This window comes from Solanum stenotomum, unplaced genomic scaffold (assembly GCF_019186545.1).
Source record: "Solanum stenotomum isolate F172 unplaced genomic scaffold, ASM1918654v1 scaffold28252, whole genome shotgun sequence".
Classification (NCBI taxonomy): Eukaryota; Viridiplantae; Streptophyta; class Magnoliopsida; order Solanales; family Solanaceae; genus Solanum; species Solanum stenotomum.
In genome coordinates this window covers 234,255-296,658 of record NW_026029907.1, presented here as the reverse complement: position 1 = coordinate 296,658, position 62,404 = coordinate 234,255, and the positions used below count along the sequence as shown (strand labels likewise).

Here is a 62,404-nt window from a genome sequence, read left to right as displayed (position 1 = left end):
GGATCTCACATTAATGCCTCTCAATATTTTGGAACATATTTGAATCGAAGAATAAACAACAAATTCATGTATTACTAATACTTGTATAATTTTAATCAGATATAGACAACAAATTTATGTATTACTAATACTTGCATAGTTCTAATCAATAGAGAAACGAGCAAAAAGAAATAGGTATCTTTGTGAATTTGATTGGGAGGTACTAATTTCTTCTTCATCATCATCTCCAAAATTGCGTTTTTATCGCAAAATTTCAATTTTTTATGTGATTAATGATACTATAGATGAATAACATTGCAATATTACTTGTCCATAGAATATAAAAGCACAATACATAAATGTATTTTTTTAACTTTGTCTTAGTTAATATCTACATTCTTCAATTTTTGGATGTGCACAAGTAGACACTTAAATTTATATATGCATACGCATACGTTCTACATGATATAATAANCAAACGAGCAAAAAGAAATAGGTATCTTTGTGAATTTGATTGGGAGGTACTAATTTCTTCTTCATCATCATCTCCAAAATTGCGTTTTTATTGCAAAATTTCAATTTTTTATGTGATTAATGATACTATATATGAATAACATTGCAATATTACTTGTCCATAGAATATAAAAGCACAATACATAAATGTATATTTTAACTTGGGAAAATACATAAAACCCCCTGAACTTGGCACGAAAACTTACCTTAGTACTTAAACTTTACGGGTAATTATTTACCCCCTTATCTCATTTCGCGTGAATTTAATACCATCCTAACGGATGACGTGGCAAAAAAAGAAAAGAATTTTTTTTGAAAGCACGCTAAGTTATTTTTTTTTAAAAGTAATGGTCCCACTTTATATATCTAATGAAAAAAAAAGAAATCCACCCACCCCATTCTTCTTCTTCTTCAAACCACCCACCCCGCTTTCTCAAAACCCCACCTACCCCCTCTACCTGCTTGTCTTTTCTTCCTCAAATTCCCCACCACCCTATCCCCAACCCACGCCATCCTCTTTCTCCGTCTTCAAACTCTACATTCAAAGTAAATTTTCTCGTTAAACACATAAACAAAAAGAATCACATTCAAGACCCACATAATTTTTTTACTCTTTACTTTGGAGATTTGATCTTTCTTAAAAAGTTATGAAGTTTTTTGAAAAAGAAAGACTTTGGCATAAAAGAAGATGAGGTTTTGTTAACCGATCTATAATGTTAATGGTTGGCAATGGCGATTGAAGCAATGGGTAGAGAAAGTTTTTTTTTTTTAAAAAAAAAAATCTCTACAAATAAATGTGTTTTTTCTTGAATTTGTTAAGAATTAGACCTTGATTAGTATATAAAAATAAAAAAAAGGAAGAACACCGACAATCAACATGGCAGTAAATGACGTTGGGTATTGAAAAAAATCACTGCTAATGATTTCAATATTTCTTAAACTAATTAAGAACTAAAGATTAACTGGTATTTAAATATTCTGAAAAGAAAAGAAATAAATGAATTTAAAAAATCAAAAATCAAATTTTAGAGAATTTCCAATGTGGCTATGACGTGGCGCTTATGTGGTTCTAATGTGTCAATGACGTGGCGAGTGTGTAATACACTTGCCAACTTGAGACTGGTATTATATTTTTAGGGTGATATTAATTCACTTCAAATATGTTAAGGGGGGTAAATAATTACTCGTAAAGTTTAAGTACTAAAGTAAGTTTTCGTGCCAAGTTCAAGGTTTTTTTTATGTATTTTCCCTTTTAACTTTGTCTTAGTTAATATCTACCTTCTTCAATTTTGGATGTGCACAAGTAGACACTTAAACTTATATATGCATACACATACGTTCTACATGATATAATAAACGTAGGACGTCATGATGAAGTGAATTGTCACAAATAAGTCATTTATTACCCACTTTATACAAGTTTAAATATTTATTTATGTACACAAACAATTAAAGGTTAGAGATGTCAACTGACACCAAATTAAAAAATACGTTTATATATTATGCCATATGTAAATAACTATTAAAACGAACATTGTATCTAAAATAACAACACAACATGTTGGACTTCTATTTGGGCCAAGTTTAAACCGGTTACATTTTCATAAGCCCATTACCATTTTTACAGTCTTCTTCCTCAGCTTGGCTAGGGTTTTTCCACCTGAAACTAAAACCCCCAAATCACAGTGTAAGAAGGAAACCATCACAATGGCGTCGTTTATGCAGAATCTCGCGAGAACGAAGAACATTGGAAAAAGGTCTAAAAAAAAGTATTTGGAAGATGCACTTTACAAAAATCTGTTCAAGGAAGGAGGCGAAGAGAATCATGTTAGGAAAAATCTGAATCAATTTTTGAAATCACACAAAAGTGCTTTCAAATGGGAAGTTGGAAAATCCCTCAAAGTATTACGCCAACGCAAGCTTTACGCTCCAGCACTCAAGGTCTCCCATTTTCTCAGATTTTCGTTTTTTTTTCGAAAGTGTATGGATTTAACTCTAAGAACTTTGCATTTCTGTATATTTTTGATGATTTGACCTGAAAATACTCAACATTTCTGTAAAATGTTCTTGCTTTTAAGTAGATTTCCATGATTTGGCCTCAGAATAAGTTTGGGGTTTTGTCATTATGGGGATTGTGTCCCTTAAACCTAGTTGTATATTGATCTTCCATTGATTGACCTGTAAATAAGTTTGGGTTTCGAATTTGCTTCTCAGGGAAGGAGATCATCTCCCCTGAATTGCTTGTCATGGTCTCTCCGCCAAATTGGATATTTTATATACATATTTGCTAGAATTGATTAATATTATCTGTGCTAGCACCCATGCTCCAAAAAGCTAAATTGTGCACTTGGTTTGACAACTAAGTTATTTACCTAAACGAGTAGGATCAATTTCGACTTGATACTTCTTTTTATCTCTTTCTTTCGTGGTGCACTGATGTTATAGGAATCCTAAATCCGCCTGAAGCTTACCTTGATGTTGGTGGTCTCATGCATATTCTAGCTTAGCTTGATGTTGGAAATTCAAAGGGTGGTTCTTGCCTTTTAGCAATATTCCCTTTTGATTAGATTAATGTTTGGCTGTTCTCCTGCATGCTTCCAGTCATGTTGAACAACTTTTATGGCAAAAGATTTCTCCTTGCTATGGTTTTGATGGCTTATTTTCCTTTTCAAGTTTAAAGAATATTTTGAATCAGCAAGGGAAGGACTGCTGGATTTTTACTTAATTCTTATGTAAGTTTTTGGTGGCAGCTTTGTACAAAAAGGTGAATAGCTACTTAAGGGATGCTACATTAATGTAGTGCCTGTAAACCACTATCTATGAAACCCAAAAGTGGGTTCATTTTATCTCTTAGATCTTTGAACGCCAACGTAGAATTTGAAGTAGAACTGTTATTTACTTAGCACTATAAGGTGTGACTTGTAAGCAATTAATTTTTATGGTTTCTTGGTTTTCTTTTAGCGAAATGAAATGTTTTAATTTGCTAGTTGCTATGTGCAGTTATCAGAAACAATGGAAAAAAGGGGCATGAACAAGACCGTTAGTGATCAAGCTATACATATAGATATTGTTGCCAAGAGTAAAGGGATTGAAGCAGGAGAGAGCTATTTTTTGAATCTCCCAGAGACATCGAAAGATCTTCTTACTTATTGTGCCCTTCTGAACTGCTACTGCAAAGAATTAATGACTGAAAAAGCTGAGGCTTTGATGGAGAAAGTGAAAGAACTTAACTTAAGTTTAAGCTCCATGCCTTACAACAGCTTGATGACTCTTTACACAAAAACTGGGCACCCAGAAAAAATTCCCGCCATTATCCAAGAAATGAAGGCCAATGATGTTATGCCAGATTGTTATACCTACAACGTCTGGATGAGGGCTCTTTCTTCTGTGAATGATATTTCTGGGGTTGAGAGGGTTATTGATGAAATGAAGAGGGATGGCCGTGTTGCTGAAGATTGGACTACTTATAGTAATTTGGCATCGATCTATGCAGATGCTGGCTTAACTGATAAAGCAGTGAAGGCACTCAAGGAACTGGAGAAGAAAAATGCATGCCGCAATATTACTGCTTATCAGTTTCTGATCACATTGTATGGTCGTGTTGGAAATTTGCTTGAAGTATATCGGGTATGGCGTTCTTTGAGGCTTGCTTTTCCCAGAACAGCAAACATAAGCTATCTTAACATGATCCAAGTTTTAGTTAACTTGAATGACATACCGGGTGCTGAGAAATGTTTCAAGGAATGGGAGTCTGGATGCCCAACTTATGACATACGTATAGCAAATGTTCTTATAGGAGTTTACACGAAACAAAGTTCCCTGGAGAAAGCTGAACAGCTCAAGGAACGGGCACGAAGGAGTGGAGCTAAGCCCAATGCTAAGACATGGGAGATCTTCATGGACTATTATCTGCAAAATGGGGATATCAAATCAGCAATTGATTGTGTTGACAAAGCAGTTTCAATTGGAAGGGGTGATGGTAGCAAGTGGTTTCCATCATCTGCCATCATAACAAAATTCATGAGTCATTTTGAACAAAATAAAGATGTCGCTGGTGCAGAACACTTTGTGGAAATTTTGAAGAAGGCTAAGGATGAGTTGGGGGTTGACATATTTGAATCTTTGTTACGAACTTATATAGCTTCTGAAAAAACAAGTCCTATCATGCGTCGGCGTATTAAAATGGAAAACATAGAGCTGACTGATGAAGGTAAAAGATTGCTGGATGCCGTTTCCGTGGAGTGAGATCATTTATAAAGTAATTGACATGCCTTGAGCTTTCACAAACTGAAACACGGAGATGTGAGTTTTCAGCATGTTGTTGCAATTGAGATTTTTATTAGCACATGCATGGTTGAAAATTTCCTGCATAAGTGTAAACACGCTTTGGGCACATTTGGGATTCCGTCTAGATAAAAAATAGTGAATAAACAGACAAGAGCTTTGATGCAGCCCGAGGTGCTTGACAGTATGCCCTAAACAACTCAATTCTGGTATTTCTGGAGAGTTGAATTTGACGTTTTTGGATTTTTGTTTCCTACTGAAAGCTCTTTCTTTTTGGAAGAAACGTACTGTTTGAGTTTTTTGTAGATTATGATAATTTGTTCGCTAATCTCTACACTTTTTTTTCCATTTGTATGTGAATTTCTGTGTTCTACTTAGTTTACTCTGTTCTTGATGAACAGCTAAATATCTGATATTTCTTTTTAGAGATTATCGATTCAGAATCTTCATTTGGCATCTGAAAGTCTATTTGCACTTGCTCTTTATTTTCTTTTTAGTTTGGTTTGTTTGCTTTCTTTCAATTGTTTTCGCAGACCTGTTTGTGTAAATTGGATATCGCTACAGGTAGATTAACTTTTCCCTTACTTTCTTTGTTCTTTCAAAGAGCGTTTGTTCATCTCTCTACATGCTTTCCACCCTGTTTCTATTCTTGCTCCCAATGTGTTGGACGTGTGTTCCCTTTTCAGTTAATTTTCCCATATCTTCTTCTCTTTTCCTTGGTGGGCTTCTTTTGGGTTCTCGAATAAGGTTAAATTGTTGCTTTCTGTGGTTCATCATTTTCTTCTTACTTCGCTTGGGTCAATCTCTATGGGGATCATTTGCTTCTGTTAACATATTTTGTATGTTTCTTGCGACTTTTATGTCTGGGTTTTGTTACTCTATTTTCATTGTTGATTGTGGTATGAACAATCTTTTCATTCTTCTAGGACATTCCAATGTCGAAATCACCATACATATCCTTTCACTTATACTCTCTTTCATTGGAGTCCATTGCTTGGCCACACGCTCACACAACTACATTTTGATGTTTGCTAATGTTAGGTTTCTGTTTTAGCCAACTGTGTAGGGGTTCTTTGATTTCTCTGTTGTAATCAGTTCATCACTCTTTCCTTCTCAACTTCTGAGCTATTCACTGTTACATAATGTCATTCATTGTTCCTTCAACTGTGAGCCAAAAACAGCTATTCTGCTTACAGTATTCAATTCTTTGGAATGAGATTTTTCTTCAATGTTCTCCTTTGAGTTAAGTTTCTACTCTCTGGTTTAGGTAATTTTCGAGTGTTTTGAGTTTGAATCAGACCTAAAGGGGTTTCTTAGAGCACATTGTTGTCACTTGTCAAGGGCGTGCTTAACTGAAGTGAGGTTCAAAACATGTTAAAGCACATCACCTTATATACTGGACACTTTGGTGTCGGTATCAAGGATATAAGACATACTTCTCCTTGCCAATGAGTCTCTTGTGAAGAGGAGACATTAAACGATTGGTATCTCACTTTATTGTTTTATTTTCTTTTATTCACACTTATACATTATTAGTCTTGGACTGAACATGTATATATAAGTTAACTTCATTGGGTGGGTGGGGGCGAGGATTTATAAACTAATTTATTGTGAACATACAGTCATGGTCTCTCCATCAAATCAAATATTTTATGTACATAGTTTTTTAGAATGAATCTAGTATTATCTTGCGACACTTGACTGAATGATATGTTATTTACTTAAAAGGAATATGGATCAATTCCCACGTAATACTTTTTTCCCTTTTAGTAGTTGCACCCATTTATAGAAATTTTAGATCCGTCTTGAATAATTCCCTTAAGTTTATCAATGTGAAGAAAAATCATCTTTTCCCCAAATTTGAAGGCCAAAATTGGATTTTATAACTCAAATATAGTAAGAACATGAAACAAAATTTTGAATTTGAAGAATCTTAAAATTTCCTTCAATATCGTTTTGGAGGTACCAACAACGATGAGTTATTATGATTAAGACTGGTGTTTTAAAGTTAGGTGTATACTACATGTATTTCATTCATTATATTTACGTGATTTCTTTCGATATGTTGTTATTGTTGTATAACGGTCAACATTTTGAAGACTGAAAAAATTGTACAATAATTTGCAAGTGTAGTGTACTTTTGTGACAAGTACTGCACTAATCTAAAAAAACTAATCACAATTATCATATAATAAGCTGAGCAATTCTAAGGTCACAGACACAGGTGCCTATAATTTAGTCCCCTAAACTGGCCCGCCAACTTTTCTAAATCAACAACGTTCAAATAATCGAAAAAAAAGAAGAAACGGTCAAATAGGAGCAATAATAATTAATTATACATGTACTCACGCTCCTCATCATATTTTTATTTTAAGCTGAGTATATCGAAAATATTTTTTTTTGTCTTTATGAAGTGCGAATAAGCTTAGTAGATATTTATCTTTTTCAATCTCATTTATGCAATTATATTAGGCATATTGTTGTTGTATCTAACACACAAAGATTTGTACGACTTTTTTTGTTTCACATTTATTTTTCGAGATTTATATTATGTAAATTTAATTGATTTTTTCATAATTAATATAAGAAAAATTATAATTTATAATTTGATATAATCAAATTAAAACATAATCAATTATAAATTAAGATGAGTGTAATTTGTTTCACTTAAATTATCTGTTAGAATTTTTATTTACATGTCTCTTAAAGAAACATTTATTGAGAGTTTTTTTATTATTTTATTTTTACATATGTTTTAAGATAAAGTCTTTCTTAATTGAATTATATGAAAATAATAAAATAATTAATTTTATTTTGAATTTTGAAATTTTAATATGGAGTAACTATTTTTAGAAATGAGAGGAATAATATTTTTGGTACTATTCTATCAAAACAATAATGGGCATAGCCTTTTGTGTTTGTCCAACGAAATAAAACCCTAATTTCCCTCTCTTCATCTCTCTTTCTCTCTCTTCAATTTTGGTACTTGGTGCGGTGTTCTCTCTCTTCTCTGTTTCTCTCGAAGCTTTCAGTAAAATGTCGACGGCGGGTGATGGGACGGCGGCGTCAGCGTCGGCGGGAGCATATGAAGGAGGAGGATTCGGAGGGAAGTTTAGGAAGAGACCGTTACGACGGAACCAGACGACTCCGTATGATCGTCCACCGACGGCCCTCCGAAACCCTAGTTGGCTCACAAAGCTTGTGGTTGATCCGGCGTCAAAGCTCATAACTTCCGGTGCTCACCGCTTCTTTTCCTCCATATTCAGTAAACGTCTTCCACCTCCTCCTCCTCCCACGCCATTACCTCCACCTCCACCTCCAGGTTTTTTTCAGTTCTGTAACGTCTATTTATTGATTAAGTTGTGAGATTTATCATTTTTCTCAGGGAAATGAAGTAATTTTGGTGTTGTTTTCGATGTGAGACGTAGTTATGCGATTTTTGGACTTATGTGGTGTGAATATTTGATGTATTTTGGAGGAAAGGGTTCGTTTTGCTTTTGTTGGAGGAACAAAGGATGAGCTTTTTCTTGATGATTGGATCTGAGTGCATGTAGGTTGTTCAATGATGAATATATTTATGTGTAGGAGGGCAAAGAACTCTTGCTTTTTCATTGTTGAAGTTTTGGTGCTGTAAATTTGGGTTCTTTGGGTATGTAGCTAGAGTTGTAAGTTGGTAATTTTGCCTTTTCTGATCCTGAAACTTGGGCAACCAGTAGTTGTGTTCATTTAGGTTTATAGCAGAGCATTTGCTTACTGATTTGCGCCGCTACTTGAGCTTTTATAGTTAGCAAGATGGAGATGTTTGATATTGTTATGAGGTTTGACTTGTTAATATACAATATTGTTCTACTTGCCACTCGAGCTTATATAGTTACAAGGGTGGAGTTCTTCTTTTTCCTTTTTTGGAATATCCCAAGGGGTTCAAATTTAATAGACAGTCTGACATGTTTCTCCCTGAACTTATATAGTCACTGAGAATGCATTGAACTGTTTTCATATAATTATCTGTTTTTTTGACTTTGTTGATATGATAGACATTCCATCTTGGTTAGTTTCCATTATCTCCTTCCGTCTGATCAGTGTTGTCAGCCGATAAACCCACTGGCTATTCAGTTCTTTGGTTGTAAGTAGCAATAATATCTGTTAGAATGCTACCCTTTGTTTGACACCAACTCACCAATTAGATTGGAATTAAGGCGCAGTTGATTGATTGGTATTATTGAAAAGGAATTGATCTGCCAATGGCGTACTAGTAGCATTTTCTTTCTTTTCTGCTTTCAGCAATGGCTTTCGTTGAGGCATGTTTTATTTTTGTTATAAACAGGACCAAGCCAGGAGTCACAGAATCTGCCTCCGGAGTCACGTCCCAATGTAAGTTTATTATACTTGAACTTTGTTCGCAATGGTATGATGCCTTTATAACCAGATCTTAGTTGATTATATGATTATATGTCTTCCAAGACATTGCATCTTGTGTATTATTTTTTGCTGCTAGAATCATAATCTATTAAGAAATGTATGTTTCACTTCAAAGTCCTGATGAAAGCTGATAACACACCATGCAAATCTTGTAGGAGGAATGTGCTGATTTACTAATTTTTGATTATGTGGATAATCTGTCTTCCCATACATGGCAACTTTCGTATTCCTTCTATGCCGACTGTCATCTTTTCTTTTGTTGATCCTGTAACCAAAGGAGTTCCATAATTTATCTGTTAAGTAGTGTTATCAAAAGTCACCCCTTAAAGCAATGTGAAGCTAGGAGTTATTGCTTCAAGGGTGAAACCATGCCCCTCGGAGAAATCTGTGCTTCAGACAATGACGTGCAAAGTGATAACACAAAAAAATGCTGATGATCTTTTGGATCTCAATCTAAACGAGTTGGATTAATATCGGTGTTACTGTGTATGGAATACTGAAATTAGTTATTTTAGTTACAAGTTGATTTCTGTAGTACTAAACTCAAAGATGTTTATTAGTATTTTTTTGTAAATTATGTGTTTCACTTTTCACCTCTTGCCCGATGAATCTTGTCACACCTTGCGCTTTTTACTTCTAAGAGCACTGCTATTAAGAAAATATTCGCTACCTTAAATGTATATATATGGTTAATGCTGATAAAAAGTGGCTTCTATGTGGAAAAATTCTTCCTCTCTATGAAGGAGTATGCTGGAGCACTGGTGGTGGCAGGACAAGGAGGTGATAATGATGCATGCAGCTCTGGGGATGGCGCATTCTCAGTGCTTGAGCAGCTCTTGAAGCAGAAGACATTTACAAGGTAAGATTTGTGGTAATTGATTGGGTGCCTAAAAAAGAACTTTATGATAATTCCTTACTGGAAAAAATGTGATAACTGGTTGCTGTAAAAGCAGGCCTGTGCATTACAAAGTAACAAAAAACCAGTTTTCTACAGCATGTTCATTGAGTTTAGAGATTCTATCATTCCATCTATGTCATGTACATCTACCTCCCTATTCCAAAAAACTAAAAGAAAATAATCTGAATAGAGAAAAATTCCCTCTTTCCATCATAACTTCTCTGGTCCTCTTCCCACATCACCCCAACGGTCCTCGGTCCTCCCCTTCCCAACCCAAAAAAAATTGTTACAACTTACAAGGATGATGTTCACATTTTTTTATTTTTCTTATTTTCTTGTACCACCATTGCAACAAATCTTTGGTAGCTCTTTGCATGTATCCCAGAAGTTCCAGCAAGTTCAGCATTGTGTCCCATAATTGCTTTGTCATTCCAGTTTATGAATACATGACGTGTATCCTCATGCCCTTCACAAAGCCCACAATTGTCACATCTTATCATTCTTCTTTGTAAATTATGCTGTGTTAGGCATGCTTAATGAGCTACTAGCCATTTGGAGCGTCTCACTTTGTGTGGTGCATTATTTTTCCAAATAATTTTCCTTGGTATCTGTTAGGCCTCATTTGTTCTCATTAAGATTAAGACGTCTGTATCCGAATGATCAGGATGTGGTTTATGGATCTGAACATTGAATGATTGGGACTATTTAACATCTGAATGTGCATAATTTATCCATAATTAAACATTATAAATATACGACCAAATAAAAAAGGGATTAAGTTTTGTACCAATAAAATCATTACGGGTAACAAATGTAGTTATAGAAAAAATTAAATTCAACATAAATTTGTATTTTAATAAAAATTATCCAAGGTTTTAGCATGTATCGGTTTTGGGGAGAAATGGATCAAATGGGTTGGTTATTGTATCTCAGCGATCGAATTCTAAGTCTTGATAAATGGAGGACATGAAGCCTTTTTCTCAGCACAGAGAGGTTTAAGCCTTGGTGACCCCTTGTCCCCTTGGAAGTACTGAATAACATGATCAAAATTGTTGAAGCATTCGGAAGGCTTAGGATTCCAAATGACCAATAATTCAGAGTCTAGCAGGGAAGTCACATGCCTCCAATATGTTGATGATACACTAATTTTCTGTGATGCGGAGATGAGTCAACTCAGAGTACTTGGGCCTATTTTGATTCTATTTGAGGGCATGTCAAGGCTACACATCAACTGGAGAAAGAGTCATTTGTATCCTATTAACACTGGCTAATATGGAGCTTTTGTCTCATGTCTGGGAGGAGGTGTAGGTACAGTACACTGCCAACTACATACCTAGGAATGCCTTTGGGAGCCAAATAAAATTCTAAAGGAATCTAATATAGGATTCAATAATTGAGAAGTGTGAAAAGAAACTGACTGGGTGGAAGGCTCGATACTTATCTTTTGGGGGGCAGGGCCACTCTTATCAGTTCAGTGCTTGATGCTTTCCCAATATATATGATGACTTTGTATACCATTCCAAATGGAGTTATACAGAGGATTAATGAGATTAGGAGGGATTTTTGATGGAATGGAAACAATGAGGAAAAAAGGTTCCATTTAGTCAAATGGTGCAATATGATGCATGGGAAGAAATGGGGTGGGCTAGGCATCAGGAATTTGAAATGGCAGAGTAAAGTACACAAATTAAATGGTTGTGGAGATATTCTCAGGAACCTCAAGCTTACTAGGTTGACATTATAAGAGCTAAATATGGTGAGGATAACAAGTGGATAACAAAGGAAGTAAAATCCTCTTATGGAATGAGCTTATGGAGATCCATAAGAATACTTTGGCCGCTGATGAAGGCTCACACCTCTATCAAGGTAGGTAATGGCAGCTGAACGTCTTTCTGGGAGGATAAATGTCTTGCTACTTCTTGTTTGAAAGATCTTTTTCCACACATCTATGGCCTGGATCTACCGCAAGAGAAATCAGTTTAAGAAGCATGGTCAACACAGGGATGGATCCCAACCTATCCTTTCTTTGACTGATCTGGTGGGTGTCTGTTTATCAAATTGTATGTTTTCTTCTCGTTGTTGTCTGACCATGAAAATTCCTTTCTCTATACTTTTTGCTACCTCTTCATGAAGTGGGAATATGGACATAATATATGTTGGCAATGCATCCAGTACTGACCATGAAAATTCCTTTCTCTATACGTTTTGCTACCTCTTCATGAAGTGGGAATATGGACATCATATATGTTGGCAATGCATCCAGTAATGAGTTTGTGAGCACCAATGTTTTAAGAAGAGAAATGCTCAGACATGCCAAGCCATTAAGTCCTTGGACCTTGAAGTGGAAAGTGAGAAATGAAGCTCAAGCTTTTTAAAAATTATTGAACAATTTCGGAAAATTTGCAGTACCATACCTATGACTTTGTATCAACAACAACAATAATAATAATAATAATAATAATCAAATTTTAATAAAAAACTAATTTCAACATCTAATATACAATAATGTCAATGTTAATCAAACTCATCAAAGTTGAGATTCAAACAATCAAGTATTTCTCATTCATACTGCTTGTGCTTTATTGCCTATGAAGTGATGACGTCTCTCACTTTGTGTCGCTTTGAGTGTCAAAACAATGGATTTAAGAACACTGATAATCACCAATTGACCTCCCAATGACAAGTATTGTCTTTTCCAATTTGCTAGTTCCTGTTCACATTTACACCTCTATGCTTTCACCTTTGAAGCTACCCCCCTATGGCATGCCCACATATTGTTTCTACCTTGCATCCTAGTATATCTTCCAGTCTTAGTATGTTATCTCCTTCATCGACCAGGAATAAGTGACTTTCTGATAAAGAATAGTTATCCCTTTGAAAACCAGCAGAATTAGGGTGTGTTTTCGAAAGTAGTTTATAAGCTAAAAGCTAAAAGTCATAACTTTGGGGGTAACCGACTTTTGGCTTTTAGCTTATTTTTGTACTTTATAGACTAAAGAAAGTGCTTTTTTTGGGTTCTTTCCCAAATACCTCAAAAAAAAAAAACTTAAAAACCAAAAGCTACTTAAAACAAGCCAATCCAAACACCTTCTTAACCCAAAAAATCTTATCTGCTCTACTTGCTCTCTAAGACCGGGGTGTCGTCATTGTCAGAAATGTATAACAATTCCTCTTGGCCTCTAGCTCCTGTAGTGAAGCCCTTGAGCCAGTTTCTTTCAACAGCCACCTTTTAATATTTTGCTTAAGACTCCATTAATAAATTAAATTAGAAGAGAGATAATGGATCACCTTGGCTCAAGCCCCTACTGGAGGAAAAGAAACCCACTGATTCACCATGCACCAGCTCTGAAAGCTTCACAGCTGATATGCATTTCCCAATCCAAATGCTCCATACTGTCCCAAATCCATATTTCTGATTAAGTTAATCAAAAACTCCCAAATCACATGATCATACACTTCCTCTACATTTAGCTTGCATATTACTTTAGGAGGCATTTATTTCACATTGTGTTGGTGTCAGTATCACTGAATCTGTATTCAACAAGAACATAGTGTTACAACTACCTGCTTCTGTTGGTAATATTCCTTCACCAATTTCTTCTCTCTCTCTTGTTGTCTCTATATACAAGGGGAACACCACATAACCTTATTCTTGATGTGACACCATTCACGTGCAATTTCATAATAGTACTTGTAAATAGAAAATGGGGAATCAACATAATTAATTCTTGATGGGGCATTTTTTCAAGCATCTGCTCTTTTACTTTTGGCATTTTAAGCAATTCTATATCAGAACTATCTGTTTGAGCTTTCTTTTCTACTTGATCTTAACGAGTTAATTTTTTTTTGGAAGTAGTAATAGGTAAACAAACTTGTTAGTGGTAGTAGTGAAAGTAATAGGTTCAAGCACTTGGAAATATTCTTTAGTGGAATCTTCTGTTTCTTGATTTTAAGGTAGGTATGATTTACAACACATAAAATGTTCTCTGTGCAGAACGGAGATTGATCACTTGACAGAACTTTTGCACTCGAAAGCTGTTGACATCCCTATGGGAGAAGAGGAGAAAAGAGGCGTGGCCATCCAATCTAGACCTGCATTGGATTCTTCCAGCAGCTTGCTGGAAGTAAATAGGTCTCTGAAGGTTACACCCGGTGGATATGTCACAACTCCTGTCATGAATTCCAGGGTTAGATCATATTCCCCAGTGTTCCTTTCTGACTATTTTCTATGGATACTCAATTCTGTTGACCTTGCAAGAATCAAATAAATTCTTGGTAGCCTGACATATTTATGGTTCTTACAGATTCTTGAAGATGATATTGCATCTCCTGCAGAGCTTGCAAAAGCCTACATGGGGAGTAGGCCATCAAAGGTGTCTCCGTCAATGCTGAGCACACGAAGTCAAGTTGTGAGAGAAGATACACCACTGCTAACAAATGTACAATATCTCCAAAGATCACCCATTCCATCAGTGACTACCAGGACTGCTGGTTTTCTTGGGATTCGAGAAAATGGGTTTACCACTCCAAGATCTCATGGCAGATCTGCTATATACAGCATGGCTCGTACGCCATACTCTAGAGTTCGTCAAACTGATGTTCAGAAGGTCTATTTGCGTTCTGTTTACTTTGATGTTGGAAATCCTTTTATGTGTCACTGAAAACCTTTTGTTCTAAAATTGATCTACTTTCCAGGCTACCAGCTCAGAAAATTATGTCTACGGTGGGTCTTCATCATCTAAGCCAGTGTCCGAGCACGATGTACTTTTTGGTTCTAAGCAGGTGTTTATTACAGATTACTATGTTATTATTCTGAACTCATTTGCATTGTGAACCTGTGTTATTATCAAATGAGCTTATCCTTTTCACTTCTTTATGTTCCTTAATTGTTTATTTAATTTTTAACTCTTTCAGGCCCTCAAACGAAGGAGTTATGTCCTGGATGATGATCTTGGATCTGTTGGTCCCATGCGTAGGATTAGGCAGAAACCTAATGCCCTATCTTTTGGAACTTCACGTGCCAGTGCAAGGGTTGCTTCTGCAGTTAACCTGCATCCAGAGGTATCAAAAGTTGTTGGAGATGTCGAAAATGCCAAAATCACGCCTGCAAGGCATGTAGCCATCCCTCCTAAGTCCAGTGAGACTGCTGCAAAGATATTGGAGCAACTTGAAAAGATAACTCCAAAGGGAAAATCATCAGAATCCAAACTAGCTGCAGGGAAAGAGAATAAATTGACACAGAACATGCTTCACGGACGAGCTCTTAGAAGTTTGGAGGATTTGGATTCACCCAAACTGCTGCAGAGCGCACAGGATAGCTATAAGTTGGAGAATTGGTCTAAAATTCTCTCTCCCAATCCCAGAGAATCAAAGCAAAGTGAAATTAAACAAAATGGACATTCGAGCGAGTCAACTGCTATAGCAAACAAGGATACAATCTTTTCATTCAAAGATACTCAACCTAATTCTGAAACCAATTCTCTGGAAAAGAATAAGTCCACAGTTCAACATCCTTACAAGAAACGAGCTTTTAAGATGAGTGCATATGAGGTGCGCATCCTTTGTCTCAAGTGCATTATATTCTTTGACTTGCAATAACAAGTTTTGAATTGACATTGGTAGTGCCTTTTTTTGTGGATACTGTTGAACAGCTTTCTTCTGTATTTTAATATTTTTTGAAAAAAAAAGAGGCCTTTTGTGTATGAATGATTATATTTTTCTGTTGATAAAGTTCCCTCCCATTGTAGAGATCCATGTGACCATTTAGTTAGGTACTTAATTCTGCACTATACTTGTTAGTTGTTACCTCTGGTTATTCTGATATTAGCATATTTTGTGTGACTTCAGCTGCTTCACTGGCCAATATGAATTCAATTTGCTGAGTAGTTTGCTATTTTGTTCTTAGTCACCTTCTTTACAGTTCTATTGAGGTTGATATCATCTCTGGTCATTACCAATTGAGATGATAGACATTCTTTTTGACGTGTTTTTGTTGTGGTGTGTTTCTAGGATTCTTTTGAGCTAGAAGAGGACAAAAACTCTAATGGGCCTTCAGCTCAGTTAGCTGACGGGAGAGGGAAGCTGGAACTTTCTGCTGCTGACCAGAAGCCCCTATATGCTGAACCCACAAGCAAACCTACTGATTTGCTGGAAGCAAAGACCCCTCCAGGGGTTTTAGGCAAAAAATCTGATATGGAGACTCCTGATACTGGCACAGCCGCTGTCAAGAACACCATATTCCTGTCTAGTGCAGGTTCCCAATCACTGAACTCTAACCTACTAGCAACTGCGTCTAACGAATCAAAGGAGACAAATGTTGACAAGGTTCCACCATTCCTATTTTCACCGTCAACCCCCGTCACAGGGTCAAAGCCAGTAAGCAGGTTAGTTCCTACTACAGTATATTCCTGTATGATCAATTGACTCTTATTATTTTTTCATCTGATGCTCTTAAAGGTTCTTTGTTCTGATGATGGTGTTCGTAGCTATCTGTGTCCTTTTTGTTGCAAACATCTTGCTTCGACAACCTTATTTTTAGTGAAATGGTATTTGTACTTCTCAATATGTATGGGTTTGGGACACTTGTTTCCTTGTGATGCATTTCCTAGCTGATGTTATCACTTGATTTAGGGAAACTAGTGGTTGCTCTTTTCCCCTTTTCTTAATTAAATTAAATCTACTAACTTTTTATCCTAAACAGAGATGGTATGTTAATTAATTTCTCAATAGAACTGTGAAAATGCCATGGCTGACAAAAATCAGTAGTCAACCAAAACGATGAGCAATCAAATGTTCTACAGATTTGTAAGCTTTTGAAGAGTTCTAAGGTAGATCTGAGCTTGTATATGTTCAAATTTACTATAAGTGATTAAACATGCTCAGTTTTTTGAGTTTGTATTGTGATTTTGGGATTATTTCAAACTTCTGGAACCCTGAATTTGCTGTGCCCAATGATGAAGAAAAACTATTATTGAGTATCATGGTGACATTTACAATTTGTTCCTTGCCATGCCTGGTATCTTTTATATGTCTTTGAAACTTAATTGAAAAATTATATCCCGGGTCTCATACCCAATCTAAATGTATCTCTAAATATGACATTTTTCTTATTATCACTCATCCACTCTCAATTCATGTAAGAGTAGCAGTTTTGTTTTCCGATGTAGTTGTGGGTAGAGGAAACCTAAGAGGAATCCTTTTCTTGTGATTAGCTAAACAATAAGTACTTTTGCACACCTAGAGTTTATAGAGAGAGAAGATGACGAAAGACTTCAAAATGTTTACTATCTGTTAGAGAGTAGTTGGAAAATATGTATGATGAATAAGGAAATGAGTAGGGTTCTTGTGTGTTTTGTGCACCCTTTTAAAGATTACCTGAAAGTGCATCTGATATTTGTTCAAATGTCTGCAGCCTGTCCAGTCTAGCGTCCAGCCCAACTGATGGTCGGCCTAATCCTTTTCAGTGGAAAAGCTCACAGAAGGCTGTGGACAGCAATGGCAAATTAGAAGCAGTATCAGCAAGTGGTATTTTTTCATTTGGTGCTCCATCTAGCACTTCAAGTAATGGACTGTTTGCTACCAGTCCTGTATTCTCAGCCACCTCTGCCTTGACATCGGGTAATTTTACAAATGAAGTTTCGACTAGCAGCTCAAATAATGTTGTCCCTTTGACAAGCGTTTCGAGCATGATTGGTGCCACAGCAGGTAGCTGTAATGCCTCTGCTGGCAGTCTCTTTGGTTCCAGTGCAGCATTATTAGTTTCAAAGGAACCTCCTACCAAATTTGGTTTCCCCACGATTCCACCAAAAGCAGTATCAGCACCAGCAACAACTTCCACTGCAGAAACTACAGATGTGAAAGCCAAATCTGAGACTGGACCTACTTTAGGCAACTTGAAGAGTTCACCTTTTGGGGGTGCATCTTTTGCAGCTACAGGTTCAGGAAATAGTATTTTTGGTTTTAGTTCATCAGTAATGGCCACGGCTACTACAGGTACTACACAGTCTCAGGGTTCTGTTTCTAGTACAGGAGGTGAATCACTTGTTAGTGCACAGACTTCTGTTGGTGGATCTGGCATTTCTGCTTTCTCAGGGAGCATGCCTGCTCCTTTCAGTTCATCAGCTTCATTGCCATCCACAGGAGTGTTTGGTTCTGTGCCTGGTACTATTGGCCAAGTTTCTGCTTCTCCTTCAAAAAGTGACATAGTTGGCTCCAGCAATGCTGCTTCCGGAATATTTACTTTTGGTGCTAGTTCATCAGCTTCCAGTGCAGCAGGCAGTTCAAGTGGACCTACAAATGGAACTGCCACATTTACTTTTGGTGCCAGTTCTGCAGCTCCTCCTTCAAAAACCAGTGGACCTTCTATCTCCAGCAGCGCTACTCCTGGGATATTCACCTTTAGTGGTAGTTCTTCAGCTTCCTCAACAATTGCTGTTACCATCTCCAGCAGCACTACCCCCAGTATATTTAATTTTGGTGGTAATTCTTCATCTTCCTCTACGAGTGCAGTCAATACTTCAGCTACTCCTGGCATATTTAATGTTGGTGGTAGCTCTTCGACTTCCCCTGCAAATGCCGAAAACACCTCCACTATTGCTACACCTGGCATCTTCAGTTTTGGTGCTAGTTCTTCAGCTTCTTTGACAAATGCCGGTAGCATAGTTAATCCTAGTCCATTCAACTTTGGTGCTAATTCGGCCACTTCTCAAGCCTCTAGCACTGCTGGAACTTTTGGATCTAGTTGGCAGCTCCCCAAGTCTACTGGCTTTACTTCCTCATTTAGTTCTTCTACCCCCTCTGGGTTTACATTTGGAGCATCTTCATCTTCTTTTGCTACTCCAAGCACGTCACCGGTAGTCTTTGGATCAACACCCAGCGCGGCAAGCGGTTCTCCTTTTTCATTTGGTGCAACTTCCTCCACAAATTCACCTTCACAGCCCATGTTTGGTAATTCTGTGTTTGTTGCATCCCCTGGAAACAACGATAACATGGAAGACAGCATGGCCGAGGATCTTGTGCAGGCTCCTGCACCTGCAGTTTCTTTTGGGCAACCTTCTGTCTCGCCTTCTCCAGGTGGCTTTGCATTTGGTTCAGCACCAAATCCCTTCCAGTTTGGCGGCCAGCAGAGTCAGGCTGCTCCCCAGAATCCATCTCCATTTGCAGCATCGAGCAGTCTAGTCCAGGCAGCACCTCAGAATTCTTCTCCATTTGCAGCATCAAACAGTCTAGAATTTGGCGGTGGAGGGAGCTTCTCGTTGGGTAGCAGTGGTCCTGATAAATCAGGTCGGAAGATTGTGAAAATTAATAGAAGCAAACACAAAAGGAAATGAGAAAACTAAGCAAAGATCTTCGATTTGTTGATAGATATCGAGTGACAAGAGAACGACTAGCACAGCGATCAAAGGTCACAATTTTGTTTACAGTTTTTACAAGACATGAATGATTGTATTGTATTTGTAGGGGAGATGAAGGGTGTAGTTGACCATATTGTTTAGTCAACTTTGCTTTCTGTACTACTTCTACATGTATAATAGGAGGGGAAATGCTTGCGTCTCTAAATATATCTTTTGATGTATCTACAGGTAAATTGATCAAGACTTGAGATTAATAATAGAGAAAAAGCTATACATTGTGAGGTAGTATGTATTATCATGTGCTAATACCTAAAATTAATATTTAATTAAAAATCACTCCATAATCGATTCAAGGGAAGTACCTTTTCTTGAAATTACACAAACTTATAATCAAAGATAGCCTTCAAAAGTATTGGGATATCTTTGGTGTGACATTGCTTTACCGTCCAAATTAATTCATATATTCCTGCAGTACTGAAATGTGCCAAAATTATAGTTGGGCAAGCCATTCAATAATAGTAAGAACATATCCAGGAAAATCTCACTAAGTGGGGTTTGGGGAAGACATTGTATATACAGACCTCATGGAAGTAGAGATGTTGTTTCCTAAAGGCCTTCGGCATAGTTATGAAGAAAGCATACTAGTTAAATAAGAAAAACAATTTAGAGTCGACAAAAGAAGCAATAACAATACATATGGCAAAAACAATAAAATCAAACCCAAGTAAAAAAAAGAAAGCAATGAAGAAAGCAAAACAGTTCAATTAAAAATACTATTGAACTACTATCTTAATTTTTTTTTATATACTATCAACTATTGAACTCAAATTAAATGCTACTCGTTTTTGTATCAAGTGATGTCTCACTAAACCACGGAGCTTAAACTCTGACTACCGTCCAAATCCAATCGTATTTTAAAAAAATTAATTTGAGTTCATGGTTTAGTGAGACATCACTTGATGCATAGCAAGTCAATCTCAAATTAAATGCTACTCGTTTTTAAATACCCATCTTTATTTAAATTCATATTTTTTTTTTGTATGTTGTTCATGTTTTAATGATGTTTATTAATAGTGGCGAGGAGAGTCGATATTTAAAATTTTAATATGTTATAATTACTAAATTTTAAATTTTAAATTTATATAAATACAATAGAGTATAGACTTTTATGAACAAAATGTATTGATTATGTATATTTTGTCTATGTTGATAAATTAATTGGTCAAAGAATAATACTTATTTTATGTGTGGAATATATGTGCAAATTGCAATATAAATATACATGTATTGAGAATTTTTTGTAGTAGTTATTTACAAAATAACGGTCTCTTTAGATTTTACAAAAATACGTGGATGGATAATATATATTAGTAAAAAAAATTCTTGATGTGATATTTTTCAAGTATATAAAATAGAAAGTTTGCTTTTAGATGATCATTAATTACCTACTCTCTTTTCTTTTATGCTAAGAGTGAAGATAGAGATAAATGTGCACAAATACATAGTTACCTATTATGGTAGTTAGTGATTGTAGAGAAAAAAAATATCACATCAAAAGATTACCATAATGTAATTTATATATTTCCACTTTTACTTACGATCCCTGCGGATTATACTTTTGTATGACCATCGAATAAATTCGCTTCTGTGTAATAGCTCGTAAATTATATAAATAATGTAATCATATAAATTGCACTAGGCAAGTCTGATACGATACGCTTGATTGAAAAAACATTTGCATGGAAATATATCGATCCTTGACATCTTTTATGAAATAGATAACACTTGCTATATCAACTCAATTAATTTCATAGATACCACCATTTAATAATTATATGTATATTTTTTTTGTTAAATGTAGTAATTACTAATTGATAAAAGAACAAATAAAAATTCACTGATAATGCATTAAATGTTTACATCATTTTCTATTAGGAAATGGCCCCCCAATTAACATCGTTTTCTCATTTTAGGCAAAAGTCAATTTCACATTGTCTCACGAATATTGCTTTTGTTTTTTTTTCCTTTTATTTATTTATTAATTTAAAGTAATACTACGAAAGTATGATAAAGTTACCTGAAATTTATTTGGACATTTAAAAATAATAAAGGCGGAGCTAGAGTTTTAAATTTTAAAAATATAATTTATTAGGTTCTGAATAAACTATTTATCCATATAATGTAAATTTTTAAACAAAATATACTATTTGAAATTATATTGTTAAAATATACTATTTTCAAATTATATTGTGAATGGGACATGTTCTTGTTTAATCATCGCTATTTCAACGGGGTGAAGCTTTAATAATCGGTTATATATATATATATATATACCAAAGTGTGTGAGTATAAATTTAACTCCAAATTTAAAATCCACAAATTTTATATTTATGGTAATTCGCTTCTATATATCAAACTAACATGTTTAATTGATTCGAATTTCTCACCGGATGGGCGCACTAAGGAGCAAAGCGCTTTCTATCAATAAATTATATATTTTCATAATTTAAATCCAAATTTAAACTTTGATTAAACTGCACGGTGAATCTCAACTATCTAATCACACCACATCGTGGGAAATGTCTTTCATTAATTAATCAATTAACTCAATCCGGATTTCATTTTGTTTTATATTATAAAATAAAGTAATAGTACCGGTTAATCAATCTTATGATTTTAGTAGTTAAAAAAATGATTACTCCCCTTTGTTTCAGTTTTTTTTGTCATACTCTTCTTTTTAGCTTTTTTGAAAAATGTTTTTTTTATACTTCTTTAATTTTAACTTTTCACACAATTTATTTATTATCACAAGATGAAATTTTATTTTAGAATATTCTACAATTTATATAACTTTAATTTAATACTATAAAATTTAAATATTTTTCTAAAATTTTGTTGAACTCCCTATCAAATCAAATCAGCTGCCAAACAAATTGAAATTAAGGTACTATACTACAAGAAGTCGAGAATAAATACTAATGAAGCAAAGCTATGATAGGTATATTTAATGTCATAATTATTTGTTATTTTGAGATGGTGACAGGGTAAGAAATGCAATCCATGTTTTTGTCATATGTTGTAGCTTTAATTTAATTTGTTCATGTTTCCTTGACTTGGACAAAATTATTTTGTAACACATCATATGCATACTCACAAAGTCTCAATAGAGAAAGAAAAAAAAAAACAAAAGTAAGGCTATCATTTCATTTTGGTGTATGAGAAAAATTGAGTTAATAACTTTGATGGTCACTCAACTATCAATTTTTTTCACAGAAAATCACTCAACTATGCCTTCTTTGCACAGAAAGTCACTCAACATATTTAATTATTTTTTTCAATAAAATTTTCTGACATGAAATTTTTATTTTTAACCAAAATTTTAAAAATCAAATGTATATTCATTTAAATCATTTAATGACCCACCCCATTTAATCCGACCCGCTAAGTCATTAAAAAGTCATCAATCATCACTTATATGTGCAAATCGCTGCAATTAGAAGAAAATCTAATCTTAACCTATATTATATATATATATTCAACTGAAAGCAATACATACTATAAATGGATTTATGAATCTATAATATAGGTTAAGAGAGAAGACAACTTTTTAATGATTTAGCGGGTCGGATTAAATGGGTCGGATCATTAAATGGTTTAAATGGATATATATTTGGTTCTTAAAATTTTGGTTAAAAATAAAAATTCCATGTCAAAAAATTTTAGTGAAAAAAATAATTAAATATGTTGAGTGACTTTCTGTGCAAAGAAATCATAATTGAGTGATTTTTGAGTTGAGAATGAAAGTTGAGTGACTTTATGTGAAAAAAGTTGATAGTTGAGTAACCATCAAAGTTATTAACTCAGAGAAAAATTAGGAAAGAAACATAAATACAATAGAAATTTATTGTCATAATTATTTGTTATTTGTTACCAATATATTTTCAACCTACCTCTCCCCCTGCCATGTCCTATTAAATTTTAAAAAGCTTTGATCTGTCCTATCCGACCCTGACCCGTTTAAATATTACCCTGCCCCGACCTGTTAAATCCTTACCGCCCCACTGTTTCCCCATTGCCATCCCTAACTTTAAAAAAGCACTAAAACAGAGCAATAGAGAACTGTTTATTGAGAGTGTGGGAAAAATGCTACGAAAGGCTCTAGCATTCGCCGGAAGCGCACTGCAGCAACAACATCAGCCATGGCGCACAATAGCCTGCCGGCGGTCGTCGGGTGTTTCAGCAGCCGTGAATAGTATAATCCTCCGGTCCCTTAAAGATCACTATCTTGAAGTCTCCAAAATGACCCCTCCTCCGGTAACCCCTTTCTCTTCTCTAACCTTACTACCCCAAAGTTCATATGGATGTGCTTATTTAGCTGAAATTCGATTAAAGTCTGAATTTTTTTGTGTATATGAGGGTTTACTAAATGGTTTCATAAAAATATGATTTTAGCTGTGTATATATAGTGTAATTTTCTGCTGAAGCGGATTCTACCTTGGGTGAACTTACCAGAAGCCCAAATAGTGGCTCTTTCCAATTTGCTACATTGTGTAACTCGAACACTCAACGTTAGGATTGAAGGTGGAGGGTTCTTTACCATTTGGATATTCTTTCTCTATGGAGATTGTATTGAGAGATTTGAGTTAGTTTCGTGTGTTTATGATACAAGAAACTGATTGGTTGCATTGTTGGAGCAGTTGAATATAAGCTATAAAGTTAAAATGGTGTTTAAGAGAGGAAGAGAAAGTGTTGAGGATGATAGCTCGAAGGAGGGTTTAGTGTCTTCGTATTTTTTGTTCTTTTTGCGGGTGGGGTCTCTAGATGCTATAGTAATCCTTGAGGGAGTAGAAGGTAAAAAACACAATGGTGCAGCAAGGGTTAAAGACACACGGACTATTGGAAGTGACATTTCACACAATGGAAGTATGTAAAATTGCTCTAGTGGGCTAACATAATACGCATGCTGAGTGAATGCACTTTGGCAATAGTGTTCTCCTTCTGACAACTAGGCTGCATACACCCAAGTGAAATATCTGTGGATAATATAATTAATTGTTTTGAATTATAAGAGCTTGAGGTGGAATAGTCACTCGGTGCAGTGAATATCAAACTAAGCGGCTGAAGAGAGATCTATAATAAAGAGCATTTACCATCTAGCCTCAAGCTACTAAAGCGTGATGGTTACACAAGCCTACATGCTTTTGAGAAAACAAATGATATTGGATTGATTGAAAATTGTCCTACATGAGTTTTTTTCAAACTTTTGTTTGATGTCATAGTAAATATTGGTTTTGATGGCATTGAAGTAAGAGACATGGAAGTCGCGTTAGGTTTAGGGAGCACGGTATGTAAATTGCTCATTTTGAGACTCTTATGCTGGTCTCTATATGTTTGAGTGCTTCTCTAAGAAAAACTTTAATGCATCTAGTTCCTAGACTTACTGCAAAATACCCAAAACAGAAGAACGAAAAGGAACAATCGATGAAACTTGAGGATATTGATTTTGTTACTGTTCAAAGTGATAGCTTCTGCAGATGATGACCCCCATCCTATAATGGAAGTCTTGATACTTGAATCTGAAGCAGTATCTTGTCATTTAATATGGAATTTACAAAATTAAAATTAAGATTCATTTAAGCTTCAATGCCTGGAAATGAATTGTTGTTAGTTTTGACAACTCATGTTTATGTGATTTTTGATTTTCTTTTTGCATCTCTTTGGGCGTTCGGCAGAAAGTTAGCCCTCCTTCTCCATTCACTGTCGTCAAGGGGGCACTTGATCATGGTGGTCCTGTTCTAAGACGAACACATGGAAATGAGGAAATCAGTATCTCTGTCATGCGGTTGGCCAACATTATTGCTGGAGGTATTGGAGATGAAGAGGAGGATGGTATTAATCAGCTTTTTCTACACGTTGACATTTCAAAGCCAGGACAGAAGGAATCTCTGCATTTTCTTTGTGGGCTATATCCAGATGCTTTGGGAATACACTCAGTCTCATTGAGATCAAAGACCGAGTCTAGTGGGTTTCTTGCTGTTCCAACCAATTATGGTGGGCCAGTTTTTCAGTAAGTCTTTCTCTGATGTGCCAACGTGTTTGACTGTCTGCTATATTTCGACCCTTGAGACATCATGTTCTTCTGTATGAAAGACAATTGCATTTGGATGTTTGGCTTTATGCCGTGTTTCTACCCATTCAGATACCATGACCTAGTTGTTTATTTATTACTTCGGTGTAAAATACAATTGGATTTGTACGGTAGTCAGAGTTTAAGCTCCATGGTTTAGTGAGACATCACTTGATACAAAAGCGAGTAGCATTTAATTTGAGTCCAATATTTGATAGTATATAAAAAAATTAAGCGCACAGCGGAAAAAAAATTAATGGCATATTTTATTTGGTAGGCACAGAGATTGACTTGCTATGCATCTGGAGGTAACCTTTACAATAGATAACTGTTGATTTATGTTTGCTTGTCATGTTTCCGCAGATAGACATCTTGCCTCACCCATGTATTCATTTATTTAGGTAAATAGTTTCCCTTTCCTTTTAAACTGCCTGAATTGACCTACAGGTTATGAAGAACATACATATTCTGAAACTAGGACTGTTAAATATTCCTCAAAGTTTTTCCAATATGAAACAAAAAATGGTCTCTTCTGCCATTTGTCTCTAGCATCACAATGACATGTCAAGTTTGCAAAAGAAATTTGTAACCTTATGAGCCCATATCTTTCCATCAGGATAATGAGAAAAGTATGGACAAGTACCATGTAGAGATATGTGATGGAACTATACACCATCTATTCATAGCATTTAGATCAGGAAAGTGAAATTCAAAAATCTTTTCATCTGGGCACGAGGGCAGAGTTTATTCGCCTAAATTACTTATTTTTCCTTATCTAGACTAGTGTTTTGTTGGATTAATTATTTGGATGAACTATCATAACCTGCTACTGGTAACCCACTGTAGAATTTCGAATTTTTTTCAATTCATTCTATTCTAGTATTATCACTATGTACGAATATGCTTAAAGCATTTTTGGCCTCATAACAGTGTAGATTTAGAGTAGGGGCATCAAGTGAGTCGAGATTAAACATGTTAATCAGGATAAGGGGTAGGCCATTCAAATTAAATGAATAAATAATGTTCCAGCTAAAACAATACAAGGTTATAAAACAATCAATTACAAGCTATCCATTAGGAGTTGATTGGGATTAGATTATTAGAATGGAAATGGAATGAATGAAACGAGAACAATGAGTAAGATATACTCATAGAAAAAGGACAATGAGTAAGATTATATAGATTGACTTGAACATGCACCATCTTTCTTATCCATTCATCCCTTCTATTCCTATACTTAAATAAATCTGATCCTTAATCTAACTTTGTCAGTGTCAACCTAGCTTTCATATAAATTTTATCTCTCTCGTTGGTTCACCCAGGTTACTAATGATGTGATGCCAGAACAAACTTCGTGTTGCACTTCCTAGAACTCTTTATCTTGCCAAGCAAGAAAGAACACAATTTGAGAATGCAATTAATTGACCTTCACATCTTTGCTTGTTTATTTCTCAAAAGTTCTTTTGGGTGAAGATAAATAAGGAAATAGTAACTTAAGGGTTACTTCGCCTTGAAAATATCTCCGGGGCAGAAGCCTGAGCAGTGAGCACTGGAGGCTCCTTAATATATGGGTGACCCAAAAAGAAGATAGGCAAAAAGACTATTCTTGGCAAAGTACCTTATCCATAAAAAAAGACTATTCTTCACCAAGTATTATCTGTCTTAGTCCTGGTACAGAGTTAATATGTCTTAAGTTGATTGGATTTTAACAGCCCTGAACTCTAATGCGTCCACTTAGGACTTTGATCTGAGCAAATAGTGAACCATTTTGATGATATGATATAATTCGAGCTGCTTATGAGCTACTGTCGGATACTCAGCTTGCAAAAGTTAACTAGATGAACTGGAAGAAAGCAAGATTTTTTTGGCCAGTGATGAAACAAAAAGTCACTCTTATGTTGTTTTTGGTGTCTCTTCCTTCTGGCTATTCTGGGGGTTTTCTGCGGCATGTGCCATTCACGGGAGACATGTTCAAATGTAGCTATTTTTACATTCGAGGTCCTTTTTTTAAACTTGTTTCCTGGCTGTGTGAGTGTGGGATGCTTTGTGTACCGAGTTACCCTTTGTTTTAATTGGCTGTGATTATTTGAAAGATCAAAGTTATAAGCAGTGCATGATGCTGATATCTTGATCAATTTCTAATCGAGTTAGGGAGAGAATAAGTTGGAGTAAAGAGTTAACTGTGTAAGATGGTAACCACTTTGACTTCTGTAGGAAGAGTGATATATCTATCAACCTAGGATCGGAATTTATTTCATGTGTTTTTGGGGTGGGTACACACAATTATGTTAAATTAACTATTTACTTCTCTAGAGGTTCTTTGTTGAGCAATGGAATCAACAGTTTGTGAACAAGAATCTTACAGACACCTGCTGAAGCTGCTTCCATTGAGAGGTTTTGGTAGTTTATCAGCTGAAAATCTTGTTTGCGAAAAGTCATTCTCTTCAATCTGCACATTTGTATGTCGTCAATGAAGGATACCTGTTTTTCCTTCCCTCTTTTAAGTGAACAGTTAGATGCTGAGGTGAACCGGAATGGGAATTAAATAATCTTGCTGTTTTAATGCTTGTCTCCAGTTTTTAATGTCTGATATTATTCTAGTTTCTGGTTTATCAAAAGATACTATTGTTCCAGTTCCGACGAGGACTAGTTTCTGTTTGCGTATTGTTTCTTTGTTCTTAGACCAGCTGACTCTATTCTGTGATGTATTTGTTTCTGCATGTCATTATTCATTTATAAAAAAGATCAATGGATGAAGGCCTTTTATTGTGAACGGAGGATTTTATGTGGCGACCGAGACTTAGAAACTTTTTAAAGCAGAATGACATCTGATTTGTTTTATTGCAAATGCAGAGATATTGATGAGAAAATGAGAGATGCTCTGCACAGCTTCATTGAAGAGCGAGGAATTAACGAAAGCCTCTTTCCATTTCTACAAGCTTGGCTCTATGTGAAGGACCATCGGAATCTTATGCGTTGGTTTAAAACAGTTGGTTCGCTCGTTAATGACAAAAAACAAGGAGCTTCTCATACCTAATCTTTCATTTGATGGTTCTTTAAAGTGGTCGTGTACCTTAGGAAAAAATGCTAGACTTCGAAAAATTGTTAGAGTGTACTCAAGAGTCAGAGACTTAATGGAAAGTAAAAAAAATTCAGGTTAAACAGAATGAATGTGCCTGCTAGGTCTCAGTGAATGTATAGTTTGCTTGTGAGTTGTAACAACTTACAATTGTCTTGATCGCGGAATATCATTGAGACATAAGGATCCTTCTAATGTTTTAAGAGAACAATGCCATATTTCCTTGTTTTCTATATCTGATCCAAGCTGTGCTTTCTACTTTTAATTAATGGATTTTGTTTATCTTTTTGGCTTATTCACAGGCCCAAGTACACCTCACTTTAGAGTTTGATCAATGACATGATACTGAGGTATCTGTTATTCTTGATTATTGTCATATCATTTATACATGGTAAGTGTGTGTTCGGTAGGAAGGAAAATGTTTTCCATGGAACACAAGTATGTTTTCTCTTTATTTTCTTTTGTTCGGTTCGTAAGTGAAAAAACATTAGAGCCCTCTACCTTGCCAAGGGCTCTACATGGATCAGTAAGGGCTTTTATTACTGCATTGGCTCCATGTCATTTCTACAATTGGGCCTATGAATAAGCCAACAATCACATCATACTGTAAACTTGTAAGCAATAGGGCTATGGACACTTATGCTCTTATTTTATGTTGGTTTTCAATTTATGCCCCTCGAAATAAAAAAATTGTATCGCGGGGTGTAAGTATATATTTTTGTATCATAATATCTCTTAACTTATGTCTCACATGATTTCAATTTCCAAAGAACTTATGCCCTTAGGTCTAGTACCCTACTAGACATAAGTTCAGTTGTTAAAGGGCAAAAAAATTTAAAATCAATCTATTTAAACGGAATTCGGGTCATTTCAACTATGTTTTTGGGGAACTTGGGCCTATGCATAAGACAACAACCATCATACTCAAATTCCAGTTTTGTGTAATGGTATTACTGTCTGGAGAGTCGAATAAATTTTTCATTGACTAAAGTTCCTTCAAACATTTTACAAGTCTCTTCACCAATTATGAAAAGTTGAAAGTTCTTTCTATATAGTTTATAGTTTTTCTATGTAGTTTTTAAATACATCAATTTTATTTTAAAAATTTGTAAAATTGATAATTGAACATATAAGAAGAAAAAAATAGGTGATCCAATCTTTATGTTTAGAATATGCCATTCTTTTCAATTTCAGGTAGTAATGAGTGTAAGGTGTGAAGTCAACCAAATAATTTCTAAGTGGGAGGACAAAATTTTCAATACAACAAAGCAATGGGGAGCAATGGGCCATCAAATGTTCCATTCTTGAATTCCACCTTTTAATTCATTTTTCTTTTTCCTCCCCTAACCACCACCACCACAAAAAAATATATAAAAAAATAAAAATAAAATAAAATAAAAAAAACAAAATAATATATATATATATATATATATATATATATATATAATTAAAAATTTATTAGCATGATGTCAACCCAACATAGTGGTGTGATGAAAAAGAAGTTATTGCAAAAGGATAGGTGTTGTCATATGAATTGGTCAATTGTTGTGTCTCTCACAAGCTATACACTTCCTTAGTGGTGTATGATTAGATTTATCAAATGGGACCTCTCTATGTGATGTGGTTTTGACTAACTCTAACATTTTGTGTCATAAAATTAAAGAGATATTCAAGTGGCCTTTTTAGGTGTTTTGACTAACTCTTAACATTTTGTGTCATGAAATTAAAGAGATCAAGTGGCTTTTTTAGGTCGAAACATTAGCAACAATCGTACACTCAATTGATTAAACTAAAAATAGTTAGCAGATTTATAACATGTATATGGTCGTATATAACCAACGTATAATCTATACATATCGATTAAAAATGTAAATAATAAATTTGTCCGACTTTTTGGTCAAGGGCTCAAGATTTGAGGGGATTTTTAACATGAAAGATAGTGTAATATGCATGTGTTTTACTTTGCATGCGTTTTAATCACAAACTAATTATAGTTGATTAGTCGTTCGATTGATTCATATTCATGTTGCATAAGGTCTATTTAGGAGAAAAACTCTTTCATCAAAAATTTCTTTTATTCTCAAGACGTAAATGCGAGACATCAGATTAGGAATGGAGGGACTTTATTCATCTCATCACTTCCCTCGATGAAGTGTAAGGTTCATTGAAATCAAACTATTATAATGTGTAGCTTAACTTCCTTTGGCTTAGATATTTACTTTTACATTTTTAGGACCATTAGAGATATTGGACAGCTAATGAAGAAAAAAAATATTAAAGTGGGCTTACTCTACCATTTTATAGTCATGAAATTATAGGAAAGTAGCTTTATAAGGTCAATAGTCAGGTATATAATTGTGGTGATATTTTTAACAGGAAAAACTATAGTGTAAAACTACAAAAATAAGCCGAAATTAGGTATGAATTTCGTTGCTAATATGTCGTTAGATTATTTGTAGCTAATGTTTTACTTTTGATAATTTGTTGCTGAATAGAATTATCTACGAATTTTTTACTGTTCAGCTACAAAATTTTTTTGTCGCTAATTCGTACTTTGTTTTTAAGTAGGGTAATATCANCCCCGAACTTAATTTATCTATAATATTCTACCCCTTTTCTGCCTACGTGGCACTATCTTGAAAAAAAATGTCAACATGCACTGGGCCCACAAAAATAGTGCCACGTAGGCCAAAAAGGGGTAGAATATTACATATAAAATAAGTTCGGGGGTAATAGGACCTTAGTAAAGGTTAGGTGTGTCTCTGGGATTTCGGGTATAGGCTTGGGGGGTACTTATGCATTTTCCCTTGATAATTTGTTGCTGAATAAAATTATCTACGAATTTTTTACTGTTCAGCTACAAAAAAAATTTGTCGCTAATTCGTACTTTGTTTTTAAGTAGGGTAATATCAAGTGAGAATAATCAAATGTTTTACTTTGCTTGTGGTAGTTTGATTTCTTTTTCTTTATATCTCTTTTGGGACCTAAATATGTATAGGGTGGCTGGACAAAAAGAAAACAATAAAGAATACTTGAATTAGAGACAAGAACATTGAAATGGATATTTTGAAGATTGAAATATCTAAAATGAAATGTAAATTATATTAATTAGGCCAAATATGTGAAAATATCTTCGTTAATAAGTGATGACATGTGAGACTCGAGTTTAAAAGAGGACCGTTTTAATATTATTATGAGTCGAGAGTCTTTCAAAAATAATATTCTTATCTTTATAAGGTACGAATAAAATTGATGTACATATCACTCTTTTTACACTCCATTCATGAAATTATACATTATTATTAATTATTTTAATATATCATGCTAAAGTGTATGAACTGAATTTGACAAATACAATTTTGTAATGGTTTGATTATTCAAGACCCTTCCACCACTTTCTAAGTTTCTATGATGGCCACAGAATTTGACAAAATTTCAATTCTATAGTCTTATGATGATTCAAAATTCTACCCTTTTTTTTAATCTCTGGAAAAGTCTGTCGTTCTTTGAATGAGTATTAGGTGAGTCTGCTTATTTGTAATAGCTTACAAATTACATAAAAAATGTAAATCGTACTATACAAATTCGATGCGATGAGGTTTGACTAAGAAGTCATATATTAATATGAAGAATTAATCCCATGACTTCCGTTATGAAATATCACTTGTTGTACCAATTCAATCATTCGAGTCAAAATTCCACCTTATATTATTAACTAAATCGAATTAATTGTACCGTTGTCTCCAAAACTTTTTTTAATAATAGTATATTACCTAGGTCATCACCAAAAAGTATGGTCTACATTTTGATTTTTTTTAAAAATAATACAAGAACGATGTAAAATTTGGCATGAAATATGTCATAATTTGTTATTTGAAATTGTCAGGAAAAATTAAAACACAATGATAGATTTTATTAATCTTCTCTTAATTTGGATGTGTTGAGAAGCAAACAAAATAATCCATGTTTTGTTTGTTGATGCTTCTTTGACTTTAGACAAAATTATTTTGTAACACATAATATGCATTGTCCCCCTCCCCCCTACCCCCACCCCTACCCACCTTTATTTAAATTCATGTTTTTTTTTGTGTGTGTATGCTTTATCTTGATGGAGGTTTATTAATAGATACGGAGTTGATATTTAAAATTTATAAATTTAGAATTTTAATATATTACAATTATTAAATTTATAATTTGCATATATACAATTATGTACAAAATGTATTAATTATGTATATTTATCTATGTTAATAAATTAATTGATCTAACAATATATATTCATAAGTAGTAACTTTTTCAAGAAAAATCTTTTTGGCCCCAAATGATGGTTGAGTTTTTACAAAAAAGAAGAGTGGGAGTGCCCCATTAATTCTGGTGGCATTTGAATTGCAAATAGTTTAAAAAATATATAAACTTCTTTATATATATTTTTTGAAAAAAAAAAAAAACAGAACCATGCTTTGATATTTAATAAGCAATATATATGCACTGTATGTAGTGTATACAATATGGAAGTTCAAAGGAGATTCCGAATTAGATATATTTTGTGAATAACTAGTATAATCTTCATATAGCTCATACATACGATATTTGATTTTCAATATTATAAGACTCTTACACAACTAATGCAACGTTTAGATGTAAGAATAATATTTATTTATTGTGGAATATATGTGCAAATTGCAATATAAATATATAGTATTCATAATTTTTTGTAGTAGTTCTTTACAAAATAACAATCTTTTTAGATTTTTCAAAAATATGTGGATGGATAATATTACAAACTATCAGGAATCCTAGTAATTAGGATTTAAAATAATGGGATTTATGTAAAATACCCTAAATATTATATATTAATCTCAATATCTTACTACTTACTATTTTTGTCCTTTAGCCTTCAATTCACACTTCACAATAAATTTGAGTTCACAATTTCACATTATACAACACGTTTAAATCTAAAGTAAGAACCCTATTCTTCTTAATTTCGCTTTGTGTTACACTTGTATATTTCTTTTCATGTTTGTTATTATTGTTTCTATTTTATGAGCATTTGTAAAGTTACATTATTGTGTTTCGCATCAAATTTATTAGAAAAGTCATATATTTGTTTTATAAGTATTTTCTTATTGGTAAACCAAAAATCGAACTGTTAAGGACCAAAACCAATAAATCAAAAACCGATAAAAAATATCTTATTGGTTTGGTTATTGGTTTAACATATTTAAAAACCGAAAATCGATAAACCGAACCAAGAATACATAAAATCGAACCGAACCGACTGATGCACACCCCTAGGAATATTGCTTTTATTTTTTATTTTTAATTTAAAGTAATACTACGAACTACGAAGTATGATAAAGTCCAGTGTTGTAACTTGTACCTAAAATTTATTTGGACAGCTAAAAAATAATAAAGGCGGAGCTAGAGTTTTAAATTTATGAATTTTAAATTTTAAAAATATACTTTATTAGATTCTGAATAACTTATTTATACATATAATATGTAAATTTTTAAATAAAATATACTATCTGAAATTATATTGTGAATGGGACGTGTTCTTGTTTAACCATCGCTATTTCAATAGGGTGAAGCTATAATAATTGGTTATATATATATATGAACCCAATAACCAAAATGTGTGAGTACAAATTCAACTTTATTTTTGTGGTAATTCACTTCTATATATCAAACTAACATATTTAATTGATTCAAATTTCTCGCCGGATGGGCGAACAAAGGAGTAAAGAATTTCCTATTAGTAAATTATATATTCTCATAATTTAGCTTCGAATTTAGACTTTGATGAATATCAACTATCTAACCACACCCTATCTTAGGAAATGTCTTCAATCAATTAATCAATTAACTCAATCCCGATTTCATTTTGTTTTAAATTTATATTATCAAATAAAGTAATAGTACTGGTTAATCAATCTTATGATTTCAGTAGTTAAAAAAAAATCAATTAACTCAATCCGGATTTCATTTTGTTTTATATTTATATTATAAAATAAAGTAATAATACTGGTTAATCAATCTTATGATTTCAGTAGTTAAAAAAAAATGATTACTTCAATTTTTTCGTCATACTCTTCTTTTTAGCTTCTTTGAAAACTGTTTTTTTTTTTTATAATTCTTTAATTTTAATTTTCCACACAAAATATTTAATACCACAAGATGAAAGTATATTTTAGAATATTCTACAATCTACTTAACTTTAATTTAAAACTACAAAATTTAAATATTTTTCTAAAATTTTCTTAAACTCCCTATCAAATCAAATCAGCTGCCAAACAAATAAAAATTGAGGTACTATACTATAAGAAGTCAAGAATAAATACTAATGAAGCAAAGCTATGATAGGTATATTTATTGTCATAATTATTTGTTATTTTGATATGGTGAAAAGGTAAGAAATGCAATCCATGTTTTTATCATATGCTGTAGCTTTAATTTAATTTGTTCAAGGTTCCTTAACTTGGACAAAATTATTTTGCAACGCATCATATATATACTCACAATAGAGAAAGAAAATAAATAAAAATAAGGCTATCATTTCATTTTGGTGTATGAGAAAAATTGGGAAAGAAACATAAATACTAGAAATTTATAATAATAAGATTTTTCGTCAATATATTAGATAGATAAAATATGAAGATTTGAATGGAGGCATATTATTATTGGGTAAGAAGAAGTAATATGCATATGTCACAACATCACCCTGTCTACTTCCGATTTAATTTCAGATTTAATCATATGTTTCTCTCCTAATAACCTATTTCGTTTACCGTGGTTAAAGTTAGGCATTTTGTGTGATAGGTATGGAGTGTGGAGTATTTGTTGATTAGAATTAGTAAGGTTGTTCTTATAAATAATTTATGTAATTTTATGTAAATATATATTAGTTATAAACATGTATTAATTATGCATATTTTTAAATTTTATATTATCAAAAAAATCATACTAAATAAGTACTACTTAATTAAGTGTAGCAAATATTGATTTAAATTTAAATTTGTTGTTCAATTGTCCAAAATTATAAAATATTTAATTGTTATTAATTAAGTAACATATTTGATTATTTTATTTCTCAACCTTTTTATCCATAAATTACCTCTGTTATTAATTAAGTAATATATTTGATTATTTTATTTCTCAATCTTTTTATCCATAAATTACCTCTGATTTCTAATGCTATTGTTAGATCATTAATATTATTAATAGGAAAAAACAAATATTATTATATTTAAAAAAATTAAACTATCATAAATAAAAATTATGAATTTCAAATAATAGTAATTGGATCTATGGAAAGCACGGACTTCCCCTTTTCTAGTTTCCAGAGAAACGAAAAAGAAAAGAAAAAACTTGTAATAGGATATTTTTTCCACCATTTTATTTAAGGAATTTTTATACTATATAATTGATCATACAAAATTAAATAGCTTATATATATATATATATATATATATATATATATATATTATTTTTAGTCGAACAATCAAATGTATAAAAAAATCTTTTTATTTAAATGACTCTCTATGATCCATTAATCTAACCTAGTATTTATTGATAATTAGGGAGCGGCGACATGTGTCATAACTTAATATTTTAATTAAAATCGAAGAATTAAGTTTAAAGCGTCATGTCTGTATGCTATAGTTATTTTATTAAAATCTAGAGAGTTTGGTGTGGGGTGGAGGTGTATAAAATGTTGAATACTATATGTTTTTCAATATTTAAATAGATAAGTTTACTTTTTTGATAATCTTTACCTAATGTTGAACAAATGCATAGTTACCTATTATGGTAGATTGGTAGTTATTACTTATAAGGTGACTGTAGAGAAAAAGGATTATATTGTGATGTGACAAAAGGCACAAATGCAAAAAATATTTAAATTAAAAATTCCATTTTTACTTTTAATGATCCCACAAGATTATATTTGTGATGTGAGCTTACTATTGTGATGTAAATAAATAATTAATTTTTCACTTTTGGTCAAATGATGCATGTGAATGTACAGTGGCAAACAAGAAACCATTTATTTAGACCAATTAATTATAAGGTAATTATATGTGTATTTATAGGATGATAAATTAAACGTAGTTGATAAAGTAACAAAAAACGTGCTATTACAGTTTGACAAATAAATTTCATTAATAATTTTAATTATACTGTTAGTTAGTGTATGTAACGACCGGATTTCGTCGTTATAGAAATCCCAACAAGGAAAATTTGGGGCCGGAAAAACTTTTTCGTAGTATTTATATTTTCTCAACCTTGTCCAGATTTGGACGAAATCGGAGTCCTTGAGGTGTGAGGAAATCTGGTAACAATCGGGTGAGCTGTTTTGAGTTTAATTGCATGAGTAATTAGAAAACTTGTTAAGGAAATCGTACGACTTTAAAGAATTGAATTCGAGCGAGTAGAACTCCCGGAATCGATCTTAGCGTAAAGGGTATTTTCTTATTGTCGTGGGTTAGAGGTGTGTTGTGAAAGGCAATTTTGGAATTCCTTCAATTGACTCTCTGGTTCCGTTTGTGCCACTTTGGCGGGAGTTTGGCCGCTTTGGCGGGGCTGCTACAGCGGGATATGGGGCGCTGTGGCGGGTACGACGAGACTTAAAATCGTAGGTGAAAGATGAATAACTCACTGGTTCAAGAATGCCGCCCCGGCGGGAAGTTGGGTCGCTCTGGCGCCGCCGCTGCAGCGGGCCAGACGCAACTTAATTTCGTTAATAAACCCCTAAACGACCTCATTATGCACTTTTCAATTTTTTGAGCTAAGGAACAACCCCCAGGCGACTCTTACTCGTTTTTCCCCATTCTTAAGGCTAAAGGTAAGCTTTTCACTCCTCGAATCCATTTTTCGATCCGTAGAACCTAGTAGAATGGGTGAAGGGTTTTGCTATATATTCTATGGTGAAAACAACCCTAAATTGGTTAGTTGGGATCATGTGTTTGATCTAAGGTTCATAGAACTATTATAGTTTCGGGTAATTAGCGATTGTTTATTGATTCCAGTGTTATTGTTGTTGTTTGTAGACCAAGAACAAGCGGAACGAATCCAGAAAGGGAAGGATCAAGTTTCTTAAGGTTTCAAGCTTTTTTTGAGGTAGGTGATGGTTGTGATTCTATGATTGTGTGATGTATACTTGTTCTTGCTTAATTATGATACTTGTATATATATGAATGTTGCAATGTTGATCACACTTGTGTAAATGAAATAGAAAATCTATGAATGCCATGAAATCATGACTTAAATGTATGATCTTGATGATATACTCGTGATTGTGATTGTGGTGTGTGAATGGAATCGGTTGCCACGTTCCGACATAACTAACTTGGATCGGTTGCCATATTCCGGCATAATTATGGGATCGATTGTCATGTTCTGACATGCTAACTGTTTGAGTTTGGGTTCCGTAAGAGGACCAATGATGTGCTATAAAATGTGAAGTTGTTGGTTGTTCGTGAATATTGATAATATTGTATATGTTGATATATATGTATGTGATTATAATGTTATTTGACTTGTTTATGTTGCACTTATGGGATAACCATGTGATCTTACCAGTACACTGTGATTGTGTACTGATTCTGCACTTGCTCTTATTTTTGTTGAGTACAGGGGATCTTCACGCGACTATTGACAAACCTCGCTTAGAAGATCAGTGATCGTCGCTTTGAATTCAAGGGTGAGCCAATTCTTCCGGACAGCCATGGGATTCTCCTTCGTTTATGTCCATAATTTCCAAACTTAGTTACATATTTATTCTAGTTAGTTGATTAGTTCATTAGTTGGGGGTGTATCCCTTGTTGTTTAGACTTGGATCATTTGTTTAGATGTTTTGGTACATTGACTTTCAGGTTCTAGGTATTAAATTTCCGCACTTGCTAGTTAATTAACTTGCTTATGTAACTTAATTGTCTTAGTTTTTTGATCATTTGCTTGGTTTGAGTTGTAGTAGTGGTTCTCCCACCGGATGTTTAGTGTGGGTGCTAATCACGATGGTTTGAGTCATGACAACGTTGGTATTAGAGCCTAGGTTCGTTGATCTCGATGTACCAGAACGAGTCTAATAAAATATCGCGGAACGGTACGGGGACGCCTTTACTTTTCTTCGAGAGGCTATATGACTTTAGGAAATTTCTATTTTTCCCTTGTCTCCTTTCGTGCTATGACTTGATTCCAATTTGTATCTAGCGATTCAAATTGGTATCTAACCTCATTCACTCTTCTGTTCGCTGATGGTTAATATTAGGTATAACGGTGTTAGCCCCGTAGCTCCTGTCAATGCTCCAGCTGAGAAATCTGCAGCGAGAGATTGCGATCGAGGCAGAGGTAAATAAAGAGCTAGGGGTAGAGACCGTGGGAGAGTAACGCCTGTTGTGAATGAGGTACTGATTGATAATGTTCCTATGAATGAGAACCCTCATACGCATAATGAGGAAATAGAAGAGGATCTTGAGGTTGGAGATGTTGAGGAAAATGGACAAGAGGAAGAGGTGCCAGCAGAGACTGTGGTTGTTCCACCCATCGATCCGGTGTTAGCTCAGCAGATTATGGCATTCTTGAAAGGGTTGACTGGTCCTGGAGTGCTTCCATCTGCTCAAGCAACTCAAGCCCCCGCTAATCCTCATGTTGCTAGCACTGCGCCCAAGACTGGTGGAAATGTAGATACTGATACTTTCTTCCGTCCTTGTTTGGTTCTGTTATGACTGGGATCGAGCATGATATGTTGACTAAGTTTCTGAGGCTTAAGCCTCCGGTATTTCTTGGTTTTGAGACTAAAGATGCTTATGAGTTTATCCTAGACTGTTATGAGAAGCTGCATAAATTGGGTACTGTTCACCATCATAGGGTTGAGTTCGTGTCTTTCCAACTTCAAGGTGAGGTCAAGCAGTGGTGGAGAGCTTATATGGAGTGCAGATCTTCTACGTTACCTCCACTTACTTGGACTCAATTTCATGCTCTGTTTCTAGAAAGTATGTGCTCAGAACTCTGAGGAATCGCAAGAAGGACGAATTTATGGCTTTAGAGCAAGGTGGTATGTCTGTGGCTGCTTATAAGGCCAAGTTTCATGCTTTATCCAGATATGCTACGCAGTTAGTTACTACTGAGGGGGAAAGGATCCAGTTGTTTATAGAGGTTTGAATTCTGAGTTGCAAGTATTGTTTGTTCACATGACTTCTACAGGGGAGGAGTTTTAATGAGGTAACAGCCTATGTTAAGAAAGTGGAGGGGGTGAGGCGAGACAGTCAAGCTAAGGCTTGGAAAAAAAGGGCAAAGAATTTCGGTAACTTTCAAGACTCTAACTCGAAGGGGTCTGGAAGGCCAACACTTGCAGCCAAGTCAATTCAATCTGCTATGTTTTCCTCTACAGGTAATTACTCGGGAACCCCATCTTATAATTTTCAGGATAGTCAGAGTATCGTGCCTTCGATGGGCAGCATATTATCTTTTGATCGTACTTGCTACAACTGTGGTGAACCTGGGCATATGAGAAAAGATTGTCCCTACCCACATGTGTTAGATTCCGCGCAGCAGTAGTCTAGAGCAGTGGTACCCGCAGGGAATGGTAATAATAGTAGAGGGTGTCCACAAGGTGGGCGAGGAGGTAATCAGCGAGGTCGTGAAGGTAGAGGAAATAGTAATGGTAATGAAGGTAGGATAACGCGCAACCAGGCAGGGAAGTAGCTCGACAAGATGATAAGGCTCAATGTTACGCTTTTCCAAAAAAGAATGAGGCGGAGGCGTCCGACGCGGTGATCACATGTACTATTCTTGTCTGTGACCGGATGGCTAATATGTTGTTTGATCTGGGTTCTACTTATTTATATGTATCTGTGAGATTTGCCTCTAATTTTGAGACGCGTTGTGATATTCTTGACGCCCCTATTCGTGTTTCTACCCCAGTTAGAGAGTCAATCATAGTTACCCATGTCTATTGTGTTTGTCCTATTGTGTTTATGGGTTTTCAGACTTGGGCTGATTTGGTGATTTTGGATATGCTGTGCTTAATTGTAATACTAAGTCGGTAACTCTAGAAATTCCGGGAAGGGAAAAATTAGAGTGGGAAGGGGTGTACAAGCCTAAGCAAGCTAAGATTATATCCTCTATTCGGGATAGTAAATTAGTAGAGCAGGGTTGTTTGGCTTATTCGACTCATGTTAGGAATATTGAGATTGAGGCTCTATCCATTGGGTCTATTCTTATGGTGTCTGAATTTAGTGAAGTGTTTCCTAATGACTTGCCTGGTATGCCTCCTGAAAGATGAATAGCTCACTGTTCAAGAATGTCACCTTGGCGGGAAGTTTGGTTGCTCTGGCGCTGCCGCTACAGCGGGGTGAGGACCGTTGTGGCGGGTCAGACGCGACTTATTGTCATTAATAAACCCCTAAACGACCTCATTATGCACTTTTCGACTTTTTGAGCTAAGGAACGACCCCCAGGCGACTCTTACTCATTTTAACCATTCTTAAGGCTAAAGGTAAGCTTCTCACTCCCTGAATCCATTTTTCGATCCGTAGAACCTAGTAAAATGGGTGAATAATGAAGGGGAAGGGTTTTGTTATAGATTATATAGTGAAAATAACCCTAAATTGGTTAGTTGGGATCATGGGTTTGATCTAGGGTTCATAGAATTATTATAGTTTCGATAATTAGCGATTGTTTATTGTTTTCCGTGTTATTGTGATTGTTTGTAGACCAAGAACAAGCGGAACGAATCCAGAAAGGGAATGATCAAGTTTCTTAGGGTTTTAAGCTTGTTTCGAAGTAGGTGATGGTTGTGATTCTATGATTGTGTGATGTATACTTGTTCTTGCTTCATTATAATACTTGTATATGTATGAATGTTGCAATATTGATCACACTTGTTGTAAATGAGATAGAAAATCTATGAATACCATGAAATCATGACTTAAATGTATGATCTTGATGATATACTTGTGATTGTGATTGTGGTGTGTGAATGGGATCGGTTGCCACGTTCCGGCATAACTAACTTGGATCGGTTGCCACGTTCCGGCATAATTATGGGATCGGTTGCCACGTTTCGGTATAAAGATGGGATCGATTGCCACGTTTCGGCATGCTAGCTGTTTGAGTTTGGGTTCCGTGAGAGGACCAATGATGTGCTATAAAATATGAAGTTGCTGGTTGTTCGTGAATGTTGANTTTGTTATAGATTATATGGTGAAAATAACCCTAAATTGGTTAGTTGGGATCATGGGTTTGATCTAGGGTTCATAGAATTATTATAGTTTCGGATAATTAACGATTGTTTATTGATTCCCGTATTATTGTGATTGTTTGTAGACCAAGAACAAGCGGAACGAATCCAGAAAGGGAAGGATCAAGTTTCTTAGGGTTTCAAGCTTGTTTCGAGGTAGGTGATGGTTGTGATTCTATGATTGTGTGATGTATACTTGTTCTTGTTTCATTATAATACTTGTATATGTATGAATGTTGCAATATTGATCACACTTGTTGTAAATGAGATAGAGAATCTATGAATACCATGAAATCATAACTTAAATGTATGATCTTGATGATATACTTGTGATTGTGATTGTGGTGTGTGAATGGGATCGATTGCCACGTTCCGGCATAACTAACTTGGATCGGTTGCCACGTTCCGGCATAATTATGGGATTGATTGCCACGTTCCGGCATAATTATGGGATCGGTTGCCACATTCCGGCATGCTAACTGTTTGAGTTTGGGTTCCGTGAGAGGACCAATGATGTGCTATAAAATGTGAAGTTGTTGGTTGTTCGTGAATGTTGATAATATTGTATATGTTGATGTATATGCATGTGATTATAATGTTGTTTGACTTGTTTATGTTGCACTTGCGGGATAGCCATGAGATTATTGACAGACCTCGCTTAGAAGATCAGTGATCGTCGCTTTGAATTCAAGGGTGAGTCAATTCTTTCGAGCTGCCATGAGATTCTTTTTCGTCTATGTCCATCATTTCCGGACTTAGATATTTGTTCTAGTTAGTTGATTAGTTCATTAATTGGGGATGTATCCCTTGATGTTTAGATTTGGATCATTTGTTTAGATGTTTTATTACAATATTACATTGACTTTCAGGTTCTAGGTATTAAATTTCCGCATTTGTTAGTTAATTAACTAGCTTCTGTAACTTAATTGCCTTAGTTTTTAGATCATTTGCTTGGTTCGGGTTGTAGTAGTGGTTCTCCCACCGGATGGTTAGTGTGAGTGTCAATCACGATGGTTTGGGTCGTGACAGTGTATATCAATCATCAATACTAATGAGAGGCTCAAAGCTGGTATATTTTTATCAATGTGTCTACGTCAAGAGTATTTTTAGAATTTCAAACGTCTTTGTTGACGTATTTGCTTCTTGATGGAAGTATTTTTAGAATTTTAATGTCTATGTTGTAAAGGTGTTTTATATATGCTTTTCTACTGATAGTTTGATTCCACATCTATAAAAATAAAAATTATTGCCAAATAAATGAAACCTAATACAAATAATATTGTCAACGTCATTAAATATTTATCAAATAAAAAATATGATGTCTTTTATTTTTGAGTGAATAAAAAGAAAAATAAATCATATTGTTTTCTATTGGAACCCNCCCCCCCCCCCCCCCCCCCCGCAACCCAAACATCATTTTCTCATTTATTTGTCAATTTCACATTGTCTCAGCCTCTCAGGCTTGGTTTTGTTTTATCATTACCCTTTTCTTTTCTTTTCTCCTTTTAATTAATATAGTACGGATGCTTAGATCATGGATTAATATAAATTTGATTAAATATATATAAAAATATTTAATAACAAATTCAACAATGAATTCAATGGCAAATTTAAGAATCATATATAAACTCTAAATTGTGTCCCTTCTATATTTAAAACTCACTTATTCCATTAATTTAAATTTCTTGTCGTGTAGGAGTAAGCAGTACTATCCCGACTAAAAATTTATATATATTACTCCTTTTGTTTCAATTTATCTGACATACTTCAGTTTTCGATATTTAAATAACTCTATCTTTGATCGTAAATTTTTCATATACCTTTTAAATATTTCGAATTGTCAATTATTGTGGTTTATAGTATTTGTTACGTAGTTTACAAGTATGTAAATATCATTTTTTTAAAATTGAAGATTTCATGCACAAATTTCCTGTCAAACATAAACCGTTTGACTCTCGAAAGATAAAATGTGTCATATAAATTGGGACAGAGGAATTATATTCTTCGAATTCGAACACAAAACTATTGTACTTTGATTAAAGTTGCAAGAGGTATTGTCATAATTTGTTATTTGAAAATGGTATGTAAATTAAGCACGATGATAGATTTTAATAATCTAGTTGACAAGGTATAACAAATGTAATCCATGTTTTTATCATATGTTGTAGCTTTAAATTGATCAGAATTATTCCTTCACTTTGGACAGAATTATTTTGCAAAACAGTGTATCATATGCATTGTCCCCTCCCCGCCCCCAAAAAAAATACAATAAAGAAAGATAATTAATAAATAAATAAAAAATAAAGCAACCATTTGGTGCATTGATGAGTTTGCAATAGATTTTAAAGTGACAGAAAATAAATTGCAATCGCAATAAAATAAGAAGAAACATAACTTTGTTGATAAAAATTGTGGGGATACAATTATGTTCCTCCCTTGATTCTACTCTCCTAAGACTTATCCATGATTCGAGGGTCGTTAGTGGCGTATTTTCCGAACTGGGATGATTTAGATTTGACCTTCTATATGAGTATTCCATGGCTTTTGTGGAATATTCAAGATGCCTTTTAAGGGAATTTAGTACCCCTTATATAGGCATGAACTAGAGTTTATGGTTGAGCAGCCTCCAAGAATTCTAATTGAAACTGAACACACCTTCTATAGTCCCAATTCAAATTGAACACGTCTTGTAGAGTCCCACAAAATTTCAATGTCTACATAATGATTGGTGGAATTTTAATTTTAAAAAATTGGGTTCAATTGATACGAAGCTTAAATAAATAGTACTCCATCATTTTAATTTATTCGTCTAGTTTTCACTTCCTCCGAAAGTACGTAAAAATCAATTGTAGAATAAATTCATACAGTATCAGTCACAATCGATACTTAAGTGGTCACATTTGCAAATTGTATATATCGAATCAATTATATGACTTCCAAAACATTATAGTACTATATATTCTACGTTAAAAAAAATTGGTATTCACTCTAATAATTTATCGATATGAACTGTGATGGGATGGTTCATAGTTAAAATTCTTCACTTTTAATCAGATGTTCGAAGTTTGAGTCCTAAATATAAAGAATATCATGTTGGAAGTGGTGCCTTCAAAATAAGGTTTAAGATATGAGATTTGAATTTAAACTAACTCTGATATGAGAATCGAATAGCATGTGGAAAAATAGAAAATCACTTCTACAATTTGTGGAAAAATAATTGTTAGGCTAACACCCACAAATGGCCACAAACGTGATTCATTTTTCTTTTCTGACCAAAGTTGTTAATTTAAATGATATAACTTACATAAATCTCTGTATTCAAAGTCGGTATTGGATTAACTTATTTAAAGTAGCTAATAAATATTAAGTACTGAAAAAAATTAGTGTATATAAAAACAATTAAAATGAGTTGAGTTTAATATTTTTTATTTTCGGTCTAAAAAATGCAGAATATATCAATTTTCGACTTGAGTGATATATGACTCTAATATCTAAAAATAGATGACTTTTTTTTATACAAAAGAAAAAAAATAACTACGTTTGACCAATTGACTCACATACTTACTTACATTTTCCAAATGGAATAAGCTATTATAGCTTTCTTTATCGTCAAAGAAAAATAGAATCATACTTTAGTTCAGAATCTCCATGCTCGTATGTAGGAGAAGCTACTGCCTTCCTTCTAATTGGTTCAAAGAAAAAAAAGGAGCATATTCTTAATAAAATATCAAGGAATTGCCTCCGTCATCAATGTTTATATCATTTAAATATACATCATATGTACTTAGGGGTCGTTTGATACAAAAACTATCGCATACACTTAACTATGATTACATAATATATATTTTTATCCCAATATACTACTTAACTTTCATTAACTAATATCATTTGGTATAAATAAGGTGTGTTGGTAGTTTTTCCTTAATTTTTAAACCTACAAGCTATGATGAAATAATAAAAAAAAATAGTTTGCTCTTTTTTTTAATAATAAAGAAAAATGGAACTTTAATTGAAAATTTTAAAAGCCCCTTAAAAACGGGGAAGTGGGGTTGATTTAGGATAGAGGGAGGAATTAAGTCTCTAGGCATACATGAAAGGACAATGACCAATATATATATTAAATTGAAAAAAATATATTAAAAAAGGAGACAACGGTGGATTTGATTTTTAATTTAATACTCATATATTATACGATGATAAATTGATAAGTTTTTTTGCTAGCTACGTATAACATGTCCATTGTTACCCTTGTTCTTCTTTTTTGAATTTGAGATCGATAATATGATAAGTTTATATTGATATAGCCTTTTTAAATTTTTAATTTTATTTGACATGAAAATAATATAAAATGATCTTAAATGCAGCAATGAGATTTATATATAACCAATTCTAATTTATTTAGGATGAATTATAGTTATGGTATATAACATAGTGACACCTTAAATTTAGTGCCCTATTTATTAATTATTTTGGGGTGCATGAGCCAAAAGTTGGATTTATTAATCAAAATTGAAGAATAATTTTATATAATATGGTGTAGTCTTGGGATGTGTGCAGACATATACTATCTACTATCTACTATCTACTATCTACTATCTACTTTACATAATTGTGTGGGGAACGGGGATAAAACGTCGGCTATAGTTTACTAGAATATTTTGATAAATATTTATTTCTATTTGGTGTTTATATTAATTATAATTGATATATATATATGAAGAAAAATAAATATTTTTGAGTAATAATCGAAATTGTGTTTCAGAAGCTAAAATAAGATGATATTTTTGCATATAAGCATTTTTGAGACTCGACAAAACACAAATTACTGCTATAAATGATTAAAAGCGTTTTTAAAAATTGATTACACAAAAAAATGATATTCTTCAAAAGTTTCATTATTTTGGAATAAGCAAATCTTAAAAACTTAATCCCACAAGCTGTTTTGATTATAATAATTTAATATAATTTTGTATAAACATGAGTTTAAATAAGTCTTTATCAAATATTATAGTGGTTTGGTTTTCTTCAAATTTACAGTCTTTACCTACTCTTTTAACTTTTTTGAAAATTTCAAAAATAATATACTACATATTATTTTATTGGTTTTAACTAAATAATGCATGTGAATGCAATTGCAAGAATCCAAATATACAAGATAGCCAATATATCATTTTCACATCCTACACATATAATAAATCTTCCCTAGTTGCAACCAAATTGATAAGAGGTGTTTATGGCTTGATTTGAGTAAATTTAATCAACTCGATTTTTATTGATTCTATCGATTTTCATAAAATATGTGATATCTGACGATATGATTAAGCAAATAATTCAATGTTCATATTTCAACATAACACTATCAAGCAATTAATCTTTAAAAACATTATTATTTACCAAGATATTTTAAGGATAATTGAATATAATATCAACTAAGATAATTTTTTAAATATTGTGACTTTAAATTAGGCATGTGTAATATATCAAATGACTTTTAAATCATGTAATTATCTTAATTAAATGTGTCACATGAGAAATATGAAATTAAAAATGAAATATTTTCAAATCTTGACATATTTTTTAAATGGTCAACAAATACGTGAGATATATATTATCTCACCTATTGATATTGTTTGTGAATTTTATCGTCATAAATAATGACTCGTATCAGGGGAGGAGCCAACCTTCTGGCTTCTGTTAGGGTTCATCCGAACCCCCTTTGGCGGAAAATATACTATTTATATATGGTTAAAATTACTTTTTTATGTATATATTATATATAATATATAATAGATGTCGAACCTCCTTCGGTTAGTTCGTTTATTTGGTGCTTCAACTATTAAACCCCCTTATTAAAAATCCTAGCTCCACCACTGACTCGTATTCATCCCATTTGAGAACCAACATCATTTTTCAAGATAACAAACAAAAAAAATTATTTAATTTTGACTTTTGAGTATTACATATTAATTTTTTGTTTCATGTCAAGATTAATTAGGTGCTTTCTTTGTCCATTTTTATTTATTCATTTGACTTTTGTAAGTCTCTTTAAAATAATAATTGATATGAGTATTATTATAATACTAGATATAGGACCCCGTGTCAGCACGGGGCCCAACATATATTATTTTTTTATTTTAATTTATGTCATATTATGGAATTTGAGAAGTTATTGAAATTTTTATATGATTTTAAAAATATTTTAAACTTTTAGTTATTGTGATTTGTAATGCTTTTTTTTAACATAATTTTGAAAATAATATTTATTACTCTCTTTGTTCTAANAAATAATATTTATTACTCTGTTTGTTCTAATTTATGTGGCACAGACAGAATTTCAAATGTTAACCATTTTTTATATGTCTCTTTAATATATTAAGTTGTTAATTATTGTATTTTATAGTACATTTTGAACCTAATTTTTTAATAATATATGTTATTTGCCATGTCCCAATTTATGTGGCATTAATTGATAGATTTGTTGGAGTCGAGAGATTTATTTTGTTAATTATTGTAATTTATAGTTTCTTTTTCGTCAATTTCAAACAATATATGTTGTTAGTTGATATAATACTTTTAATGTAATTTTTTTAAAAAAATATGTGTGACTGTCCATGTCCCAATTTATGTGGCACGTGTAAAGTTTTGACAATTAACCAAAATTTTAATACATTTTAAAAAAATAATTTAAGTCGTTAAATTTTAAGTAATTTAAATTGTTGTATTATTTATTACAATTTATAATGCTTTTAAAGTAGTTTAAATATTGTACTATTTATTATGATTTATAACACTTTTTATTTAATTTATGTCATATTATGGAATTTAAGAAGTTATTGAAATTTTTATATGATTTTAAAAATATTTTAAATTGTTAGCTATTGTGATTTGTAGTACTTTTTTTTAACATAATTTTGAAAATAATATTTATTACTCTCTTTGTTCTAATTTATGTGGCAGATGCAGAATTTCAAATATTAACCCTTTTTTATATGTCTCTTCAATATATTAAGTTGTTAATTATTGTATTTTTCAGTACATTTTGAACCTAATTTTTTAATAATATATGTTATTTGCCATGTCCCAATTTATGTGGCATTAATTGATAGATTTGTTGGAGTCGAGAGATTTATTTTGTTAATTATTGTAATTTATAGTTTCTTTTTCGTCAATTTCAAACAATATATGTTGTTAATTGATAGATTTTTTGGAGTGGACTATTTTTTTTTATTAATTATTTTAATTTATTGTTTCTTTTTCGTCAATTTCAAACAATATATGTTTATTATATAATCCATTTTATGTGGTACCAATAGGATTTAGAGAGTCAATTGAATTTTTTATATAAGTTTTAAATAATTAAGCTGTTAATTATTGTAATGTATAGTATTACTTATATTATTTTTAAATATATTTAAATATTAAATGTTAGGTTTCTTATCCTAATTTATATGGCATTGATAGAATTTAAAGTGTCAAATAATTGTTAATTATTGTAATAGATAATATGGAGTATTTAAGTCATTTATAGTATAGTAATTAATATATAATATGTAGTATTTAAGTGGAAGGTGGTGGGGCCCACTTATATAGTTTGATATATATATTGGATATTAGTAGTGATTTATAGTATAGTAATTAATAATATATAATATGTAGTATTTAAGTGGAAGGTGGTGGGGACCACTTATATATTTTATAAATATATTGGACATTAGTAGTGATCTTATTGGAACATTGATAGTCATTCCTAGACTCTTCTATAATATAGTAACTCATATTAATTAATGTATAGTCTTCGTAGAGGTAGAGTTAGAATTTGAAGTTTATGGATTCAGAATTCTAATTATTTTAAGTTATTGAGTTCTAAATTAATAATTTGCACATAATCAATAAATTTCTTACTACAAATTCAGTGTTTGAACAAAGTTATTGAATTTGACCGAACCCACAATAAACATATTGGCTCCACCCTTAAGTCTTAAGTCTTGAGATAGTTTAGGCGAATAAGCTTATAAATGTTGAGGGTAAAACATGAATTTTTTTTGTCTTCTCTGTATGTTATGTTAAAAGTGACAAGTAAAAAAAAATGAAAGAAATAACTTGGGACATATATTTTTACTAATGTAGACAAGTAATATGATATAGAGGGAGTTATTGATGATCACTAACAAAAGATATAGCGATAATTTGCTGATTAATTCGTATCACACTTATTAATTACCCATCTAGGATAATTGTTTTTTTTATTTATTATTAAACATAAACATAAATGATAATTGACATTTGATTTGATGCCTTAATAGTGTAGTCCCAAACCTATTATTTTAGCTGTTCTTTTTATTTTTAAGTTGACTTTGGAAATATCCCATAATATAAATGAAGAAAATCATCAAAAGTCTCTCACTAATTAATAATCTATTTAAAGTCCTTTTCCAATAGGAAATGACCCCCATGTTTAATATCTTTTTCTCACGTAGATGTGTTTTTAAAATATATTTTAATTCTATAAAGGTTGATTAAATGCAATATATATTCACAGAAAATTATTTGTATAGTTCAAGAATATTGCATGAGAACATATATTCAGACATTTATCGTGTAGATACAGAGTCCCTTGTTAGGAAGATAATTATTTACTAATATGAAAATTCAAATTTAATCTCAACCAAATACGAGTGTCAAACATCGAATAAAAAAATATTGTCAAACTATTAGTATTTATTTATTTTTATTATATGAGGGTAGGGGGGAAATGATGGAAAAAATTAAATTCAACTATATCGTAGAAAATGTCTCATTTGTTTCCTTCTAATAACTTTTCGTGATACTTATTCAAAATTGAGTATAGTACTATTACTTTTTCGTTATAAAATATAATTTATCAATTTTCATGATATTAAATAAAATTAATTAAAGATTATTTTGTTACGAAAATTAATCTATTAACTTATGGTGCATTAAAACAATTATTGAGTTACCTCCATAAAATTAACCAGATAAAATTAGGAATAGTTCTTAGTTTTTTTCTTCTTGTTTTTGTGCATTTATATTTGGTTTATATTGCTTGACGGATTGCAATAGCATGGAAAAGTAAGTTTGCTTTTTGACATATTCAATTGTTAAACGTAAGTGTCAAGGCGCATCAACGTTGTGACGGAGTCGTAAGTATATTTTTTAAATCTTAAATTATAGATTGGGTTTGAGTTTGAATATGAAATCATTTTTATTTTTTTAAAATGCATGCTTTATCTTTCAATAAGAAATTTTTCGATGCAAATTTAAATTTAGTCAAACTTCAATATAAATATCAAACACCGAGCGATAAAATCAAAAGAAAAAGTAAGTGTCAAAGGGGCAATACAACCTAATAAATAAAGCAAGACTCACATTGAAGTTACAATACGTTTTATTTTCTTCTTACGTAGACAATGTACCAATTTTTATTTTTTTTGTTTTTGAAATGGCCAAATTAATGTTAACATACCATAAAACTAAACAAATTTGAGTCGTTTATTTATTTTAAAATTAAGTGCTGGACTTTACCTAAACCACCATCCAATTTTTGTTTGTTCATATCACTCCTTCAATTTTATCCGCTAAAATAGAAGAAAAAATAAAATAAAACATTCTACATTTATACTAAACTCGATGATGTAACATATAATTTATCAATATCCAACCAAAAAAATTCTCCTTACCTACTAATTGTTGCTACCATAAGAATGTTTATTGCCTAATAAATTAGGAATAAATAATTCCATAAAACATGTTCCACAGGGCACCTCTTCAATAAATTAGGACAAAGCGATTGATCCAGTTGAGAGCGTAGCGTAGGAGACAGGTAAGATGATCATTAACGGACAAAAGCCTCTCATTATTATTATTTCACTTTTATGCTTCAATCAAGCCTATATTCGCATTTGAATGATATCAATCGAGATGGCTTTTTCATAGCATGTTTGGTCCTACTAATAAATTCTTATTTTTGTTTTTATGACATATGATTCAATATATTTGATATTTAATTAAATAAATGTGTATTTTTTATCCCTTTATATATAAGAAATATGTTATATTTAGACTATTTAGAACTATATATTATCCTCAAAATTTGAAATGCTCGGTGCAAGCTTAATATAACATATGAATAATTAAACGGTGAAATAATTAATAATTTAGATAAACTTGTGAGTATTAAAGGTGAAAAAAAAATAATCAAAAGCGCATATGCGGCGTCAACAATATTATTAACACATTTATTTAATTTTAAAACCAACCCTACAACAAATTGATACAACCAACTTTTGAATTTAAATATGTAACGATAAATAGTAAAATAAAGAGTTAATGACAAAAAGAAAACATCTAAAGTATATATCTTTTTCGTGTTTCATATGTGAATTATTAGTGCGGAGATTTTTTGAACTATTACCAATTATTTATTAAAACACACTTCAATTATTTATTGTTCTCTTTTCCTATTTGAAATATCATTGTCGTTAAGGGAGAAAAGGAAAACAATTGATAATTAAGGTGTGTGTATTTTTATAAATAAAATTTTAAAAAATCGTACACCTAATAGTTCAAATATAAAACTAAAGAATTGAAATACTTTAAATATGTTGTTCACTTCGCTATAAAATAAAATATAAAGACAAACGACACATCATATATGAATGTGTAAATAAATTTTAAAGTCTCATCTATATCTCTAATTGCAAAAAAGAAGGAAAATCCAAACAAGTCCATGACACAAGAGTCTGGTTAGATTTCATTGAATGCTCATCTTGAAAAGATTAGGCTAGTAAATAAAATTTAATTTTTGAATTTGTCATGAATTTGCTATATATTAATTTCATTGAAAACTTATCTTAAAAGGATTAGGTATATTGAAAATTATTTAAAATCCCAAATTCATTAAAACTTATCTTAAAAGGATTAGGTATATTGAAAACTTTCGAATTTTATGTATTAATTTTTTTAAATTAAATATATACATTAACTCATTGGTATATATGTTATATAAATTTTCTATTATTGTCCTTGTTTAATACCACCTGAAAAAGTAAAAATCTTTAATAATATTTGATTCTTGAATATGATGTGACTTTGCAATATATGGTAATTAACAACCATATAGTACTAGTATAAGATTCTTAAATTGACTAGATTTTATGCACATGATTCATTTATTGAAATCTTAAGGGAAATGTCTGAGTAAGTATTCTCTCTGTCCGATATAAATTAATTTATGTTCATTTATTAAAAATTTATTTAAAAATTATTTGATAAGGGTATAATAGTAAAATTATGTATTTTTTTTCCTTAATAGGCCTGATACCTAAAATGGTAACAACTAAATAGGAACAAAGAAAATACTGTTTTAAGTTCTTGTTTAGACCATTTTTTAAAACTAAATCAAATTAATTACTTTTAAAAATTTAATTAAAATTTAAATATTTGAAAATTATAATACGAAATAAGATTTTCTCATTTGGTTGAATATTGTGTGGCAATATGTGAGAAGAATTATCATTTAAGTAGCCTTGTAATAAAAAATATTGAGTCACTTGGTCAAATAAACATGTTAAAATTATATAATTATATTCAGTTGTAATTAAATTTAATTATAAGATGACTTTTTAAAAATTATAAAAATAGGTATATTATTAAAGTTCTCCATGTATTGTTAAATATTTTTGTTTTTATTTTCTTTAGGACTACTTTTAAATAGAAGAATCTCATTTTAAAGTACTAGTGTAACTTGATATATAAATATACAGATTATTAAGCAAGAAACGATTCCTTAAAATTCTACCATTATTCTTTTTTGTGGGACAAGCGAAAATATTTTCACACATTTTATGTATTTATTTGGGTATTAGCATTTAATCAATAAATATAAGACATATGTCTTTCATATATAAATTTATTTATATATACATATTTTAGGGATTGTTTGATAGCTGGATAAGAAACAAATTATTCATGTATTAATTTTTCTGTATAAGTTATACGACGTTGGATCAATCAATATATAGGAATTTGAAATTCTAACTTTAGACTTCTCATAATATTTACGTCAATAGAGAATTCTCTATCCTATCCAAAATATGAAATTATCACTGCAACGTTATTTTTAAAAGTTAATTTCTAAATCCCTCTAAAGCTTTCAAGATACCTCAGACAAATATTGTTTATTAAAAAAATTATCACTATAATGTTATTTTTTTAAAATAATTTCTAAATCACTCAAAAGCTTTCAAAGATACCTAATGCAAATAATACCGGGAAGCCAAAAGAAAATTCAATGTACCTAAAATTATTGTTACTATATTTTATGGTAAAAATATGAGACATGAATCTAGTTAGATTTTCTTGGAAATTTTTATCTTAAATATATTTATATTTTTAAAAATAGTCTCTCTATTTTTATGAGATAGTGATAAATTCTGTATATACTCTATTTTCCACAGACTCCATTGAATATTTTCACTATTACAGTTTGTAGTTAGCAATGGATATACTTATCTAATCGACACAAGTCATAAGAGAGTTAGGAGTTGTTTCGTGTGAAATATAAAATATAATAATTTAAGGACAAAATGTAAGATTATTTTATCCATATTTGGTTAGAGGTATTAGGTGGTCCTTAAATTATTTATCCAATCATTTTTATCACAGTGATGAGATACGTTATACCATATATATATATGGTGAAATAACAAATTTTTGAATAACTTATCCCGAAATAGCTTGATCCCGACTAAATGACCCCTTAGAGTGTTGTTGGAAATTGTTATCTTAAAAAAATAATATTTTTATTATATTTACATTTCAAGTAATTGGCAATGGATATACTTGATCCAATTGACTCATTTGTGGTGCCTTGATTGAATTTTTTTTCCTCTTAATAAGAAATTTATATTTCTAAGTCTTAAATATAAAAACATGTTTTCCATGAATGAACCTTTTACAATGTAAATTTAAATTAATTAATAAAAATAAAAATTTATAATTATGTGACGAAAATCTGAATTAGTCAACAACAATGTAAAGGAAACTCATTAATTATAATACCAAAAGAGGAAGAATAGTGTGAGACAAACACTTGAAATTCCACTAGAAATAGGAGACGTTACTTCTTAGGTGTTTTTACAATGCCGGCCTCTCTCTCTGTCCTCTCTTTCTCTCTCTAGAAAAAACCAGAGTGGTTCTGCACAACTCATAAAACAATTCTTCTTTTTCATGAACTTACAAATTCCCTTTTGATAAACACCTAATTCCCCTTTCTTTTTTATCTCACAATTCAAAGAAACCTCCTTTTTTCTTCATTCTTGTGAATCTTTTTTGTGTTTCTTGAGTACCCTTTTGAGTATTTGTTTGTTTTGTGTCAATCTTTTTTGTGTTTTTTGAGGACCCTTTTGAGTATTTGATTGATTTGTGTCAATCTTTTTTGTGTTTCTTGAGGACCCTTTTGAGTATTTGTTAGTTTTTTGAGGACCCTTTTGAGTATTTGTTAGTTTTGTGTGTGTTTTTTTGAGGACCCTTTTGAGTATTTGATTGTTTTGTGTGAATCTTTTTTGTGTTTCTTGAGGACCCTTTTGAGTATTTGTTAGTTTTGTGTGTGAATTCAAAGGGATGGTTGTGAAAATGATGAAGTGGAGGCCATGGCCTGAATTAACTTCAAAGAAATTTGAGGCCAAAATCACTGTGAATTGTGTTAAAGGTCTAAACTTTTCTCAAGATTTTCAAAGATTGGTTGTTGAAATCAAGTGGAAAGGCTCAAAGGGCAATTCTTTGACTTTGAGTTCTCTAAAGAGGAAAAGTGTTAAGAAGAATTTCACAAAGGAAGAGTCTTTGAAGGATGATGGAGTTGTTTATTGGAATGAGGAGTTTCAAAGTCTTTGCAACTTATCTGTATCCAAAGAGATTGCATTTCATCCTTGGGATGTTTCTTTTACAGTATTCAATGTGAGATATCTCTTGCTATTACCTCTTTTAAGTTTATTGGTTTTGATGTTTTTGTTTGGTTGTTTTTAGAACTAAAAAAAGTGATTAAAAATTTGATCTTGGTATATTTTATGAGAAATGAGAACTCAATTTGTTAGAGCTACTGTTGTTATTGAGAATTCTGTCCCATCAACAAATTGTTGAGAATTGATCAAAGGCCTTGACTTTTGGTGTGGAAGCTTGACTTTTAATGCGGGCTATGGGCTATGGATTTGTGTCTTTCTTGTCTTGTAGGGGTAAGGAATTAGGAGGGACTAAGCTTTTTCTTGATCATTGTCATGTCATGAAACTAGATCATATAGTATAGTTTCTTGAATCTCAAAAAAAAATAGTAGAATTGTTTTGTTTTTTGTTTGATCACTGTCCTTTAAATCATCCAATCATGAATTTTTGATCTAATAGCATAATTTCTTGACAAGGACAACATAGCCAGTGTAATCGCACAAGTGGGGTTTGGGGAGGTCAGACCTTACCCCTACCTTGTGAGGTGGTTTCCGATAGACCCTCAACTCAAGATATTGAATAATTTCTTGAATCTCTTTAAATTAGTAGAATTCCTTTGTTCTTAGTTTGGTTTGATGATGGAACTCATCACCAAAGCTGTTTTTCTCTTTGAGTTTGATTACAAACGTAAGTGTGAAAAACTTTGGATTAGAAACAAAGTGAATGAATAGTGAATTTCCCCTTGATGTTCTTCCTTTAAACATTATAGTAACCTAATTTTCAATGCATTTTCTGAAAAGTAATTTTTTATTTAGCTTAGATAATGAAGATACTACTATTCTAAACATGCTGTGGTAGTCAAAAAGGTAATGATTACTTAATGTTGGACCCACCTCAATAGCTTGTGGTGTGTTTTAATAGTGATGTAATGTGGATGGTCAGACCTACTAATTTTCATTCAAATCAGTATTAACTTTTCTACATGTGGCTATACATTTTGTGAAAATATAATATTATTGGCATATTCTGTATATTTCTTTAGTATTTTGGCAAATGATAGTTTAGCACTTTGAAGAATATGCCTTTCTTTAGTTGTTTTCTTTACTCATCTAGCATCTTTTGTTTTATAATTAAGAGGGAAGTTTGATTTAACCCAAAAAAGGAAAGAAAAAAAGTTCAACCTTTTTTTTAGTTGCTTTCTTTGCTCATACAGCATCTTTTGTCTTTTCATTCACTGTTTTATTCAATTCCATACTTGTGATATGAACTCTGTAAGTTGCTTGACAAAGTACTTATTCATGTTTATTCTAAAAAAACAGGTTACGAATAAACGATCGAACCATAAAGTCCCCATAGTTGCTGCTGCATCATTGAACATTGCAGACTTTGCTTCAGAAGCTAGGGAAAAAGAAGAAATTGAAATAGTCATTCCCTTGGAAGCCTATAGTGGCGGCAATAAGAGCAACCTTTCACTTTGTGTAAGCAAAACAAATTTGCTTGATCTACACCGATAGTCCCTTTTTTTCCTTATTTTTGGTTAATATGGTAGATTTTGTTTATGGCAGTTGTCTCTCAATCTTGTTGAATTGGGGAATGCTCACGAAGCCTCAGAAACGATGCCAAAGTTCGTCATGTCTGCTCCAGTATCTCCTTCCCCTGCAGAGGTTTTGTCGACAGACAGAAATGAGCTTTCTGTTTTGAAAGCAGGTCTGCAGAAAGTGAAACTTTTCAAGGGATTATCTACTATGCGACGAAAGAAGGCATGTCATGAAGAGGAGGGCAGTGATGGAAGGAACTCAGTCAGAAGTGATGATACTGATTTGGTATATCCAGTTGATACAGATTCACTCGGTGATTCGGAGGAAGGTGAATCAGATGAAGTGAAGGAGGATACAAGTATGCGGAAGTCATTCAGTTATGAAACACTTGCCTATGCGAAGCATGCTGGTGGATCATGCTACACAAACACGAGTGGCAGTGAAGATGAGGATTTGATCTTTTATAGTCATCACAAATCTGTTGCAGGGCGTGTGTATGCCGAGGGTGCAACTGGAGAAGGTCAGCAGAGTTCAAAACGCAAAATTCTCCCTTGGAGGAAGAGAAAGTTAAGCTTCAGATCTCCTAAACCCAAAGGGGAGCCGTTGTTGAAGAAGCATTATGGAGAGGAAGGTGGGGATGATATAGATTTTGATCGCCGACAGCTTAGTTCATCCGATGAGTCTTCTTCAGGGGTATGTCTCCATCTTCTCTTACTTCCGTTTTTTTAATCTAAGATCTGTCCAGCATCCAAGTGAATTTGCACGGTGGAATACTATTTATCACCTCGTAATGAGCTTCCAGAGATTGATAACTTACCTCACTGCCTTGCATACTTCTATAACTCTAATATAACTATCTTGCTTGCAGTGGAATAAATCTGAGGAAGGTTCAACTGCGAATGGATTTCCAGTCTCCGAGTTTGGAGAAGACAGTTTTGCTGTTGGTAGTTGGGAGCAGAAAGAGATAGTAAGCCGTGATGGGCAGATGAAGCTGCAGACTGAGGTCTTCTTTGCTTCAATTGATCAACGAAATGAACGGGCTGCAGGTGAAAGTGCTTGTACAGCCTTGGTTGCTGTGATTGCTGATTGGTTCCATTCCAACCCTGAAGAAATGCCTATCAAGTCCCAACTCGACAGTCTTATCCGTGAAGGTTCACTAGAGTGGAGGAATCTCTGTGAAAACAAGACGTACAGGGAGCGTTTCCCAGATAAGCATTTCGACCTCGAAACAGTGGTCCAGGCTAAAGTACGCCCGCTCTCAGTAGTCCCAGAGAAATCATTCATTGGTTTTTTTCATCCGGAAGAAATCGAAGATGAGGGATTCGATTTTCTCAAAGATGCCATGTCCTTTGACAACATTTGGGATGAGATTTCTAAATCTGTTCAAGACAGTCCCAGTCATGGCGAGTGCTTTGTTTACATTGTGAGTTGGAATGACCACTTCTTCATCCTCAAGGTTGAACGAGATGCATACTATATCATCGATACACTTGGTGAGAGACTGTATGAAGGCTGCAACCAGGCTTTCATCCTCAAATTCGACAGAGACACTACAATCTTGCAGCTACCTAACACGAGTCAACAATCAGATGAGAAATCAGCTAGCACTAAAAAGGAGCAAACTGATAAGAAGCAGGCTACTAATGAACGGAAGATTCTCTCAAATAACACCAACGAAAAGATGGAAGAATCAACCGTTGCCTTCAGAGATAAAGTACCTGAAAATGAGGACGAACCGAGCCTTGTTTGCAAAGGTAAAGAGGCTTGCAAAGAGTACATTAAGAGTTTTTTGGCAGCAATCCCCATTAGGGAATTACAAGTTGATGTGAAGAAAGGGTTGATGGCATCTACACCACTTCATCAGAGGCTGCAAATTGAGTTCCACTATACGAAGAGCTTTAACACTCAGCTGGAATCGGAATCACCCTCGGAAGAACTGACTGATAACAGCTTGGCATTACGAACATCAGCAGCAGCAGAGTAAGCGATGATTAGTAAATCCAAGTATACAAACTTAACATCACTAATACTTCTTTTTGTGTTTCTACATCTAATTTAGGAATGAAGGGAATGCCATATATCCTTTCTTTCATACATGATTGCAAGTTGCAACTGGCTTTTAGTGGCCCTTGTTAATGTTTTCTTGCTCACTTATATAGGGATGTGCCAATGTAAATGACTATGGAAATGTCCATGAGTATAGTACACTTTCTGTTCTCTCAAAGAGGGGAGGACATAAATAATAAGTATATGACTTCTATACTGCTCTCAACTCTTCATTTGTCTCTAGACCATCAGTTGGATATTCATAATACAAACAACACAAAAGCATTGTCAAGAAGTTTTTGTACACAAGATTTGTTGCTGTCTAGCATACAGCATTGACAGAACTATTTTTCTATTAAATTGACCTATGCACATAGATTGGAAGCTTCAACTCAACTCCTCTAATATCATATAAAATGAAATAACTTTAGGGGTGCATAGAATCGAACATTTGTTATGGCCTATAAACTAGGCTGGAAAATGAAACAGGAAAACTCCACTATGCCAACAAGCATACATCACTCACCCTGAGAAAACATTGCTTCCTCTGTCTCAATTTAACTCGACACTTTGACACAGTTTAAGAAAGTTTAAGCGACGTATATGGTTAGGTTCCATTTGCACTTTGTAGGCTCTAGCATATCTTAACCAAACCCTTCATATGGGCTCGATGTGCACTCCCTTAGCATCATAAGGACAGCCCTTGAAATATAAGAAAAAGATTTACATTACTCACCAAAAAAAATGTGGCGTGATAGTTGAGATTTCTTTTGCCTTTTTGTTGGAAGCGTTCCATCTTTGTGGACCTACCAGGTGCGACTCGAAATTAGTTGAGTTTGAACCATATCTTGACACTGATAATTAGACAGAATGTTAAGATTGAATTGGGTCTAAAGAGCATGTCTCACCAATTTTTAACAATGAGGAACTTGCTCCTTTTTGTTATTTGGATCAGCAACTCATCATCTGCCAAGGGTAGTCTCCCTCCATGCAGGAAACATTGCTCTAACAATATGATGCCAAAATAAAGTGCAACTTAACCTGAATATTTGTGGAAGATAAACTCACAAAGAGAAACAATAAACGAGTAAATGGGAGTGAAGAGAGGAGTTACGCGTTAATACTCGAACAAGGAAATAAACAGCGTACAAGAAATTACTAGATACACCAGTCATTGTAGCAGCTTAGAGGTATCATCAGTACCTTGTAAGGTAGGTGGTCTTTAAATGTTGTTAAAAATGGTTCTAGGAATCCTTATAAAAGGAATCACCACTTCATTGTGAATTGCAACAAGCTACATTATCAGCTACGGAGCAATACAATGAGTTCCCAAATGAATTATTTCCCAAGGTAAATCAATCTACTCTAAAGCGGAGATGTCACTCCATTCTCTGCATGTGAAGCCTGTAAACATGCCTAGATTGAGGTAGTGCCTGATGGTGACAACAAATGTTGAGAAGCTGTCGATATTAGGAGTGCTGCTATGTATCTTGAATGGGGATTTTCTTGACACAATTTCTTATAAGAATGTATGAAAGTAGAGGTCATTCGTGCTGTTTGCCAATCCAAGAAAGGAAACAGTCTTGCTAGGAGCAATGCATGCAATTCAATCGCTTTCTGTTGAACAGAGATGAGTCGCAAGCTTGAGTACTCCATGCATGGATGAATCATCCTACAATGTAACAAAAAGATGAGAGTCCACAAGGCAAATGACAAGCAATTTAGAGTAGTAGAATGAATCGAACTAAAAGTGTATCATAGAATTTCTTACCAGATAGAGAATGTCAAAAGCTTTTCGGTAGCTTTCTAGAGAATCTTCCACTCTGTCATTCCTGCAACAATCTCTTTAAGTTTAGCAACTACCGCATATTAAAATCTCAGAATACGCTACAGGGAAATTACACATTAAATCAAACATAACTAGAATGTTGCATAACTGTAAGCCTTTTCTTGTTCTCATGCTTTCTGAACTCAGTACTAGCAAACTTCAACAAATGCTTTGAATTCCTCACCATTCTCTATGTAAAAAGAGGGGCATTCACCATTTGCATTTTGTCATAAAAGATGGAAAGCATTTATCAGGAAAAGATAACATATTGAAGATCTGTTTAGTTATATCCCAAGAAGTATAACTTAAACATGTCTACAATTATTCATTTTATTCTTAATGACATGCTCCAAATGAATTTGTGAATAAGTTGAAAAACATAGTCAAACCAAAAGCCCCATATGAATGACTCTTTAATTTTTAAATTTTTTTGAGTGAGAAAAATGAAAAAATGTTAGAAAAAGTTTTAATGCAAAAGATTGGAAGTTCCTAATGTAAGAAAATATATTGTCAAACCATTAGGGAAAAGATTCTGGGAAGGTATATGTATTCAAACTTCAGCAGGCAATCAGTGAACAACCACCTAATAATCTCAAACTCTACAAAATCCACAATTTAACAAGTTTTTCATGTTTCCAGAAGAGTGAAAGTATTATGTTGGAAGCTTATTGACCTATGAAAAGATTAAAAATATGAGGTAGGAAGACAAAAATTGCTCCTTTGGTAACTTGTAAGCCACAAATTCAAAGAGTAAAAACTACCTCTTAGTAAAAAAGAAGGGGCAAGGCTTGGCACTATATACCCTCACTCTTTCCCTACCCAAACTAGTTAGGGAGGGAGCACCACATGCAGCGGGGTAAGTCATCTCCTAACCATTGAATATCAATTCATAGGACAATGTGTCAACTGTCTAACTAGAACTCTTCCAAGATTTCAGAGGATAAAAAAGTGGATTGAGAGAGAATTGATGCTCACTAGTGTAATTCTTGCAGTCGCAATTTCCTTTACTTCAGCTTTTAGGACTTGTCAATCCGTTTGGAGAGTCGGGATAAATGTTTGTAGTTGGAATACAATTTGTATGCCATCAATATAAACTCGTTTCATCTTAATGTTCATGACTTGAAAATGTTGAACAACTCTA

General features: G+C 33.0%; 5 protein-coding genes across 8 annotated transcripts in view; 4 read left to right on the top strand and 1 right to left on the bottom strand.

Annotated features, from left to right (window-relative positions):
• Positions 1-2,107: 2,107 nt before the first annotated feature.
• On the top strand, positions 2,108-4,830 carry LOC125851615 (pentatricopeptide repeat-containing protein At1g60770). The gene is made up of 2 exons (XM_049531383.1): positions 2,108-2,433; positions 3,493-4,830. The coding sequence occupies exons 1-2, from the start codon at positions 2,200-2,202 to the stop codon at positions 4,735-4,737; spliced, it is 1,479 nt and encodes a 492-aa protein (XP_049387340.1). The 5' UTR covers positions 2,108-2,199; the 3' UTR covers positions 4,738-4,830.
• Positions 4,831-7,681: 2,851 nt separating this feature from the next.
• Positions 7,682-19,625, top strand: LOC125851608 (nuclear pore complex protein NUP1-like). Its single transcript, XM_049531376.1, has 9 exons — positions 7,682-8,098; positions 9,101-9,147; positions 9,939-10,054; positions 14,088-14,280; positions 14,398-14,700; positions 14,789-14,875; positions 15,008-15,643; positions 16,103-16,476; positions 17,505-19,625. Exons 1-9 carry the CDS (start codon positions 7,813-7,815, stop codon positions 19,420-19,422), a joined length of 3,960 nt encoding a protein of 1,319 aa, XP_049387333.1. The 5' UTR covers positions 7,682-7,812; the 3' UTR covers positions 19,423-19,625.
• A 3,940-nt stretch (positions 19,626-23,565) lies between these two features.
• LOC125851623 (mitochondrial acidic protein MAM33) lies at positions 23,566-28,882 on the top strand. Its single transcript, XM_049531391.1, has 3 exons — positions 23,566-23,760; positions 25,179-25,513; positions 28,427-28,882. The coding sequence occupies exons 1-3, from the start codon at positions 23,590-23,592 to the stop codon at positions 28,608-28,610; spliced, it is 690 nt and encodes a 229-aa protein (XP_049387348.1). The 5' UTR covers positions 23,566-23,589; the 3' UTR covers positions 28,611-28,882.
• Positions 28,883-55,040: 26,158 nt separating this feature from the next.
• The window catches only part of LOC125851628 (uncharacterized), an 18,719-nt gene continuing 11,355 nt past the window's right edge, over positions 55,041-62,404 (top strand). For 2 of the 3 annotated variants that reach the window (XM_049531397.1, XM_049531396.1), the window contains exons 1-4: positions 55,425-55,869; positions 57,171-57,329; positions 57,417-58,082; positions 58,258-59,173. In XM_049531397.1, the coding sequence (XP_049387354.1) occupies positions 55,537-55,869; positions 57,171-57,329; positions 57,417-58,082; positions 58,258-59,173 (2,074 nt within the window). In that variant the 5' untranslated portion in view covers positions 55,425-55,536. Of the gene's footprint in view, positions 55,870-57,170; positions 57,330-57,416; positions 58,083-58,257; positions 59,654-62,404 lie in introns of those variants that run through there. The other variant, XM_049531395.1, reaches the window with a different exon arrangement.
• The window catches only part of LOC125851629 (uncharacterized), a 22,681-nt gene continuing 20,839 nt past the window's right edge, over positions 60,563-62,404 (bottom strand). For both annotated transcript variants that reach the window (XM_049531400.1, XM_049531402.1), the window contains exons 9-10: positions 61,207-61,267; positions 60,563-61,107 (exon numbers count right to left, since the gene is read on the bottom strand). In XM_049531400.1, coding sequence (XP_049387357.1) covers positions 61,042-61,107; positions 61,207-61,267 — 127 coding nt within the window. In that variant the 3' untranslated portion in view covers positions 60,563-61,041. The remainder of the gene's footprint in view (positions 61,108-61,206; positions 61,268-62,404) is intronic.

What these genes read in the sequence shown, in the direction of transcription:
- LOC125851615 (XM_049531383.1), top strand. Translation starts at nt 2,200, where the DNA reads ATGGCGTCGTTTATGCAGAATCTCGCGAGAACGAAGAACATTGGAAAA. An exon ending in TTTACGCTCCAGCACTCAAG is followed by an intron (nt 2,434 to 3,492) that starts GTCTCCCATTTT and finishes TGCTATGTGCAG; the next exon opens with TTATCAGAAACAATGGAAAA.
- LOC125851608 (XM_049531376.1), top strand. Translation starts at nt 7,813, where the DNA reads ATGTCGACGGCGGGTGATGGGACGGCGGCGTCAGCGTCGGCGGGAGCA. An exon ending in GTCAAACTGATGTTCAGAAG is followed by an intron (nt 14,701 to 14,788) that starts GTCTATTTGCGT and finishes TCTACTTTCCAG; the next exon opens with GCTACCAGCTCAGAAAATTA. An exon ending in TACTTTTTGGTTCTAAGCAG is followed by an intron (nt 14,876 to 15,007) that starts GTGTTTATTACA and finishes TAACTCTTTCAG; the next exon opens with GCCCTCAAACGAAGGAGTTA.
- LOC125851623 (XM_049531391.1), top strand. Translation starts at nt 23,590, where the DNA reads ATGCTACGAAAGGCTCTAGCATTCGCCGGAAGCGCACTGCAGCAACAA. An exon ending in CCAAAATGACCCCTCCTCCG is followed by an intron (nt 23,761 to 25,178) that starts GTAACCCCTTTC and finishes GGCGTTCGGCAG; the next exon opens with AAAGTTAGCCCTCCTTCTCC. An exon ending in TATGGTGGGCCAGTTTTTCA is followed by an intron (nt 25,514 to 28,426) that starts GTAAGTCTTTCT and finishes TTGCAAATGCAG; the next exon opens with AGATATTGATGAGAAAATGA.